Source organism: Cryptomeria japonica, chromosome 5, assembly GCF_030272615.1.
Source record: "Cryptomeria japonica chromosome 5, Sugi_1.0, whole genome shotgun sequence".
NCBI classification, from domain to species: Eukaryota; Viridiplantae; Streptophyta; class Pinopsida; order Cupressales; family Cupressaceae; genus Cryptomeria; species Cryptomeria japonica.
The window spans coordinates 799,885,997-799,958,085 of NC_081409.1; the positions used below are offsets into that span (position 1 = coordinate 799,885,997).

A 72,089-nucleotide genomic window follows, 5' to 3' on the forward strand; every position below is an offset into this window, starting at 1 on the left:
GAAATGCCACCAATGCCCAAAAGGGAAGAGATATAATTTGTTCCATTTGTGACACAAAGCTTTTATTGAAGTTAAAACATCTCATCAATTCCCACATTCACTTCATCATCAATCCGTTTCAACTCTCAAAACATTAAAGAGGTTCTTGTCCTAAGTTCTCTTTTGGATATTGCTTGAATCAAACAACAAAACATCACTTTTAGATTGTTTCTACATCTAGGAAAAGCTCATCCTAAGAGACATATCTACGCAGGTTAAAACTAGTTTATGAGTGAATCCTCTCATTACTAGGTAGTTAAGTCTATAACACATCTCAGATTTCTCTTAACCTTATCACATCAAACCTTATCAAACACAACAAGCAATTCAAAGAAGAAAACTTTGGTAATATCTACCTTTAAGTGCTAGAGATCCACATGCAAAACAACACACCAACCATCAATCTTTCATTTCATCAAAAACTCATCATCATTTTCACCCAACTTCAACAAAAACTCATAAACAAAATGGCTCAAACCTGATCACAGTCAAGGCAACAAGAAATAGAAATTGAAGAAGAAGAGGAGGAAAATATCAATGAATTTCAAGAAGCACTTGGAGGAAATGCTAATGACGAAAACCCAAGTACTCCTACTCCTGCAACAATAGAAAGGGCTCAGCACAACCCTCTCTTTAACAGACTTTTTAAGGAAATACTCAAGAGCAATGCGGATGCTCACTTTTTAAAGCTTGCTCAAGAAGGATCCAAACTCCCCTCTGACATTGATCTTGCACAACTAAGACAAGCATCAGAATGACAAGGTCGCCATGAAGAAGAAAGAGGTAGAGATCCCATCAGATATAACATTCCTCGAGGCAACCCACCTCCTCCTCCCCCGAATGACATAGAGATGTTGTGGCAACAAGTGGAAAATCTCGCCCAACAACTTCGTAGTGGCGTAAAGACTAATCAATTTTCACTCAATGGCATTTGTCCCTATCCCTTTGATAGGAATCTTTATATGCCACCTTTTCCACGAGGGTTCGAAACACCCAAATTCGAAAAGTATAGAGGAAAGGGAGATCCTCGCGATCATGTCAGGGAATTCCACTCAGCTTGCCTCGAAGTGGCATACGAAGATACGTACCTCATACACCTTTTTCCCCAAAGCTTGGGAGGAACAACCACATCATGGTTTTCCCGACTACCGGGTGGCATTAGGACCTTTGAAGAGCTAGTTCAGAAGTTCTTGGCACATTACTCTCATAACATTGAACGTGATATCACCATGGCTGATCTATGTAACACTAAACAAAAACCAGGTGAACTATTCTCAGTATTCCTGCAACGATGGCGTTGAATGTCTAGCAAATGTTCTCTTCAGTTGCCTGAACAAGAACTAGTAGAAATATTTATTTCCAATTTAAACGAAGAAATGGAATTTCACCTGGATGTCAAAGACACAGACTCTTTCAATGATATGATCACAAAAGGTTTAAAATGTGAGCGGGCTCTCATCAAGAAAGGACTTATCAAAATCTATAATGAACCAAAGGATGGTCCTCGCCCACGCTTCAATAGTTACAAACCAAGCTTCTGGAACAAAAAAAAAATGTTGTCAACGACGGGGTTGTGGATACAAGAACTATCAAAAGTGCGCAACCTGTAGTTCAATTTGCAAGACAGAATCCCCCACCTCAGACTAACGTAGTTGCTCCTCTAAATCAAGGCCGCATTACATCTCACGATGAACCCAGACCTCGTCAACAAAAACAAAAGCGAACATACACTCCCTTAGGGGAACCCATCAAAACAGTATTACGACAACTGGTTTCTCAAAATCTGGTAACTCTACCCAAAACATCAAACTATGAACCTCAAGTCAAACCTACATGGTGGAGGGATACTAAACATTGTGATTTCCATCAAGGGAGAGGACACAAGACAAGCAATTGTCACAGATTGAAAGATCTTATTCAGGATCTTATTGACTGAGGTGAAATTGAAATCGAAGGACATGACCCAAAGACAACAAACAATGATCATCTTATTGACCGAGGTAAAATCAAAATCGAAATCGAAGGACATGAATGTATAGATGGGTGGAATGCAATGGAATGCAGTATAAACAAATGAGATGAAAGGACGATCCATAGTACTTTTATTTTCATCACTAAGCTTTAAAACATTGTAATAAAATACAAGCAACTTGACATAATGATTCAAGACGACCTGAGTATTTCTTACATGGATTTTGATATAGCAAGTTAATACAAGCAACTTGATATAATAGATCAAGTGGTGCTAAGTATTGTTTGCAGAACTGACAAGGATTATCTCCTTTCATGCATGACTTGGAACGTCCTCCTTGATCTTTTGCCAATCATATCCTGAGACCAGTTCATACCGTAATAAGAGATAAATCATTATCGAGCATGGATGAGGTAGTAGGAACCAAACATGGAGCATTGTACCTGCAAGCAAACAACATATATAAAGAATAAAGAATAGGGACCCTCGATAATGGTTCATGCTCATATGGTCGAGGTATACATTGTAGTCAGCAAGCCAGAGTGATCTATGACTGTATGTTGCATACGATCACGTAACTTAGTGAACTTCCCACGTAGACACCATTAGTACATGCCCCAGAACTTCATCGAAATAATTCGCAGAAGACATACAAACAATGCTTAGGAACCATCGTGGCCACTCTAATCACTCGTGGATATCCCGGAGTAGTGTAGGAACTTGATATATATAAATGAATGAATAACCTACAAATCAACCAAGTATTTGATAGCTTAAACAGAATTTTCTTGTCAAAGAAAACGACATAATGTCTTTGTTTTGGTAAGGAAGGATGCATCCTTGTTAAGACAGTTTGTGTGTTGATGTTGATTTGTTTGGTCAATTTGATAAGTGATCATCATGTGAGTATTTTTTAATGTTTGTTTGGTATCTGCTTGAATTTGCCTATACAAAGCGTTGCCATGTTTTTTCTTGATTTGATGTTTTCTGATGTTTTTGGATTTTGTGAGAAATTTTTCCAATGTTTTTGGTATTTTGATGATTGTTTTGAATGTTTTTGGATTTTGTGAGATACTTTTGAATGAAGAACTCAATGAATCACAAAATAATGTAGAATCTCCTTCCATCAACTAGATTAAGGGCATTGCCCCTAGTTTAGACATGACTTATGAAAAAGTGGGATGCAAGACGCATGAAGTACTATCCTTGATTGCAGATCAATAACAAGCCATGGTTTTGGGGTGATGGATGAGTGAATGTAGTGATCGCAACAAGTCTGAAAGACAATGGAGCCATAGCCTTTATGACTAGCGCCTGTTTGCCAGGTTTTCACCATCGTACTTACCCAAGGTGCCACTGAAGTGTTTGTTCACCATTTGGATGCATGATTTTTCTTTACTATTTTGATGTTTTTGTATTTTCTTCAGTACATTTTTCTAAATGTTTTTTTGTGTTTTTCTGGTATGTAGGGGAGCCTGATGCCCTGTGCAGGTTAGGTATAAAACTGTTTGAGGTGCATGTTGTTGATCGGATCTGCTAGCAGTTCTCCTTCAGACGTAGCCAACTGATATGCCCCAGACCCAAATACAACAGTGATAACATATGGACCCATCCAGTTGATTCAAACTTTCCCTGATGTTCTCTGTTCAGTTGGTTACGAGGATTCTCTCAAAGAACAAGATCACCCACCTCAAATGTACGAGGTCTAACTCGATGATTATAGCTTCTGCTCATGCGCTGCTAATAAGCTTTGAGGTGATTGTATGCAGCTTGTCGTTTCTCATCAAGTAGCTCTAAGTCCTAAAGACGTGATACTATGTATGCTTCATCATCTTTGATATTATGTAAGGAAACCTGTAGAGATGGTATCTCAACCTCAATAGGAAGGATGGCTTCTGCGCCATAGACTAGTGAGTAGGGAGTTGCGCCTGTAGGGGTTTGAATGCTAGTTCGATACACCCATAGTGCTGGATTCAATTGAACATGCCAATCACGGTCGGCATCATTGACTGTCTTCTTGAGGATTCTTAATATGTTCTTGTTTGATGGTTCGGCCTGACCATTGCATTGTGGGTAATAGGGAGTGGAAAAGCGGTGTTGGATGTGAAACTTCTCACAAAGTTCACAGACATCCTGATTCTTGAAAGGAAGACTATTATCTGTGATGATGGACATGGGTACACCATACCAATAGATGATGTAATTAAGAATGAATGAGGTGATCTTCTTGTTGGTGACTTGGGTAAGTGGAACAGCTTCGATCCACTTTGTGAAGTATTCAGTAGCGATAATGATGAATTTGTGGTCATTGGATGAAGATGGATGGATTTTACTCACAAGGTCAAGTCCCCTTTGACAAAAAGGCCATGGTGTTGTGATTGGTTGCAATTCCTGTGCCAGTGCATGTATCGGGTCTCCATGAACTTGGCATTTCTTGCACTTTCTGACAAAGTAGTAGGATTCTTTTTCCATGGATGGCCAATAGTATCCAATGCGCATGAGTTTCTTGGCTAGTGACGGACCACTTGCATGAGTTCCACAAATTCCTTCATGTACCTCTTCCAAGGCCTTTGTTATCTCATCTTGTTATAGACATCGAATGAGAGTACCATCAAGACTGTGTCGGTATAGGGTTTCAGTAATAATGGTATATCGAGCGGTTTGGCGAATAAAGGTTTTACGTTGGTTATTCGATTGGTTAGGAGGAAGTGTGTGATTGCAGAGGTAGGTATAGAACTCACCGTACCATGGGGATTCAGAACTGACAAGGTGACATATCATCTCAGATTCGGGGATATCATAAGTGGGAATCCAAAGTTGTTCGACCAAGAACTCGTAGCATGTTGAATTCTATGGAAGATCTAAGAGAGATGCGATGGTAGCCATAGCATCAGCAACTCAATTTTGATCTCGGGGTATCTGCTCGAAGGTGATAGTAGTGAATGATGCCTTTAATTTGTCCACCATTTGTTTGTACGGCATGTGTTTGTCATCCTTGGTCTGATATTCATCTGTTGCTTGTCGAATGACCAGTTGGGAGTCACCATATACTTGCAGTTCTTGTAACTTCCATTGTATGGCTAGTCTGAGTCCTATGATTAGGGCATCATATTCAGCTATGTTGTTTGTGCATGGAAATGTGAGCCTATAAGACTTTGGGATGCTATCACCTTGAGGTGTGATAAACAGAATGCCTGCCCCCGAGCCATGCCTTGTATATGAACCATCAAAGTATAGTTTCCATGGTTGTGCTATTGTGATCATGAATATCTCTTCATATAGAAAATTGGAAATGAGAGGATGATCGCCTATGAGTGGTGCATCGGCCAACTGATCTGCAATGACATGTCCTTTGATAGCCTTACGATCCACATACTCAATATCAAATTCACTTAGAATCATCACCCATTTGGCCAAGCGGCCTGTCAATGTTGCTTTGCTGAGTAAGTATTTGAATGGATCAATCTTTGCAATTACTTGTACTTTATGTGTCAATAGATAGTGCCTTAGTTTGGTGGCTACCAAGATTACTTCTAGGCAAGCTTGCTCAATAGGTGTGTAATTGAGTTCACAGCCAACCAGTGTGCGAGAGATGTAGTTAACATCACACTCTTTGCCTTATGCATTGTGTTGTGCCAATAGTACACCTAATGCTATATTTGTTGTTGATATATAGAGTAGTAGAGGCTAACTTGGATCTGGTGGAATCAACAATGGTATATTCATGAGATAATATTTAAGCATTTGGAATGCTTGTTGGCATCTGGTATCCCATTGAAAGCAGATGTTCTTGTGTAGCAGGTGTGTAAAGGGGTGACACTTATCTACCAGTTGTGCAATGAATCTTCGGATGGATTGAAGTCATCCTTGTAATGTCCTTAGCTGACTGATGTTCTTCGGAGGTTGCATGTCCATGATTTCTTAGACCTTTGTTGGATCGACCTTAATGCCTTTGCTTGAGACAATGTATCCTAGAAGCTTCCCTGAGGTTACTCCAAAGACACACTTCTTTAGGTTGATTCAAACATGATATTGTTCCAGTCTGTCAAAGATTTTCTCTAAGATGTCCAGATGACCTTCTCTTGTGAGTGATTTTGCCAATAAGTCATCAACATAATCTTCCATTATTGTACGCATCATATCATGGAAGATGGTGGTCATTGCTCGTTGATAGGTGGCTCCTGCATTCTTTAGACCGAAAGGCATTACATTCTAGTAGTATGATCCCCATGGACATGTGAAGGCCATCTTATGTTGATCCTCTGGTGCGATCTTTATCTGGTTGTACCCTAAAAATCCATCCATGAGTGAAAGCATGGCATGTCCCGTTGTTAGGTCCACTATTATGTCGATGTTTGGTAGGGGGAAGTCATCTTTAGGACATGCTTTGTTCAGATCTCTAAAGTCGGTATAGATACAGATGCCCCCATTTGGTTTGCGAACAGGTACAATGTTGGATATCCAATCTGCATAATCAATTGGTCTAATAAAACCAACATCTAGGAGTTTTTAAGTTTTGAGCTTTGACTAGTACCGCGATCTGAGGATGCATCTTGTGAAGGTTCTGCTTGACAGGTTTGGCTCCTTCTGCTATGGTGAGGTGATGCATGACTAAACCAGGATCAAGCCCAAGCATGTCTGCATATGACCATACAAATTTAATCTAGTGCTTCTGGAAGAATTTAACAAACTTAGGTTGTTCCTCTAGAGTTAAAAGAGATGCCAGATGTATGTGGTGAGGTGTTTCAAGAGTCCCCACGTTGTATTTTTTTGTCTCTTTAATGAGAATTATTGATCATTCTTGTTGTGCACTAGAGGGGAGAATGTCAAACCTTTCATCCTGAGGCACCTCAAAGAGGTTTTCACCATTGGATACACTCTTTCTTTTTACTTTTGTGGGATCAAATAGTGTCGCAGTGTGGTTTTCACTAGAAGATCCATGTTTTATTGTTATATTTTTGCAACTGAAAGGTTTGGCATCCCCCCAAAGTATGTTGCACTATTAAGTTCAATGGCGAATCCAACTTTGTGATCCCCACTTGGTATGTTATCCTGTAGTTCCAAAAAGTCAATGATCGCCTCATCATTTTGGAAATGCTCAAGACATGGGGGATTAGGTTGGTTCCATTCGATGAGTTCAGGATGGATAATGGGCATTACCTCATCGATTAGGTTAAGTTCATTAGATGTTTCAGTGAGGGTTAAGATGTTGTGGTGAAGGTCGTTGATGGTACTCTCCCTGTCAGAATCAAGCGTAGGATGCGTCGTAGGGTCTGTGGAAGGTGTTTCCAATTTAGGAACCCAAGAAGTCTTTATCTCTGCTTCTCCGTAAACAGGGATGTCCTTGTGAGGGGGAGGGCGTGATGCATCTTGCTCATCCAAAGTATTAAGCTGTATGGAATCAAATTCCCACTCATGCGAATCGATCTCTGAGTCACTTTCCAGTATCCGATTACTATACCATACTGAGATGTCCTTTGAGTTAAACATTGCAGGTGTGATCGGTTGATGTGTCGTTGTAGGTGAAATGATTGGTGCTGCAGGAAGGATTATGGGGATCAATGAATCCGATACAGGGAGTATCGGTAGTGTTGACTCTGCTGCTTCTGCTGGAATTGCTGGTGTCGTAGATACTGCTGGGAATTCTGATATAGTTGTTGCTGCTGAGGGTGCTATTGATGTTATTATTGCTGCTGATGGGATCGTTGGTTTTATTGGTGGGATGATGGGTGTTGTAGATGGTTTTGCTAAGATTTTTAGCCTCAATGGGGCAGTTGTTATGGTGTTTGATGTGGCTTTTATAATCAAAGGTGACCTTTTTGTAATAGGACAATATAGTGGTTTGTTGGGTTTCCCTTTGAATCTGAGCTTAGGAAGGATCTCCTTTTGAAAGCCTAGGCCAGTGTTATCTTTGGGCTTTAATTTTGGCTATAGTGGTTCATGTCTTCCTTGCTTGCAAGGTCCCGAAGCACTTTGACCATCATAACCCGTTCTTTGCATAATGAGAAGGCCTTTCCCATATTGATCTGTGGGAAGCTTAGCTTGTGGGATTTCTGTGGTGATAGGATCTTTATAGATCCATTCTGCTAAGTCTTCATCTCTAGTCTCTTCCTCTTGACTCATTCCAAGGATGAACGGTGTCAAAGTACATGCTGGCTTGAGCAGTGGTTGTTGAAGTAACCGTTGAGGTTTACCATGAGCTCTAGGGGAAGTAGGCATTTGTCCTACACAAAAGAGTTGGCTCAAATTGTACTCCCTGGGACCTTCCTCTACTATTTTCATCTTGAGCTTCTCTTGCTTGAGTATAGTGGTGTTTGAACTAGAAAGGGAGGCTAGACTTACGTATGATGTGGATGAGATGGCTTCTCTATTGTTGGGAACGGTAAGCTCTGGTTGATGACTGATATTATGACAATATGCAAAGAGATTTGCATCTCCCAGGATTGCGATTTCTACACCATTATGCGGGAACTTGATACACTAATGGTAGGTGGATGGAATGACTTGCATGGCGTGTATCCAAGGTCTTCCTAATAATAAATTATATGGCAGAGGAAGGTCCAGAACTTGACAGATGATGTGTTTCACTACAGGACCCACTCGTATTGGTAGTACAACAACTCCTTTGGATGAATGCTCTGCATCATTATACGCTTTGATTGTTATCTTTTTGCGGGGATCCGCTGATTCAATTGCATATCCCAAAGCTGTGACTAATTGTAGTGTATAGACATTCAGGTCTGCTCCATTATGAATCAAGACTCTCTTGATCCTATGTTGGTTGATAAACCCTTCAATGTGGAGTGAGGCGTTGTGAGGTTGTTGGAAGGATGAGTTGTCACTTTCAGAGAAAGTGAAACAAGGTGATGATCTTAGGTTTCCAACCATAGCTTGGAAGTGATTTGTATTTAGGTTTGTAGGGATTGATGCCTCTTGGAGAGCTTGATCCAAGATTGTTTTATGAGATGGAGATAGGCGCAATAGCTCTAAGATAGATATCGGTGCGGGCGTTTTGTCTAATTGGTCCACAAGGTTATACTGCTTTGGGATAGATGTGGTGCCTTGTGGAGCTGCTTTTATGGTAATCTTGACATGACGTGTAACAACATTGCAAGTGGAGCTTGGATTTTTTATGGTAATAGTTGCAATTTTTTCACTGGCATAATACAAGTGATTCACAATGTAATTATACGTGGCTTGCGTATATTCAATGGTATCTGTGCTTCGCCCTGAAGTGGAAGGACCCCTTTGATCTTGTGATGGAAGTGGATTTTTAAACATGAGATGATCATTGTTTGTTGTCTTTGGGTCATGTCCTTCGACTTCGATTTCACCTCGGTCAATAAGATCTTGAATAAGATCCTTCAATCTATGCCAATTGCTTGTCTTATGTCCTTTTCCTTGATGGAAATCGCAATGTTCAGTATCCCTCCACCATGAAGGTTTGACTTGAGGTTCATAATTTGATGTTTTGGGTAAGGTCACCAGATTTTGAGAAACCAATTGGCGTAACACTGTTTCAATGGGTTCCCCTAAGGGAGTGTATGTTTGTTTTGGTTTAAAATTTTGTTGACATTGTGTGGGTTCCTCTTGAGATGTGTTGCGGCCTTGATTTGGAGGAGCAACTGTATTATTCTTGGGTGGGGGGTTCTGTCCTACAAATCGAACCACAGGTTGTGCACTTTTGATAGTTCTTGCATCCACAACCCCGTCATTGATGATGCTTTGTTTTTGTTCCAGAAGTTAGGCTTGTCACTATTGAAGCGCAGGCGAGGGCCATCCTTTGGCTCATTGTAGATTTTGATCAGCCCTTTTTTGATGAGAGCCCGCTCACATTTTAAACCCTTGTTGATCATGTCATTGAAAGAGTCTGTGTCTTTTACGTCTAGGTGAAATTCCATTTCTTCATTTAAGTTGGAAATAAATATTTCCACTAGTTTTTGTTCGGGTAACTGAAGAGAACGTCTGCTAGACATTTGACGTCATCGTTGCAAAAAGACTGAAAATATCTCACCTAGTTTTTGTTTAGTGTTACATAGATCAGCCACTGTGATATCGTGTTCAATGTTGTGTGAGTAATGTGCCAGGAACTTTTGGATAAGTTCTTCAAATGTCCTAATGCCACCTGGTAATCGGGAAAACCATGATGTGGTTTTTCCTCCCAAGCTTTGGGGAAAAAGTCGCATTAGGTATGTGTCCTCGTATGCCACTTTGAGGCAAGCGGAATGGAATTCTCTAACATGATCATGAGGATCTCCTTTTCCTTGGTATTTTTCAAACTTGGGTGTTTCAAACCCTCACGGAAAAGGTGGCATATGAAGATTCCTATCAAAGGGATAGGGGAAAATGCCATTGAGTGAAAATTGATTAGTTTTTACACCACTATGAAGTTGTTGGGCGAGATTTTTGACTTGTTGCCGCAACATGTCCATTTCATTTGGAGGAGGAGGTGGTGGGGGATTACCTTGTGGAAGGTTATATCTGATGTGATCTCGACCTCTTTCATCCTCATTACGACTTTGGCATTCTGATGCTTGTCTTATTTGTGCAACATCAAAGTCAGAGGGTAGTTTAGCCCCCTCTTGAGCAATTCTTAAAAAGTGAGCATCAGCATTGCTCCTGGGTATTTCATCAAAAAGTCTATTAAAGAGAGGGTTGTGTTGCACCATTTCTATCGCTGCAAGAGTAGGAGTACTTGGGTTGTCATCATTTATGTTTCCTCCAAGGGATTCTTGGAATTCATTGATATTTTCCTCCTCTTCCTCTTCAATTTCTTGTTGTCTAGACCTGGACCTGATATGAGCCATTTTATTTATAAGTTTTTATTGAAGCTTGATGAAAATGATGATGAGTTGGTGATGAAATGAAAGATTGATGTTTGGTGAAGTGTTTTGCATATGAATCTCTAGCACTTGAAGGTAGATGTTACCAAAGTTTGTTTCTTGAATTGCTTGTTGTGTTTGATTGAGAAAGTTTGATGTGATAAGGTTTAGAGAGATCTGAGATGTGTTACAGACTCAACTACCTAGTAATGAGAGGATTCACTCATAGACTAGTTTTAACTTGTGTAGAAATGCCTCTTAGGATGAGTTTATCCTAGATGTAGAGACACTCTAAAAGTGATGTGTTTGTGTTTGATTCAAGCAATATTGAAAATAGAACTTAGGACAAAAACCTTTTGATGTTTTGAGAGTTGGAATGAATTTCATGAGATATGAATATGATAATGGATGAGATGTTCAACTTCAATAGAAACTTTTGTGTTACAAAAGGAACAAATTCTTCCTCTTCTTATTCAGGGGTTGGCGATTCTACCCTAGCTGAGCTATATGTGATACAAATGTTTGAAAAGAAGTCAGGGTTGATCTTGCCTCCTTTGTTTTTGTGATAACTCAAAGCTCTATATTGCATAAAAGCTATGTGGTTCAATGACTCTTGATCAAATTCGTTTGATTTCCCTAGAAGATAAAGACGCCTGTGACGCAAGAAGGCTCTATGAGAGACAAAGATTTGTCTATTAAGATAGAAGAATTTCCTCCTTTTGATTAAAGCCTTTGAGCTAAATGGTCTTTTTTTCAAGTTTACATATTGATGAAGATTCTTCTTTCTCAAGATGTGAAGAATGGTCATATAGTTTGATACTCTTGCTCTTTGTTTTTTATTTTTGTTTTTCTGAAAATGTTTGTGTTGGATGAATACTTGTTTTGGAATTGGATTTATGATGTTTCTTTGACAAAAAAACAAAGCAAGCACACAAACACAAGAATGTTGCCTCAAAAAGCACAAATAAGTATGGGTCTAGATCAACCCAATCTTTTGAACTTTTTATGACCCTTTCCTTCAAATGTATTTTAGGTGTTTTCCAAAGCCCGAAGTTGGCTCAATTTGCACTGGTCTTGACTCAAAAAATGAAAACACTTCAAACACTCTTTATCCCTAAGGTCAAATGGCCAATTGCGATATTTTCAGCCCACATCTTGATATTTCTTTGACTTTGGTACTACATACCTTATGAATCCCACCGGGCAGGTAAGGATGTGATATACTAAGTCTTGCATGAGCATAACAAATAGATGATCCCTATGATGGGGGAGTCACCACTTTTATTGGGCTACAAGTAACCTTTCAAAAAGCTATGTTTCTACTCAAGGAAATATGTATGGTGAGTATCTTGGGAGCAAAACCTTCTATGCTCTTGCACTGAATTTATCACAAATATCCTCAATCAATAGAACGAGTGGGTTTCTATTTAAAGGTGTTTAGTAATTTTTGATGTTTTTGGACATAAGTTCATTTTGCAGTGACTCACTTAAGAGCCTTGTAACTTGTGGTGGGGCCCATTTGTCCTTTCAGCAAGTTACATTGTAGGAACAGCTATACCCAAGGCTACAGTTTTCGCTCTCACCTGATTTCTATAGCGGCTCAAAAGATTTACCGTGCAAGGTCGTTCCCAAAAGTGATGTGTCTCTTGGCAGGCCTCTCTTAAAAAGATAAAAAAAATTGAGTGCTACTAACACTTTTCTCTTGCACCTAGGACCACGAAAGCCAAGGAAGAGGATAGTGTATGTTAGAAGTAGGACCACTTGACAAGCTCTTTTTGCACAAGTGTGCCAAGCACAAAATACACTTGTTCTTTTTAACTTGTCATTGCAATGATGTTCTATCTAATTGGAGATGTTGCTCCAACAACCATGATGTTCTTTTTAACTTCAAAGGCAATATCTTTGAGTAAACTAGAATTTGAAATCCTGGTCAACTTAATAAAAAACATGTTTGCATGAAGTAAAATCGTTTTGCAACAAAAAAAAATAACACAAATTGATTGTTCTTTTTACTTGCACAAAATCGAAGTGCTGATTGTGAGTTTTCCTTAAGTTTGATGCAATAAAATGAGATTTGTCTTGTTTTAAGCACCAAATAAATGTGAATCCTAACTTGCAAGAAATAAAGGTTTGTTTTGTTGATTTTAAGCACCAAAACGAAATTTGAATCCTAACTTGCAAGAAATAAAGTTTGTGTTGTGATTTTTAAAGCACCAAAAGAAGTATTTTTGATTGTTAAGTACAAAAAGGGGGTTAGTTTAAAACCTGCACACGAAACGAACAGTTAGAAAAATCCGAAAATATGGTGAGCTTCCACAAGCCTAAAAAAAAATATTATTGGTTACAAGGCCTTTCTTTTACAACGTTCTATTACAATAGCGCTACTCTGTGTGACAACAAAAGCGCTACTTAACACAAACGCGCTAAAGTATAGACAAATGCGCTAAACTAAAAAAAATTAAATAGCAATACAAGTGCGCTACAACATGGACAAAAGCGCTAATATACTGACGATAGCGCTAAATTTGAGACAATAGCGCTAAAATATCAAATTGCAATAGCGCTGAAGCACGAACAAAAGCGCCAAAGCGCGACCTATGTGTCAAGCTAAACAGTTTAAAAGTTAGTTTTATAAAAAAAATATTGTTGGGTTCATGTCGGGTTCACCAAATGATGCTTTGCAAAATGGACAACGTTAGACTAAAGCCTGTGGTTGTATAACACACAAAAACACAGGAAACAAAGAGAGATGTTACTGTTAATCAACCAAAGACATATCTAAGCAGGCATATCAAAAGAGACACTAAAAACATGACAAAATATTTAACTATGGAAGTAAATACAACAAGGCATCTTCAAATGCCTTCTACCATGGTCTTAGCTCCTTTTCCCTTGTTCCTCTCCTCTCCAAGTAACAAATTAATGTATCTCTCAATAGCTTTTTGCACTATGGATGTCTTATGGAGATTCAAGATTGAAAATGCTTATAAACTTATGCTATGCAAGTGAAAAAAAGGCTAAATATGAGATGCTATGAAATGAACTAAGATTTATTTTAGTCCAAAATGACAATATATTAGATTTATGCTAAATGCTCTCTCTAAAATTCACTATAGATTAAATGCATACAAGTTTTTAGGATCTGGATTATGAAGAAATGGGCTCTATTTATAGAGAAAATGGAGCAATGGATGGTTGAGATTGAGTAATCTCAACAAGGGTCGGGATTGAATGATATTAAATCCATGTGAGGGTTTTCAACCCAATCCCATGTTGACAAGTGTCAACATGAGATGGGTTGAGAGGAGAGGGAATAAGCATTAAATGCTTGACATGACTTGAGAGTTAACTTGGGAGTTAAGGTCAAGGTTGGGTTGAGTGAATAAATTCATTATTCAAAGAATAATGCTTTTATCCAATGGATAAACTCTTGTGCAAAGGTTAAAGGGATAACCATGGTCAAAGCAATAAATTCTTGAGGAGACACATGAGTCACATGAGGGTTGAGTTAGGGGTTAACCATAAATGGTCATGTAAGAGCCATAAGTGGTTTGGAAGACTTTAGAGGTTAATTTGTTGAACACACAAAGCATTTAATGCTTTTCAAAGACTTTGAAGTCTTTGAGAAGTGACTCCAAGTTGCTTAGGAATGTGACAATAATTAGGGGATGGATTAAGCTAATTAGGAAGGGTTTAGAAGAATCTAGAAGGGGGTTAGGATTGCAAGTGGGTTTGGTGGGTGAGGGAAAATAGGATTTTAATTAAAATAAAATTAATTTATTTCAACTTGTGGTTGCAACTTGCATTTGTAGGAAAATGCAAGTGGGGGGAAATAAATGATTTAAATAAATATTTTATTTAATTTATTTAAAAGAAGAAAGGGGATTAAATTAAATAAATAAGATTAAGCTAATTAGGAAGGGTTTAGAAGAATCTAGAAGGGAGTTAGGATTGCAAGTGGGTTTGGTGGGTGAGGGAAAATAGGATTTTAATTAAAATAAAATTAATTTATTTCAACTTGTGGTTGCAACTTGCATTTGTAGGAAAATGCAAGTGGGGGGAAATAAATGATTTAAATAAATGTTTTATTTAATTTATTTAAAAGAAGAAAGGGGATTAAATTAAATAAATAAGATTTATTTATTTAATTGATTGTGAATTTGGTTTTAATGAATTAATTAAAATAAATTGAATAATTTATTTAATTAATAGAAGAATGTTTGAAGAGGAATTAATTAAATATTAATTTAATTAACTGATGGCTAATGGATTTTTAATCAAATAAATAACAAATATTCATTTAATTAAAATGGACAAATTTATGTGACTACAATTGGTATTAGAGCAGTGTATTTCAGTCTTTTGGTATGAGACCTCATATTCGAATGGGAGTAATGGCAGAAGAAGACAAGTTTAGGGTTGAAAATTTTAAGGGCCAAAACTATTAGCTATGCAAGATGCGAATGGAATATTATCTATATCAAAATGATCTTTTCTTACCTTTGAGTTGAAAAACAAAGAATCCATGAACATGACAAAGCCAAAATGGGAGAAACTTGATAGAAAGGTACTAGGAATGATATGGTTATGTCTAGTAGTGTCAGTGGATTTCAACATATCAAAAGAAACAAAAATAATGGATCTAATGTCGACATTGGATAAACTGTATAAAAAAACTCTCAACTTTTAACAAGGTATTCCTTGTGAAATGTTTATTTAATATAAAATATCAGAAGGTGGTTTTATTATTGATCATTTAAATGAGTTTAACATAATCACTAGTTAATTAAGTCTTGTAAATTTTCCTAGTTGATAGATTGTTGTAATGATATAACTCAAGTATGTTTTGCAAATTTCTCTTTCAATGGCTTAGGAGATTGTACCATATTTCTTTGCAGTTGAAGATATGATCCTGCAGTTTGGAACTAAGGAAAAGGAGGATGTTTAATTTCATGAATCTCATTCTAGGTTACAAAAGTAAATACAACCATTTCTAGGGTGTGTTGAGTTAAGACAGTTTTGGCGTTTATTGGGATGGGTCAAAGGAATGCTCATCACCTCTTTGCATTTCATTGTTTGCTCTTACAGTTTGGAGTATCTGATCATAATATATGTATCTTACCTCTCTTCAAGTTTTTGGTGTTCAAATGTACTGCAAGCTTGAATTCAATTGTTATATCTCTTAATTGTGCTACCTAGCATGCATGTGATGACTAATTTCAATATTTTTGGGTTTACTGGCTAGCTAAATTGAACATGACAATGTGAAAGAAGTGTATAAAAATAATATTGATAATCATATGGCTCTCTCTTGTGCTTTGCCTTGTGGTTCCTAATCTTTCTAGAACTATTAGTTGACTAGAATGGACATTTGGTAGGTTAAGTGATTGTTTGGCCAACCTAGTATATTTGCACCAATGCTCTATGTTTTGTGCCAATATGAAGAGGCGTGCTAAGATTAATTGGTTCCAATCTATCTCTTGACTTGGTTTGCATTTGCTTCACTTTCACTACGTAAATTCCTAGGGATGACCTCCTTGTGAGATGCACATTTCATCTCAACTGACTTAGAGAATGTGTGACACTATTTTGATGGTTTTCAAGAATGGAGATGTGTTCTAAGTTGAATTAGGTCCAATTTATCCTTTGAATAAAATTGTAGTTGTTCTCCTTTCTCCACTGATGTTGTTCGGAGCCAACCTCTTTTATTTTGCATGTTTCATCATACTTGCTTGACTTGGAGAACATTGTTGATGCTTGTGGGGGATCTATAATTGAAAGTTAAAATTATTTGCAAGGTTGTTGGTGTTCTATGGCAATTGTGAAGTGTGCATAGAAATTTTGTACATGCATACTAGAAGTAGTGAGTTGAAGGAATCTACATTTGGATTAGTCTATAAGTTTTCTAGAGGTAATGAGTCAAAGACAACTAATGGTGCAGAAATTTTGTGGTGGGAATTCATCAATCATTCATTATACTCTGAGGTTGAAGCCTCTTTTGTAAGTGTTGTATTTTTTAAGGACTAGTGAACTTCCTTTGGTTGCAACCATAAAATTAATATTCAGGAAGTTGTAGCTTCCTTGGGTTGTAGCCTTAAAACAAAGTTCTAAATCTATTTATATTTTTATGAGGTTGGATTTGGATAGTACCTCCAAGTAGCTTGCTCACCATGGGTTTTCCCTTATTGGGTTTTTCATGTAAATATAGTGTCTTCATGTGCAATGGTGTTGAATGATCCATTCTTTCTTTCATTCATTTTTGTTGATCTACTTTAAGAAGTATTATGTTTTAGTGGTGCTGAAGCGTTAAAGATTTGATTGAATACTGATTCACACCCCCCCCCCCCCCACCTCTTTCAATATTTTGATGTGTCTAACAAAAATAAAGGAGTTTGTATGCAGGGGATAGCAAGACCTTTATCAAAGTTTCAATGTGCCACCAAAAGTAAATAATTTCACCTCTAGATGACGGGTAAGTGCACCAAGATGTGGGACCAAAAAATTGATCATAGAGTGTGATCTGAAACGTTGATGCAAAAAATTCTTTACACAATCAAATTCCAGAAATAACTACATTAATTTTCTATGGATTGTGGAATCTTGGTATCAATAAAAAAAGTTTGCCCAAACAAATCCATTTGGCATGCAGCAAATAGGGCACTCACCATATTTGGCATGCACAAATAGGTTTGCCATGTCGAACCTAAAGTTTGGTCACACCAAATTTGGTGTTAGCCAAATGGAAGTGCATTCTAAAAAGTACATTTCTATGTCTAGCATTGGCAAATTGTCTTTCTCTTTCACTCTCTCTCTCCCAACATAAATATATACATGAAATATAAAATTTAAGTATAAGTCACATTTCAATATGTCTTTGTATTTCTTAAAGTTATATTTGATGTATATTGGCAGGATGTTTGAGAGTGGTTTTAGATCTCTAGGAGTTATAATGTATATTCTAGGTTTTAGACAATCATTTAAATTTTCAGGCTTAGTCAAATTTCAGTAATCAGCATGCTTCTATCAGTATTCTCTCACTCTCTATGCCATTGTCTATATCTCCCCCAAACACTAAACCTATATATCTCTCTCTATCACTCTTCCTTTGTCTCATTTCTACCTCTCTCTATCTCACTCTCTCCTCTCAACTCCAAGATCTAACACTACCTCTCTTTCCTACCCTTCTCTCTCTCTCTCTCTCTCTCTCTCTCTCTCTCTCTCTCTCTCTCTCTCTCTCTCTCTCTCTCTCTCTCTCTCTCTCTCTCTCTCTCTCTCTCTCTCTCTCTCTCTCTCTCTCTCTCTCTCTCTACACAACTACCCCTCACTACCTTTATTTTTGTAGGTATCCCCCACCTTCTCTCCCTTTATACCTCACCTTCATTCCTTACCTCCATCATTATCCCTTCTTCCCTCACTCTCTCTTCTTCTCTCTCCCTCTTTTATTGTTTCTCTCCCTCTCTCTCCATTCTCTTGATCACTACACCTCCCACCCACCCTCTATCTCTCCCCATCCATAGGTTTCTCCTTCCCTCTATCCTTACCTCTCTACCTCTCCATCCCTATCTCATTACCCACCTCTCTCCCCAAGTCTCTCACCCCTCTCTCCCTAGGCTCTAGGTTGCTTACCTCTAGACAAAGAGATCCCAAGTGAGAGAGAGAGAGAGAGAGGGAGGGAAAGAGAGGGAGAGACCTAGGAGATAGAGTGAGAGGGGTAGATGGAAAGAGAGGGAGAGACTAGAGAGAGAGGAAAGGATGGAAAGAGAGGGAGAGACCAAAGAGATAGGTTGATGGAAAGAGAGGGATATACTAGGGAGAGAGTTGAGAGAGCCTAAGTGAGAGAGAGAGAGAGAGGGGGGGGGATGGAAAGAGAGGGAGACACAAGAGAGAGAGTGAGGGGGATGGAAAGAGAGGGAGACACAAGAGAGAGGGAGAGAGAGAGAGAGAGAGAGAGAGAGAGAGAGAGAGAGAGAGAGAGAGAGAGGGATGAAAAGAGAGGAAGATACCAAAGAGAGAGAAAGTGAGAGAGATGGAGGGAGAAAGGGAGGGTTTGATGGAAAGAAAGGGATACCAGAGAGAGAGAGAGAGAAGCAGAGGAGCCCAAGAGAGAGAGGGGGGTTTGAGGGGTTGAGGGAGGGAGTGAGAGTGAGTGAGAAAGAGAGGTTGATGGAAAGAGAGGGAGAGATCGCAAGTGTGTGTGTGTGTGTGTGTGTGTGTGAGAGAGAGAGAGAGAGGGAGGAAGGTGGTGGTTGAGGGAGAGACTAGATAGAGAGATCCCAAGTGCAAGAGAGGGTGGGAGTAAGGAAAAGAGAGGAAGAGACTTGAGAGTGAGAGAGAGAGAGAGGGTGGGTTGAGGGAAAGAGAGGTAGAGATTAGAGAGAGAGTGGGGGGGAGGGGAGGAAGGTAGGGGTTGAGGGAGAGAGGGGATGGGGAACACAAGGAAAGAGAGGGAGAGGTCATAGAGAGAATTATTATATGAGCGTGTTGATTACTGACATTTAACTCTAAAATTTATATGATATTCTAAAAACTACAATGGGTGAACTCACAAAGCTGGTTCCCACTTTTTGGTACATCCTAATTTTTGCTGAAATCATACATTTTTTGGAAAATATAATTATTTAAGCTTTAAGAGGTCCCATTTGAAGTAATTAATTGAAGAGAGTTAGATCAAAGGCTCTTAGATCAAAATTTCTTGGATAGAATCTCTCTACTTCTAAATCATACTTGCAATGGAGTCTCCTTTGCATCTATCAAATGCTGATAAAAAACCAATTTTACATTAGCTTTTGAGGGGTCAAACGAATTCATTTAAAAGTTTTGTTTTCTTAAGGATTTAGTCCTTATTATAAGCTTTCCAAATCATATAATGTTTAATATATTTAAGTTTATTAATGTATTTTTATTTTATTTTTTATGAATGTAGGTTTTTCACCGAACATGAACTTCTTTGTTCAATGCATTGGGAAAAATAGCAAACTAATTCAAAAAAATTCTGAAAAATATCTATGCCCTAGGTATTGATGTCTTCTTTCTAACAAAAAAAATAAAACTTAATTTTCATAAATATAGAGCAAGTTATGTGTTCAAACGTACACCTATATCCAAATTATAATTAGTCGGACTTCAAAACTTAATAAAATAAAAAATATTCAACATATCACTATCAAACCAACTGCATGCCCTGGGTATTGATGTTACAAACCAAAATTTAAAAGAGATAAGTTTTTATCATTTATAGAAAAAAATTTATATGTTTCGGGATGCACATCACTCTTAAAAAATGTTGTTTCCTGTAAAAAACTACTTTTGAGGGAGATGGAAAAATCAATAAAATTTTATTCAAAAAAATTTGAAAAAAATATATTTAGAATCTACAAAAAGGATGTTACAAATCACTAGTTTACATCATCTTCAAATTCTTAACGATTTAAAAGTTATAGGTGTCGGAAAGTGAAGGTTTTTTGCAAAATGTTCATCTAAGTGTCAAAGTTGGTCAAAAAGTGGAAACCAGTATTGTGAGTTCACCCCAATCTACATTATAACTCCTAGAGATCTAAAACCACTCTCAAACATCCTGCCAATATATGCATAAAATATAACTTCAAGTATTTCCTTTCTTATACTTAAATGTTATATTTTATGTATATATTGCACTAACCAATAGATGTAGGAAAAGAGAGATTGAAAAATTGTTAATGCAATACATTTGGCATGTGCCAAACTTAAAAATTATATTTTTTGAATTTAGCATGTGCCAAAGTAACTACCTTGGGCTTGGATTTTCCCTAGGCATCCAACCCAAAGGCTTGGACATCCTTCTCAGGCTTGAGACATGTTTTTCTACAAAAGAAAAAATTTCTCAATTTTTTGTTTGCACTCTACGTTAGGTTTGCACGTGTTTCAATACAAATAAAAATAAACACCATGACAATATTAAGTTCTCTCTTAGCTATCCAACCATACAATTCTTTTCACATTTTGATTATGTTAAGGTCTTCATCTCTAATTTATTTTGTTGGTGTGTTTGTTTTGTCAAAAACCAACATGTCGTATTTTGGGCATAGATTTTTACTTGTTTATCGAATTTTTAAAGAAAATACATTTTTTTAAAATAGACTCCATTCTGCACAATTTTTTAAAACATATTGATTTTTTATTAGTTTTCACAAATTTTAGGGGGGAGCACGCTCAAATTTATGTTTTTCAGGATGTGTCCACTTCAAAAATTAGTTTACAATCATATATTCATTAAAAAATTAGCTGAAAAACTTGGCATAAACTACATGGTGTTAGCTAATTTCTCACTGGAGTGATTTTAAAATTCCAAAAAAAGTTGACTTTTTAGGGGGAGCACACCAGGTGCTATGTTTTGTTTTTCTAAAAAAAAATAGGACCACTTTGTGTGCTCCCCTTTTTTGAAACCCTTAATATCCACCATTTTTTAAATAAATTGGTGGTTTATAAAATATACTTGGATCACTACAACTCGTGTTCTTGTTGCATCTTCATTTTCTCATTGAACTTCAAACTTTGTTGATTTCAAAAAAGAAGTGGCATCTTAAGACCCCTTTTTGGTCCCTCATCTTTGCGTACTTACCCTGACTCAACATAAAAGGATGCTTACTAGGGGATGGCACAATTGATTGGAGTTCTAGTCCCCTCATGGTGGTTATTATGTAAGTATAATGACAAAATCATTGACCTCCATCTTTTAAATTGCTCTATCATCATCAGTTATTGGAGTTGGTAAACAAGGAAGCTAGGGTGCACTAGAAAACTTCAGAATGATATGATGCAACTCTTTAAAAATTGTTCATGACTACACAAAAATTATTTTAGGTATTTTTATGGATACAAATCCCCTTAACGATAATTTTCCATGTCTAGAAAGCATGAAATAGGTGAATTTTCAATTAGACTTTTGGAAGGTTTTAAGAGATAAGAAAAAAGATTAAGTTTGGTATATGTGAATTTATTAATGTTAAATAGATGCAAAAAAACCTCTCACTTTATGGGATGATGAAATAAAGAAATCTTGGAGTACACTAAAGATTCCCTTGACTTGTAGTAAAGATGCCTACCAAAAATCTTTCTAAGAAAATATGATTGGAAAAGTATATGGCCCTTCCAAGAGATAGATTAAAAATGAATTTTGATGGAGCCTCTAGAGGTAATCTCAAGAATTTATATTTTGTAAGTTCCATTTTCAAGGACGATATCATAATCCTCATTTGGGTGATTTCAAAAAAACTCTAGCAAAGATTGAATAATAAGGCAAAGCTTGAAGATCTGTATGGTCTTAAATTCGATGAGAAAAAGAGACTAAATAAAGTGAGAATTTAAGCATACTCGATGATTTGAACCGATATTAGAAAATCAAACAAAATCGACAATTTAAAATTGAAAAAATGGTTGCAAATAATTTGGTAAATTTTAGATAAATTGGAGGGGTGCACAATAACACATGTTTATCTTGAGCCAATTGACTAGTCAATCTCTTGTTAGTCAAGGAATTGAGAAAGAGGAGATAAAAATTACATCTAATCTAAGTGAGGATTGGGAGGGGGGGTAGGCGGGGGTGGTCTTCACAACATACTAGAGATTGACAACACATTTATATATGTTCGTTTGAAGACTTGGTCACCTATCATGATGATGGCTATCACATATAAATTCACAATGACAATGATGAAAAATAATATCCAATCTCATGGATGATCTTAAGATAAGGTTGAAAGAAGGAAATATGGAGCATAGATTTGTCATTGTAGGGAAACGATGTGAATGTGAGGAGGATATTTCTATGTAGATGTAGTGGAAATTTTGGGTTTCCGCCATTAGATGTATGAAAACAGCTAACTTTTACTTGGGTACCATTACATTAGGGAAAGATAGGAACTAGATAGATCTAAGCTTGATAGGTCTAAATACTAGTCAAATTCCAGGGGTGTTTAGTATGCCCTCTTCTTTCCCTTGATTTGAATTGAATTATTGAATTTGTTGAAATTAGGGTAAATGTGCTAGAATTGATATAAAAATTCGTAAACAGTAAGCTTCAATCATCAGATCGAGCCACAAAATTGGATATGAGGATTTTAAGAGGATTTGAATCTATCCCCAAAAGGAGCTCTTGATTTGTCATGACTAGTGTGGCGGTCACTCTAGTCCTCCAAACTATCTACACTCTAATGGAGGATCGATTCGTCTCTACAAATAAATCTTATCTTGAAGATCACAATTTAGTACATGTTCTTGCACACACTAGGGAAGGGAAATGGGTTGGGAATAGGGGTTTGCCTTAGGTAAAACCCTAGTTTTGGAATTAACCATGAAATAGAAATGAAATCTGATTGAATCACAATAATGGAAATGTTCTCTTTTTGAGGGAGATGTTGAATAATGATTGAAACACCAATGATATACCTCCTTGTGAAGTTTTGTTTCTCTCCACATGGTATTAGGGTTTCATGAAGTCTTCAATAACATAGAACATGAATGTCAACTCTAATGCTTGAATGAAGTTTGATTGCTTGCTTGCTTGAACTCGAATGCTTGATTGCTTGAATTGATTAATCAATATGATGGTTGGATTTAATGTGTTGTTAAAATGAGAGGGGTAGACCTCCTTTTATACTTGCCCGTTGAAAAACAAACTATTTTTCTAACATGAGCCGACACAAAGCTGGGATTCTCGCTCAAATTTAATAACTGTTAAGAGGCCCAAATTTGGTCCCTAATTGGGAGGACCAGGGTGTAGCGCCTTGGTCCTGAGGGGGGACCAAGGAATGGCACCCTTGTCCTACCTAATCAGGCACCAAAATAAAGGGGCGAGATGATTTGCAAAGTGAAATTGATGATAAATTTGCAAAGAAAGAGCATAATTAGGTCTTATTCAGGCCTCGAAGCACGAAGGCCAAGTTAAGGGCTCAAATATGGTCAAAATTGAAAGGGAGTACAATTTAGGACACTATAGTAGATTACTAGGTTATTCAAAATTTTGGCATCACTTATGAAGGTGTAATTTTATCCACAATTGATAGGATTTTATTTTACAATGACCATGTTCATGAAACTACAATCTTAGAAGATTTCATCATGACTTTCATTAACATTATAGGGAGGAAATTACATAAGAAGTTGGTGAATGTATATATATATACATATACATATATATACAACACATATATATATACATATATATATATATACACATATATATGTATATATATATTTACATATATATGTATACATATATGTATATGTATATATACACACACACACACACACACACACACACACACACACACACACACACACACACACACACACACACACACACACACACACACACACACACACACACACACACACACACACATATATATATACATATATATGTATATATGTATTTTTATATATATAGACATATATGTATATGTATATATATATATATATGTATATATATGTACATATGTACATATGTACATATGTACATATGTATGTATATATGTACATATGTACATATGTACATATGTATGTATATATGTATATATGTACATATGTATGTATATATGTATATATGTATGTATGTGTGTGTGCATATATGTATATATGTGTATATATATGTGCATATATGTATATGTATACATGTACATATATACATATACATGTACATGCTTCTGGTCCCGATGTGGGTTCACGCTCGGGCGAGTCGGCCTATATATATGTATATGTACATGTGTATATATATATATATATATATATAATATATACATGTACATGTATGTATATATACATACATACACATACATACATACATGTGTGTGTGTGTATGTATATGTATATGTGTATATGTATACATGTATATATATGTATATATGTATATGTATACATTTATATATATGTATATATGTATATATGTATACATGTACGTAGATGTATACATACATATATACATATTTGTGTATGTATATGTATATGTATATGTATATGTATATGTATATGTATAGATGTATATATATGTATATACGTATATATATGTATATACGTATATATATGTATATATGTATACGTATATGTATATGTATATATACATACACATGTATATCTATATACATATATATGTGTGTATATGTATATGTATATGTATATGTATATACATGTACATATACATACACATATATATGTATATAAATATGTGTATGTATATGTATATATACATATACATATATATATGTATGTATGTGTGTGTGCATATGTATGTATATATACGTATACACACACACACATCAAATCCTTTTGGAATAAGGAGGTATTCATGCCCATCTCCACTATGACCTATAGGCTACCACTATAAATATCAATGGAGTATTTAACATAAAAAAAAATTAAGTATAACAACCTACTTCACAAATGTCTCAAAGTCTTTTCAGCAAAGTTGTTAAAATGTGCTTTCCAAAAATTCATGGGTACGATTTTGAACCTCTTTTGCACACAAAAATATAAGAGATTGGATGAGTTGAAGGAAGGAATATTGTACTTACCAGGAAAATATAGCTAAATGAGAGAAATATAATATCTTTCCCTCACAAATGAAACTTGTAATCTCTAGAAATTAGTGGAAAGGGAGTTATCCCCATGACAGTTTTTGCATTAAAAAAAATATGGAACACAAACCCTTCAATTGTATTTTTTTGAATTATTTCTTGAATTTATATAAATTTATGCTTGAACAAATAAGTTAATATATAAAACACATTTAACATGTAAGTGATTAATAGTCGAATTATTATTACATTGATTAAGAAAGTGTGAATTTTTTATGTACATTTCTACTTTCTATATTCAAACTCAAAATATAAACATGTACCCTATGCCTTTCTTATTATTTTAAATCCTATTAGAAAGTGCACTTCCTTGTTTTAGAAGCTTCCCTCACTTTTAACCTTCATCCTTCTAAATTCAAAAATTCCTCGTCTCTAATTGAAAGTTGAGCATTGAAGTCTTCAATGGTCTCTTTTTCATTACTAAAAAGAATATTATGTAAAAGCACATGAAATGTTTTTTTTCAAGTTAGGGATACAAGATGTCAATTATTTAGCGATGAAACAAAAGATATACATTTAAAGATAGATGTAGTGAGATACACATGCATATTTAATAATTTTTTAACTTTGTGTGTGTTGGATTAATCATTTGACATGTGATACACTTAAATGAATCTTGAAAGAATGTGTCAAGATGATCATAATTATATTTCTTCTAAGAATGAGTCATACATCTATAATTACACACTTAGGAACTCATGATTATGTCACAAATGATCAACCACAAAGTTACCTTCGATGAGTCTCAACTAGAGAAATTAAAACAAAATGAAGTACAATGTGGCTTGGTCAATACTCGAATGGACATTGTACCACTTAATTTTGAGATAACATAAAACCAATCAATGTCAATTGTAGTTTTTTTCTTCATGTTGTAAGAGGAAGCTCCTTGATACCTAACTAAAACTAAAAGTAGCCTTAGATTAAAACTGTAGTTTTACAAGTATGCTCACTATAAAAGATTTTTTATGAGATTTTTGTTTAAATAAAAATTACTAATTGCTTGTATTTTGCCTTGAATGTGTATATTAGATTATTAATAGTTAATCCTATGTATTTTATATTGCTAATAGTCAATCCTTATAGACAATATCCAAATATATGAAGAAAGAAAATAATTCAAGCAGAAATAAACACAACTTTGCATTAGCTAAAAAAATTATCAATAGTTCATTGCAAACAAAGATATCAAGAGAAAACATGCAAATGCTTAGTAATTGGCTAATTAATATTAAGTAGATGAAACACTAATAGAAGATAATTAAATAGATGAAAATCACATGATTTCAAGAAGAAACGCTTTCAAACTTGTAGCTTTGATAGGCATGATTTGTCTTGATACAAAGTTTGACTAAATGTAATGTTCTTTCTATTACTTCATTAAAATTAAAAAACATATAACCACTATAACAAATATCCAATGTTACTAAAACAAATATCCTTAGCTTTAAAAAGGTGGAAAGAAAATATATTTAAAGAAAGACTAATCTTAACACAATTAATAAAATGCAATGGACCTAAAAGATCAACTTTTCCATTGCTTGGAATAGACCACTTAAAATAGTCATTGGTATATACAATTGTTACTAAAATAGCAATTGCGTACAAGTGTAATCTTGAAGTAATTTGAAGAAATCTTTTGCACTAAAACTAGTGTATCCTCTAAAATAAGGAAAACCTTATCAAGAGCATTAAAACCTAATGAATCCTTAACCAACATAGATTTGCATTTCTTGAACCAACAAGGGAAATTTTGTGAGGAGTGTGCCAATGGTTAAGCCAAAATAAATTTAGGATTAATTTGAGATTAGTTTTGGGTGGGGGCCTACGTTCTATCACAAATTATGACGCGCACTCTCCACTATGGGAGACGCTAAGTAGAGCCCCCTTCCAAGTGCAATAAAGGCTCTTTCTAGGCCATCAACCTTCTTGAACTCTGATTAACCTTGCCCAGGTAAGTATGATCAAAATATTTCCCTTTCTTCTTTATTATAGTCCCGCTTCTCCCTTATTTCCTTCTCCTCATGCATGTGGGATCAATATCATCGCCCATAAATCATGTAAACAAATTACGAGGACCATTTTCTTTATTGGACAACATAGTAGTACCAATGTAGTGTACTAATAGATCTAACTTCAAAAATTTAAATTTAAAAAAAAAAAATCATAATAATTAAAATCTTAAGAAGTCCAAAACTAAACTAATATCACAAAAACAAATGCAAAAGACTAACTTTTGGTTTAAGGGAACTTCTGGTCCCAACCACCTAAGCAGAAAATGCTTAAAGTGTGCCATTAAGCTTGACCAAAACATAGTATATCATTGAAAAAATAATTTTGAATATACTAGCAACCAAGAACAATCAAAGGAGAGAAGATGAACCAAAACATGTAGATGATAGGTAAAAAAGGTAAAAAATATGCTTTAGTAATTGCCTAGATGCTATGTAGTATCTACAAATGTATACTTTTAGGTGTATTTTATAGATCTAGATCATAACTAGCTTTATCCACCATATAGTGATTTCCAAAAACAATAAAAGAAGTCTTTGGATATGTAATTATTTCAAGTAACATGAAAAAAGGATGTCCAATGTTACTAAAACAAATATCCAGCTATTCTCAAAAGGAAAAGAGTGTTAGTAGCATTGTTTGTCATTAATGTCAATTAAAGTATGTTGTGTTTTGAGTGATGTGCTTGCAAAGAATCATTTTGATGGGTTTGCATTGTATAGAGTACATATGTGTAGATTGTTGTTGATTCAAGTTTATTTATGTTGCATCCAATTGTAGTTAATTCATGTATGCAGATCTGCATTCATTGGTTTTACTTATTGGATTTGCTAAGAGGACATAAATAGTGAAATAGTGTCAATATGTTGAACAAACTATCTGATAGTTCATACTATATATGTCACAGGGGCTAGAAAGATATCAAACCTCGTTTTGTTTTTATTGAAATAAGACAAAATTTGTATGTTGATCGTGTTTATAGGCCTTGTTTATAGACATAGACAAGTCTTTCAAGAACATAAAATTGAAAGTATTGATTACTCATAACGATAATTAATATTGATATTTGTCTCAGTGCAAAAAAAAATATAATATTTTGAAGATGCAGAACCTGAGAATGACTAATTGGGAAGCAGTTAGATATGGTTCTAATTGTGTTTAGCCAATATTTTGTTCCAAAATCATTTTTTAATAGACCTTTCTTCATGGTAAATAATATTAAATGGAAATAAAAGAAGGTTGTTGTAACCGAGGCAATAGTTATAACTAAACAGTTAAAACTATTATAATTGTTAACCAATTCAATTATGATTGTTAAACCCATGGCAAGACTGAGAGGGGGGGGAGGGGGGTAAATCAGTCTGGAATACTTCTAAACTAATCTAGTTGATATTAAACAATATTTAATAACAATACTTAAAACATCAACCATCAACACATGAACACCATATTTACATGGAAAACCCAATCAGGGAAAAACCACAATGAGAATCATACTCACAATATAAATAGAATTGATTACAAAGTTTAAGGTTTACTGCCAAGGACCAACATGAACCCGATGGACTTGCAAGACTAAGGCGCACTACCTTAGGGCAAGATACATGGACTTGCACGATTGAGGCACATTGCTTCAAGGCAAGATACAAAAGGAGTTGCCAAGAGACCCACTTTCTTTTGACAATAGAGAGAATAGCAAAACTAATATGAGAACAATCTCCTGATCATGAAATTGTCCTTGAACCTTTGTGTCAAGCAACCAACATCATGTCAAACACATTTGACATAAACCATTGTCTTACAACACTATCAATATTGAAAGATTATCATTAGAGCTCTTCACAAACTGACTTTTGCACATCTACAACACAAAATCCACCTCACATCAATTCACACACTATTCCACACTACAACTCATACATTTGCACTCCTTAAATACAAGTTAGATCATCAAAAAGCTAATTGAGGGTCGGCCACCAACAGAGTAAACATTATTACATGAAATAAGCCACCCGGACCAAAAATATTCAATGTGGTCCACTCCAGGAGAAAGAGGGGACCCAAATCCATCACAAAACATCCTTCTAAGATGAATCCATTGAGTCACACACACTAACACATCCTCCAAAGTCAACTCTAGATATAATGTGTAGATAAACGATAAAGTTCAGCAACCAGTCAACCAAAAACATCTTCCAATGCAAATTACTTAACGCAGATCTCCACACACCATGGTGAGACCCATAACTACCATCTAACATAGCTCCCAAAGCATATCCGGACCAAAAAGTATGACAAGATAAATTAATCAAATACGTTGAAAACTGAACATACAAAGCATAATCCAACACAAATCACTTCTAGAACAAAAACACCACCATAGAACTGAACTGAAATACTGCACTAACCAACTAAACATATCCACCAAATCACAACATGAGATTAAGCATATCTGGAGGCCACCAAAGACTTTTTGGACCAGTATGACAGATGCTCTCATTGTCTGAACACAACGACAAACTTTTACAATTTGCTCGAACCAGACAACATGATGATAGAGCGTATTCAGAAACTCAAAACATAACCTTCACCATCTGAAGGTAAGCAAAGCATTCAACCATCAGAGCATTAAGTACACTTTCATGCATATCAAAACTTGTCATATACTTCACAAACTCAACAACAGCACCAGTTAAAGAAACTTGCAACAATACACATAAATATTTAGACAAAACTCTATCTGGAACACCAAGTTTGACATCAATAACAACACAACTCAGATATCAATAAACAACTCGGATTTCTAACAATGATTTGGTACAAGTTTATTTCTATATATTTTGATGTTTCTTTTGAAGAAATGACTTTTTTGGGGGTGATGACTTGATTCATGAGAAAGAAAGAGATATTATTTTATATCTTTCATTTGAGAGTGGAAAGAAGAACACTTGACATATCAATCATGGTGAATGTAGTTCTTGAAGAAAATCTATAAGATCCTTCAAATGGGTGGTTTCTAAGAAACATTGATTGCGATTCCAATTCACTAGAGATCAATTCCAGATCAAATATAACTTTATTCATAGTATAACACGTCATTATTTATGAGAGCACATTCTTTTAAGGCCTATATATATATATATATATATATATATATATATATATATATATATATATATATATATATATATATATATATATATATATATATATATATATATATATATATATATATATATATATATATATATATATAGGCCTTATATATATAGGCCTTATATATATATATAAGGCCTATATATATATATATATATATATATTACTTCCAACATTATAATAGTTTCATATTAATTTCAGATCAGGTTCATATTAGTTCAAATTTGCAAGTTTATGTTGACAGTTTTCTGGAGAAGTTTTGCATGTCACACTGTTTAAGAAGTACAACATTGCACAATAGATCGAAAATTTGTAAACAATCATATTGAAAAAAAACTATTCTTATGTTTCTACTGCTGAAAATGTGGTAATAGCTAAAGTTGAAATTAGTAACATTTTTAAAATTATTTTTCCATAGTGTTGATGCTCTAGGAGAACTAAGTTGGTGCTTAGAAAGGTGAATTGTGGTTTGTTAAGGGGTTTGGTGATTCCTTGGGTTGGTGCCCTAAATGTTTGTAAATTCTCTTAACTATGAGGATGGATTAGGACAATAGATCCTAGCATCATTTCTCATCGTGGTTTTCCCATCCTAGGTTTCCATGTAGATTTTATGCATTGTCTTCATTGTGTGATTGTATTTCATTCTTGTTTCAATTTCAAGTACTTGAAGTTTTTAGATTGAAGTTTGACAAATTTCGTTAAAAGTTAAAATCATTTAGAGATCAAAAGTTTATATCTACTACTGATTCACACCCCCCCCCCTCCCCCTCCCTGCCTCTTAGTAGTGTAGAATTGTGTTCTACAAAGAGATCATGTTAGTTCGAGTCCCAAAGAGAGGGAGGGCATAAATCTATTCATTTTGAGGTAAATGAGCCAGATCTAGTAATTGAAAGATTAGGCTGCAAATCATTAGAATTACAATTCTATGGAAAGTTGAATATCAGTAGAGAATAAATTATAACAACCAAACAAAAATTGTCCTTTTTGTGAGCGTTATGAAAATGTGGAACATATCTTTGGAGATTTTTGTTGAGCTAAAAAGAAATGTGTTGCATTTTTTTACCATTCCCCTATTATATTTGACCATGTGCTAAGTTTTGAAATGGGTTGCAATTTTGGGTATTGGGTGTTCTAAGAATGTTGTTGTTGACTCAATAAGACAAACTATCTTGCTTCATATTTGGAAAAGTAGATGTTTATCTGTTTTTTCTAATCATATTACTCATCAAGAAGTAGAAATGTTACAATTTTACTATGGTGTTATGTTACATCTTCTTTCTTTGTGCTCATAGCTGAAGAAGGACACCTACAACAAATTTTTGAAAGAGATCAAATTTTAGTTCGTAGAAATGTATGCAGAAGATGTGCAATGTTCTAGACAACTCCAAAAACTCTTCAAGTTTCAAATGTAATTTAGGAATAGTTTATGCATATTCCCTTACTTTTGTACATGTTGGTTTCAGACGCTTGATTTATAGTGTATGTAATTTAGTAGCAGTTAATATATATTCCCTTGCTTATTGTACATGCTTCTTTGTACAAGATTTTGGAAACACGGACAGAGACAATAGGTGTGCAACTACAAAATATATTACTCACTTAAGACATATCCATAGCCCAAGACATTGCTATGCACAAACCCCACTATGTTCAACTAACAACTTAAAGCTCTATTATGGATTCTTCAGTTTTTAATAGCATTTTGCTATGTATTTTTAGGTTATAAAACAGGGGCCTATGAATAAGGTGTGACATGGATTTAAGCTATTGGTAGAGGTGAATTAGTTTGTTAAGAAGCATATGACAAAATTAGTAGACATGACAACGCGAATGTTAAATTGAATGACAAAATTAGTATGAAAGGATTCATTTGTAGCATGGGAACAAAAGCATGAAATGTATTTAGAGAGTATAAAATTTCATGGTGTAGGTGACAGTTCAAATGTATATCCTACACTCTAGATTCTTTGAGCCATCACACTAATTGATGTATTATATGTATGTAGCTCCCTCATAGTTGAGTGTTGAAGATATCTAGCTTTCCAAAATGAATGGGGAGTTAATTGTCATATTATGATACCTACACTTTGGGTTGGAAAGTTAAAATTTCGACATGTACAAACAACTGAGAGGGAAATATGTATTTCACTAAAATTTGAGTTCACTCATTCAATGATCTAATGATCTAGATCATGGTTAATGGCTACCACATTGTAGACTACATTCTACAATGGAATCATGTACATGGCATATCTACTTGCAACAAGCAACATTGAATCTTAGGAGAGCTTCTTAATTTTCTCCTTTTCTACTCTTTCATTGGATGACATTTTTTAGAGATTTTTCAAAAATGAAATTTAGTATATTCAACTAATAAAAATAGCCAATGTTCAACAAGAAGCCAAAAAATTGTTATTTTTCATATATGAAAAAAGAAGATAAAGATAACCTTAGAAAAAACTGTAATTTTTTCTTCCTACATGCCAACTGAGAGAAAAATGGAAGTTTAAACTAACAATGTAAGTATTTGAGGTTGTTGTTGGCAAGGATAATAATCAAGGATAAATGTTGAGTGTGTATGTCTAAGTATACTCAACTTGCCAACTTTTTTTATTTAACTTCTTCCATACAACACATTAACTCAATTCTATATTTTGCGTGCAAAATTAATAAGGTAGCAATTTGTCAATTTTCTTGATTTTATATGAAACACTTTTATCATGTGATTTAATATGAAATGTCCCTCATAGCCATAACAAAAATTGTGCTAAGAATGAGATTCTTGGCTCAAGAGTTGAGGACTTCTAAAGGAGAAAACAAGTTGCTTAGCCACAATAAACATTGTGCTAAGAAGGAGATGTTTCGCTCAAGAGTTTGCCAAAGGTTAAGCCATATAAAGAGAGTGTTTGAGATTTTTAGAAGGACGGCTAAAGAAGAAAACAAGTTGTTTAGCCACAACAAAAATTGTGCAAAGATGAGATTTTTGGCTCAAGAGTTTGAGGACTAGTAAAGGAAAAAACAAGTTGCTTACGCACAACAAACATTGTGTTAAGAAGGAGATTTTTGGCTCAAGAGTGTGCCATATAAAGAATGCGTTTGAGATTTGGGGAGAATAGTTTTTTCACTTGAACCCTCCTTTTAACATTTTGGAAGAAAGATAAGATGGTTGAAGGAGATTTTTGGCTCAAGAGTGTGCCATATAAAGAGTGTTTGAGATTTTGGGAGGATAGTTTTTTCACTTGAATCCTCTTTTAACATTTTGGAAGAAAGATAAGATGGTTGAACCGTCATTGGTATAATATATCCATTTAGACCACATTTACAATCTTGAAAGAGAAATCAGTTGGCAAAGCCAATGAAAAAAGGCACAAAAACTTTTCCATTTCCTTCAAGCCTTCAATCCTTAGACATTTCATACTTGTTCCATCGCCAGACTCGTTCTTCGTCCTTTTCAAGCCTTCAATCCTTAGACATTTCATACTTCTTCCATCGCCAGACTCGATCACCTTATCAGAGTAGTCAATCGTCAATCAAAATACAAGGCCATCGTTGGCAACATGATAGAAGAGGAATATAAAGGATATGACTTTATATGCAGAACCCCATAGAATTTAACTGAAACAAACATGAGATTTTGCACGCTATAGATTGTAACTAATAGCTACCATTAAAATGTTTAGCTTTTACTCTCATTCTAACAATTTACACTCGGAACCATAAACTTGGAATTAGTCTTATACGGCGGCCGCGCGAACGTGAGCCCCATCTGTCACAAATCATGACTTGTACTCTCCACAATGGGAGATGCTAGGCAGAGCCCCCTTCCATGTGCAATGAAGGTGCTCTCCCTAGCCCATCGGCCTCATTGATCACCGATTGACCCCACCCAGGTAAGTATGCCTTCTTAATACCCCTCTCCCCTTTCTTATACTCTTCTCCCTTCTTTCCTTCTCCTCCCGATGTGGGATTAATGATACCGCCCCTAAATCATGTACACAAAATAGCAGCACTTTTCACCAAACCATTTACTCCGGCACTTCTATGTCATGGGACAATTTTTAGGCTGAATTAAAGTAGGTTTACAGTATCTGGTCTTCATAGCATGAAAACAAAACAGTTGTCGGAACTCGAATTTTTTTTTTTTTTTCCGAATCAAAGCAAGTTTACAGTTTCTGGTTCTAAGATCAGGAAAACGAAAACGGCCAAATTAAAACTTCCGTTTTATGAAGCCGCAGGTTTTATAAGGCCCAATCAGAAGCAAATTTACAGTTTCTGGTCCGAAAACAGAAATTAAAACTTCCATTACCCAAACTTCAAGCCTATCTTGGCCGAATCAAAGCAAGTTTACAGTTTCTGATCCTAATAGGAGGAAGACAAAAAAATAAAATAAAATGTAAAATTCCGTTGCCGGGACTTGAACCCGGGTCTCTCGGGTGAGAGCCGAGTATCCTAACCAACTAGACTACAACGGATTGTGATACAAGTCATTGAAGTAAAATTCCGTTACCGGGACTTGAACCCGGGTCTCTCGGGTGAGAGCCGAGTATCCTAACCAACTAGACTACAACGGATTGTGATACAAGTCATTGAAAAACCCATTAATTTCTAAAAACAGGCTTTAAATAATTGCCACACTTATCCGTTCGACCAGAAATAGAGATCCGGACATTTAAAGATTGTAATCTGTTGGTTCTATCAATTCCACATTTGGATTGTGAATTCATGGAGCCCTAACATTTCTAATGGATTTTGTGATGTAAAGGAATGTGATAAGAGTCATCCAAAGCATTTTGGATGAAATGTCTTTAGGAGGTGTCAAGACAAAAGTATAGACCTTAAATCCACCTAGAACACTTGTTTTTCGAAGTTCACTAGTTTTATAAGTAGTGAACATGTGTTCACTATAATGAATATGTCAAAATGATGAACTCTTTAAAAGTAGCAACGAACAATCATTTGTCTTGGTGAACTTGTTATAAGTGAGAAATAAAATACTATTAAAGTCACAATTTGTCAGTGGAATTTACAAAAGTTATAAATCGTTGAATATATGTTTTTTTTTTAACCCTCCTTTAACATTTTGGCAGAGTATGGTTTAACCGTCATTGGCATACTATCTCCACTAAAACCACACTTACAATCTTGGAGGAGAAATCAATTGGCAAAGCCAATGGAAAAAGCACAAAGACTCTTCCATTTCTTTCAATCCTTGGACATTTCATACTTCTTCCATTGCCAGACTCGTTAGCAATCAAGAAACCTCACCCTTCTCAAATAATTTTTTGCAATCTTGATCATCTTATCAGAGTAGTCAATCAATGATCACCTTGCTACAGTCGTCAATCAAAATACAAGGCCACTCCGGCAACGTGGCATAGGAAGATTATAACACTCACAATTTAATATGCAGAACACCAGAGAATTTAACAAAAATGAGATATTGCACGCTATAGATTGTGAGTGTTATAATCTTCCTATGACACGTTATAATCTAAACAGGTTACAATCTGAGTCTGATACCATTAACTTAAATTATGCAATTATGCCCAATTTCTTATTCTTTAACTTAAGGTCTGTTTTGGGTGGGGGCCGCGCGAACGCGAGCCCCCTCTGTCACAAATTATGACGTGCACTCTCCACAATGGGAGATGCTAGGCAGAGCCCCCTTCCAAGTGCAATGAAGGTGCTCTCCCTAGGCCATCGGCCTTATTGATCACTGATTGACCCCGCCCAGGTAAGTATGATTTCTCAATTCCCCTCTACCCTTTCTTATACTCCCTCTTCTCCCTACTTTTCTTCTCCTACCGCATGTGGGATTATTGACACCGCCCCTAAATCATGTAAACAAAATACCAGCACTTTTCACCAAACAATTTACTCCGGCACTTCTATGTCATGGGACTGCAATTTTTAGGCTGAATTAAAGTAGGTTTACAAAAACAAAGCAGTTGTCGGCACTCGATTTTTATTTTTTTTCCGAATCAAAGCAAGTTTAAAGTTTCTGGTTCTAAGATCAGGAAAACGAAAACGACCAAATTTAAACTTCCGTTTTATGAAGCCGCAGGTTTTGTAAGGCCGACCAAAAGCAAATTTACAGTTTCTGGTCCGAAAACAGAAATTAAAACTTCCATTGCCCAAACTTGAACCCTATCTTTTGGCCGCATCAAAGCAAGTTCACAGTTTCTGATCTTAATAGGAGGAAAAGTGAGAAAAGGTAAAATTAAAAAGTACGTTGGCGGGACTCGAACCGCGACCTCTCGAGTGAGAGCCGAGAATTCTAAACAAGTAGATTGCAACACATGATAATGATTTCAACTCTGCAAATTTATCCATTACAAGTAAATTCTATTGGCTCAACCAAAAAATAGAAACCCAAAGACGTTTAAAGCTTGTAATCTGTTGGCTCAACCAATTCCATGCTGTCTTTTCCCTAATAATTTAACCAGCAATTGTACCTTGGTGCCCAATAGGTACGTTGAAGAGATACGAAAGTGTCAAGTAGGAAAAATCTTTGTCTGTTCCAAGCAGTACAGGATGTAAAGACAATCATAATACTGATTTAATATAATTCATAAAATACATATAATCAATAATCAAGCAAATCATTGTCATATGTAGGGACGCGGCTAATTTGACTCCAAAACGGCTGACTAATATTCGTGTTATACAAACAATCAAAAAATAAACGACTCAACTAGTTCTACCGAGTACAGTTGAGATTTGTAATTTTTTACTTACCCTCATGTTATGCGGAAATCGTGGTGTTTTTGGAGCCAGATTAGCTACAGCCATGTTCAAGATTAAAGACATGAAATTACATTTTGACATAAAGTTAGAGTACGTGAGACAACGACAAGACTAGAAGACATAAGGAAACATATTCTTGTCAATATGCCACAAGGTTGAGTATAATAAATATATAATCTACACGATTGATGACAATCTTGATAGGATCTCTCAACATCTATCTCCCTCAAGCACACGACGAGTGAGGACATTATCGGAGCGCTTATCCACCGAGCCACAAAGTATTTACACTTTTTCAAAATTCTTCCGCACATGAGTAATGGAATTTGTCTAGTATAATACATCTACATCTAATGTGAATGTAACTATATCATGATTTTAAAATACTAACAAGGAAAACACCAGAATTTTTGCCATGCACCTATCCTTGAAGGTAATGAATATTTGAGACACACAAAGAAATCATGAACAGAACATATCCATCAATATATGATAAGAATGAGAATAAATCAAACATTTCCTTATCGATCACATTCATCAGATATCTATCTATTGAAAAGCATATTTCAATCACACCAAGATTTAAGAATCCTTTATGTAACCATTTATACATGAGTCAACAACTAAAACTACTCATGTGATAGGTCATATGTACATTCAAGATTATAAACTATGATAATGACCAATGATCAAAAAAATAAGGTAAGTTGGTTTTCCCTTGTTACAATTGATAATATATGATTATTGAAATGAAGAATAAATAACAACAATGATCACGACATAATACTAGTAATATAGACTAGGAAACACAATTTCCATTGTCAATAGCTATTTGTAAATCAAGAATATCAATATAACTAGTATGCAATACTATCAATTTTTTAATCATTAAAATAACAACATCACTCGTATTCATTTACCTATATCTCATTCTTTCATCATAATGAAATAAGATGTGAATTTTGACATTTTCACTTATCCTTCTATTCTCCTTTTAACATGAACCTTTTCTAAATATAATTTCAATTTGTCAACCTATTCATAGAGGTTCAAAATGGTATTTCTTGCTCAATTCTATATTTTGCCTAACTCAAATAAACCATTCTAATATGAAATTATTCTTCTAAATATCATTATAAACTTTGTTCTCAATAAAACAATGAGTTCTTATTTTTCCTCATATCCTCTTTATAATAGTATATCACTATATTCTCTTAAAAGGGGGATCTACCTATGACTAGGTCACAATACTTAAATCCTTTTGATGGCTATCATATGCATCTTTCTTTGCTTGTCGATATAAGTGCATGAAATACTTATCACAAATGAAGAAATCATTAATAATACATAGAAATAATTCAAAATAAACATGTAGTAATACTTGAAACACACTTAAGCATAGTCTATATTACCTTAAGCTTAGATTGGGATTTTCCTTTCATATTATCAATAATAAGTATTGCAAGCTATTATGTTATTTATTTCAGTTATCGTTGGATGAATTTGTTAATGAACTCGGTGCCAATACTCTAAGGCCTCTTATCACCTTAATCCTATGTTGTCTCGAATGTTATTTACTCTTTCTTGGCAAATTAAGTTTTCTAACTTCCTTAAAACATATAATAGGCATCTGAGTACAAGTTGCATTATTTTTAGAGTCAATATATCTCTTTTGTGAAATACCCTCGATGGATAAATAGATCATGTATTAAAAATTAGAAGGAAATAACTAGACATGTATATGCTTGATAAAAATAATAGGTAAAATAATAAATATTTTATCATGGATATATGTAAATCTTGATCATCATATAATATTAACCCAGTGCCTAATCCTTGATTGCCTAAATACATACTCATTCACTTTGTAGACCCAAATGCCTATTAGACCATTTCTTCTGTATAAATTAGGTGAAATCATTCTAATCTAATAATATTAATAAAGAAATATTTTAATAAAAAATGATTATTCTAGTCAAAGAAAGATTGTTATGGTTGGAATCATTTTTCTAAAGTCACACTTGGTCATGTTAATCTTAAGATTATTGGAAAAAAAGGTAGAGGTCTAGTTGCATGTTTCTTGTGGATCATGTAATTGCATGTTTCAATACAAGTGAGAATGATATCTAAAGGAAAGCTAAATGGAAACAATCTAAAAGCACAAACAATAACTTATCTCCCAAACCTAATCTTGTGTGCATCTAATATAACTCTTCCACATTAATACCCATATTGTAAAATAGGGACAAGATGTTAAATGGTTAATAGATTGATTATACAAATTACCCACAAGGTACACTACCTTAGCTATATGAAGTTTTAATTATTTATAGGATTGTTTGCATGCTTTGTGTGTTTGTGGATAGTTGATAGGATTGGGTATTCTTAATAAAATAATTGAAGGTATGGATATTATTCCAATGCACAGAGGAAGGGGAAATGGCTATACAGCCTTAGGATGCACCAAATATCTATTGTAATGTATTAATAATGTATAAATGGCATTAATATCTTGGTGCATCTAAAGAGTTGAATAGCCATTAGAGGAAGGCAATTTAATGACAAATACATTAATTAACTAACCGATAGATATGATAAACTTGCACTACTTTAGGATAGGTTTTCTCAAAGGCTACATCCCAATTATACACTAGGTGTAGGAGTATATTGAAATAATGGTCTCTAAAACTCAAATATTTGAAAGTCCTCACTAAACCAAAAGACTACACAAGAGGAAAGGCACTATAAAAGAATTCTTATATGATCTGGTATGCATTGACTATGATAATTTCTTTTTTATTAGATATTAATCTAATCATTCATGGACTTGGTGTATCGAGGCTTGCATTTCTTTGTGATCATAGGTATTTATGGTTTAATTTCAAGTAATGTTGAATTCTAATAAGGGATTATGAACAATGATCATTTGTACCTGCAAGGTATAGGAGATGGAAATTCAAGCTCTAAAAGGGCTAAGCAATTTTCAAGTTGTTTCCCACCAACATATGAGTGAATCATAGAATTTGAGGTTTTTAAGCATGGTATAAATGTAAAATTTTAACTAAACTTGCACAAGAGGATCTAGCTAGAAAAGAAGAACACAACTTACAGATTAATAAAAGAGAAAATTGAGAACAAGTAGAATGAAGACTTGTAACATTAACTGATTGATAATTACAATATAAAGAGCCTCTATGAAAGCATAAAACAGAGGAAAAAATAAAAAGCCTCTCTAAAAGCATAAAAACAAAGGAAAAAATATTAATAAAACTATCCACCTTTGTTAGCTTACAATAAAACAAGTAACAACTGCAATACTGATAAAACATATTATGGTGTTTGTTTATCCAAGAAAAACACGGAAAAATGAAAAAAACTGATCAAGCAGATTGTGTTGTAATTGGTGATACAATGCACGTTGCTTCAATCACTAAGATACTTATTCGAGAAATGAGGATTTGTGTGAGTTGTGTAGGTACTTATTGCAAACATGATACAGAGTGGTTCAAAGAGCAAATTCAAGGTTTATGTGATGAAATACTGATCACAGATGATCATGTTGAGGTAGGAGATATGATAGCTCACATGGAACCATCTGCAATATTTGGTACTCAAATGGAATGTCATATTGGTAAACATCTTGATATTCCTTATGGAGTTATTTTTGCACCAGTTCATATACAAAACTTTCCCTTGGGATATCGACCCTTTCTAGGTTACAAAGGTACTAATAAAGTAGTTGATCTAGTTTATAACCTAGTAACTACAGACATACAGTCTGACTATACCATGCCAGACTGCAATGAACAACATTCATGTTTCACCAAAAGCATTAGCTACTGTAGTTGGAATTTGACAGCTCTTGATTGTACCCAATTCAACCAAGTGTGACTAATTGTCTAAATTCATAACTAAGGACTACCAAGACGTTGCTACCTAACTCAGATCGATTCCATCCCCTTTCTCTATTTCCCAACCCTCTCCATCATCCCCATTGAACATAGTGCCAAATCCAGAATTCTTTAGGTCAATCCCAATTAAAAATTATAATTAAATAACATTAAAAAGTATAGTCTGCATACCAACCCTTAAGGAACATTATCCCCCTTGTAGATTGTGTTAATACCCCTCCTTAAGTCTAACTAAGGAGACTAAAGCGTAAGGAAATGAAAGGGGAAAGAGGAAAAACCTAACGAGAACAAAACCCCTCCTCAAAAATTACACAAACTTTGCACACAGCTTTTATGTTGCAATGTCTTTCACCCCAAGAAGGTCTCGCAGAAAGTGAAAATGAAAAGATATGGCCCATTTATGCCTCCACAAATAAGAGAAAGAATGCCAATATAGAATGTAGCATGGTGAATGCTATAGTAAGTTCCTCTACAACAAATGATGGCTCTTTCTTTTGGATGATAAAAACCTTGAGTTGTCAAACTCTTGAATTCCCACTCAAGTGAAATGTATGAAGGTATCAAGATGAATAGTTCTATAAAATAATCATATTTCTCCAATTTGATGCTAAACTGCGACTCTACCATACAAGAGTCAAGAACAGTGACCACTAAAGTGTGAGATTTGTTTGGATGTGAATCAGGATGTGTTAAGATAGTAGCATGGAGTGGTTGAGAGAGAACACGAGAACCTAAACCAAAAGAATATGCATCTTGATGTGAGTTGACATCAAAGAGATGACATTTGTCTTCAATGTTGTCATTATGATCAAGGAGAGATTCAACAAACAAATGATAAATGTCTGATAGAATTATATATCGCTCATCAAGTGGACAAGATTGAACTTGTTGAATAGAATATAAGGTAGCATTCAAAGAAGCCAAGATCTATGTCAAACTTGCAGGTGGAGGTGACCGAATAGCGAGACACAATATTGGAGGTGTACAAAGAGGATAAGTGGGAGGAAATATCTTTGTGTAATCAAGACAATCAAGACTCTTTCCAATAAGCAATTTCCTCTCCAATGTCATCATCATTCATAGGATCATCATCATTATCAAGGGAGAGAAGTATGTCTAAATTTGGATCATCTGGGAATGGAGGTTTAGTGGGATCTCCATACATTTCCCAAAAGTGGCTAAAACAGTGCGAAAGCACTCAATGTGTTACAGAGCCCGTGATGTGTGGTCCCCAACACTTAAACCAATTAATCCTAAAACATGATCATTTCTACTTTCCCACGTAGATTTATGCCAACATGCACTTGGCTCGAGAATAAGCCCGCATGCAAATGTGGCAATAGATGAATCCATCACCAGTGCTTTAAGATTCCATCACACCGAGACTTGTAGTTTCCTTCTTCCAAAGTGATGACAAATGGATGATAATTTATTCCCATTTTAGCCTTAGATTACCCCCTTCTGAAACTTTATTTCAGTTCATTGATACATAAAATAAATTAAGACACAACCCCCAAGACAATGAAAAATTCCATTCTAAAATAGCTATAATCTTCAATTCTTGAAAAATATTGCTAATGCTTCTTCTTTCTAGCATGTGTGTGCTCTAATACCATGTAAAATTTTAACTAAACTTGCATAAGAGGATCTAGCTAGAAAAATAGGACACAACTTGTAGATTAACAAGAGAGAAAATTGAGAACAAATCTTCATTCTACTCGCTCTCAATTTTCCCTTCTGTTAATCTACAAGTTGTGTTCTTTTTTTTCTAGCTAGATCCTCTTGTGCAAGTTTAGTTAAAATTTTACAATAAGATCCGTCTATGTGCATTGTAAATGCAAAATAATGAGGAAGGAAGAAAGATATGGTTCTAAAGGTCCCCCTATAAGACAATGAGAACAACTTAAAGATTCAACTTTTGATATGCAAAAATAAATATTAGTTATTTGTAATAGGATTTATTTCAAACAATGTTTAAATGATTACATAGTGGTATTGTCTTCGCATATTTTTGGATGTCTGCCTTTGGATGTCAAGCTTCTATCCTCCTCCTCCTTTGTTACTTCCTTTGTAATAACATATCTATGCATCTAATACTATGGTTGTGCTCATACCTGAAAAATATGGAGGAAGGCAAAAGTCTAATGTTGATCTCCCAAGTGTCCATATCTCCTACCTCCATTGAAATACTATCAGATCCACTCCAAATCTCCAACTTCTTTTCTTTTGAGTTTTTTTCCCATTTTCAATAATTTTCTCCTTTCCTTCATGCTTGTGATGTCATTTTATGGATGAAGAGCCCTACAAAATCTTTGTATGCCCATTTTTCATTCCACCATCCACATTCTTGACCAAAAGTTTCATATCCCCCCAAAAAATAATCTCCATGCAAAACTATATTTGGCATGAACTAAATGGAGAGCTCCTCTAATTTTTTGTGTGCTTTCTAGGACATTCAAGAAGCCACGTTTCCTTGTTAATGTGTTCTACACTTGACTTATTAGTGAGTGGAATGTATTTTAATTACCCATTAATTAAATCATTTAAAAAGATACTTTTGCTACTCCGTGTTGTCATATAACTTGTAGACACAAAAAAAGGGTCAATGCCTATGTCTCCTATTTTTAACGTATTTCAATGTTCATCGATCCCATCTCATTCTTCTCTCCCATTTCTTATCTCATTGATATCATTTTGTCCCTATTTTGATTCTATGATATTTTAATTTGTTCCAAAACCTATCATTTTGTCCCCATTTTGATTCGGTGATATCAATTTGTCCCAAAACATGTCCCATTGATATCATTTTGTCCCCATTTGAACCCCATGATATCAATTTATCCCAAAACCTATCTCATCAATATCATTTTGTCCCCATTTCGACCCTATGATATCAATTTGTCCCAAAACCTATCCCGTTGATATCATTTTGTCCCCATTTTGATCCTATATATCAATTTGTCCTAAAACCTATCTCGTTGATGTCATTTTGTCCCTATATTGATATCATGACATTATTTCATCCCAATTTCATGTACTGTGGCATCATTTTGATCCCATTTCATGTCCTAAGGCTTCATTCCATCCCCTATTTGTGTCCTTTGACTCGTTTTGACCCAATTTACCAATTTTGACCTAATTTTGATAAATTCTTCCCATTTCTTCTCAATTTTGCTCAATTTAATTCAATTTGACCAAATCTTGGTCTCTAGACATCAATTTGACTTATTTCTCTCCTAGGTTTAATTAATTGTTTATTTAATCAATCCTTTTTCATGTTAACGCTTCTTCTTAGATAAATAAATAATATTTATTTATTTATCCCTTTTATATGTCAATTAAATAAATTTATTTGATTTAATTGAGGAAAAAATTAATAAATAATATTTATTAATTTATTATAAATAATCTTCTTCTAAGATAAATAAATAATATTTATTTTATTTATTTATCCCTATATTTATCACTTCCACAATTAAATAAATCTATTTTATCTAATTGTTTAATCGATAAATATGATGAGCAAAATAATAAATTATATTTATTAATTTGTCACAAATATCTTCTTCTACCTGCTAATTTTATCCTCACGTGGAGATAATAAATTTATTTATTAATTCTCCATATTATCCTCGTTTCTTGATACACTTGATCTCCTCGACTTTTTCCATTTTATCCCATCTCCTAAATGACAACTTTGAGTTGCACTCAATTGTGTCCATTCAACTTCTCAAAAAACAATTCGATCTCAATCGTTCATCAAAATTTGGATTCCTATAAAGGAAGCCTCATTCTTCATTCAAGAGGGAGGAATTTTTTAACATTGGCGTCGTTACTCTATCAAATTAGTTTTCGAATATTAGCATCATTATTCTGTCAAATTAATTTCTAGTATTCTCGCTATCATTGTCCTTGCTTTCATATTTGTGCATTTTGTAAATTGAGAGCAACATACCCATATTAAAGAAGAAAGAAAAAGTAACGCAACATCATCAAAGGAATGAAAGGATGGTTTGATTCATGTTTTATTTTGTGCTTCATTCTGATAGCTTTGTTAGTTAGATTAGGTGATTTAAAATGTAGTTTAGTTTTTGTGATTTGCTTAGTTAACTTCATGCCCATTCATTCTCAATTTCCTAGTCGACATTCTAGTGAACCCAACATGAAATGCATCCAATGATGATCATCTTGTGAGTGTTTGCTTGCATGTAGGTGTCAAAGAGTTGATTTTAATCTTTCATGCCTCTAGAAACTAGACTTGCACACTTAAAACCTAGACCTACACAATTCGGCCTACTTTATGTGGAGTTGGAGCTAAGTTTTGCATACTTAAGCATGATTTTTGTGTACTTGAGCCTTTTTTCTACAGACTTGGGCCTTCTTTATGCGCACTTGGACCTTATTTCAACTTGCTTGGGCATTCTTTTTGTGCAGTTGATCTTACTTGAGCTTTACATCTATGGTTGCATGTAGGGGTTTTTGATGACCTATTATCTAACGTGCAGGGTTTATATGATGAATGTTTATGTTAATTTATCAGATATGATAATTTGAGGCTAAAATGAACTCAACAACTTGCATGTAACTTAATTAGGGGTTGAATGGACAACAACTTTTCACATTTTAACTTGCAAGGGTCTAAAACAAATCTGACATACTCTAAATAGGAGGTTGAATGAACAACGTATTTTACACTTCAATTTGGAAGGTTGTTAAAAAGAACTCACGTCTAACTTAATTAAGGTTTCAATTCACTTTCAAAATTCCCACTTCATCTTGTTGGTTGGTTAAAAGGAATCTTACAATTGACATCTAACTTAAATAGGGGTGAAAATTAGTTAATTTCCACTTAGATCTTTTCAATTTTGAACAATTGAAATATTTGCATGACAAAACAAGGGTTTTATGCAATCATCTCCATGTTTTGAGCAAGTTTATCTTTCTATTGCACAATTGAGGCTTTTTTTTGCCCAGTTGAGGCTTGTTTATGCAAAGTTGAGGCCTATTTTTGCACAATTGAGCTTTGTTTTTGCACAATTGTCTAATGAAAAGTGATTTCCATTTTGATCATTTATTTCAATTTCCAAGTTCCTAATTTTGATGTCATAGAATTTTTTTGTTATTACTGATGATTTGTCACTTTGGCAATCGTGGGATGAAGATTGAATGAAACAAACAAACTATAATGAGTTTGGTGCAGGACGTTTGACAAATATTTATAACTCCAAACAAATTGCATTTTTATTTTCCATGGATTAGAAAACACTTTATCTCTATAATGGAATCTGTGTGAGCTTGAATTTCATCCTCATAATGTTACCTGTAATAAGTTAGTTTCACAAAATACAATGGAAATGCATACAAGAAATCCAAAATCCACCAATGAAACTACATGAAATACATACTAAAATAAAACATTATTTTACTTTCATGGCTTATGTCTCATTGTGTCCTAACTCCACTGTTCCTGGTTGCAGATGGTGTGCTCTCAAACAATGCATTGTTGGTGTAGACACCCAAAATTGTCATGTCTAATTAAATAAATATTTTATTTATTTAATTATCTAAGCCTAATTCTTCTATTAATTAAATAAATCTTTATTTATTTAATTAATTCATTTATCCTCTTCTAGCCTTATTTCTCATTTAAATAAATACATTTATTTATTTAAATTATCCCTTTCCTATATTAAATAAATATTTTATTTATTTAATTGCCCTACTTCTTCTATTAATTAAATAAATCTTTATTTATTTAATTAATTCATTATCTTTTTCTACACATGACACATGTCATTCATCTCTTATTTCCTACACTACCTACCCCTTTCATTATTTTGGTATTTCTTATACCTACCCTCTAATCCTAGTCGACCTCCTTTTTACACCTCTCAATCTTAACCCTCCATTTTCTATTGTGTCTTCTATTTAAGGAGATGCTTTCTTCATTACCAAACCCTAACTACTGGATCAATTGACTACACTACAATTCTACTTGCAACCACATTCCGTTCTTTGTTGAGCTCTTGTGCATACAAAAATCTGAGAGCAAGCATATCAAACAAGATCAATGGAGATAGGAAGAATGGAGATCAAAACCCTAGTGGACATGTGATGGTATAATCTTTGTGATTTTTGAGTTATTTTGCATTGTCTTAGGTTATCTTCATATGTTATGGTGGATCTTTGTTCATTGTTAGGCTAGGGTTTAGTGGTTGAATCCATTTTAGTCTTTCAATATTGTTGTTTATTGCTATCCATTTTCACCATATACATTTTGGCACGCCCGGTGGGACTCTTGTCCCTTTGCATTTAACATTTTTGTTGCAGATTTTGCATTTTTGAAGTTGCAGATCGGACGATTTCGACGACATTTTAGGTTTTTTCCGCGTCTGCGAGTGTTCGGATCGCGTTTTTGTATTTCAGAGGCGTCTGTGATATCTTTTATCGCGTCTGTGTTTCTGTCATTTTTATTTTTTGCAGGTTTCCGAAAGTCGCGTCTGTGATCCCTAATCGCGTCTGTGAACCATCTGATCGCGTCTGCAGAATAAAGAGGCGTCTGTGTTCTGAAATCACGTCTGCGAATCACAGAACCGCGTCTGTGTCGGACAGACGCGTCTGTGTCTGGTATAACAGCGTCTGTGCATTCTGTTTTGCAAATTTTTCAAGTTTTTCGATTCGGCTTTTCGGATTTTTGTACTTAGGGTTTCAGATCTGGTTTATTTTTGGCTAACCTTTGCAGATCTAGCTAACCTGGTTTGTGCAGCTTGCTTTGGAGGCAAATACGTTTTTGTTGAAGGCCCCTTTTCACAAAGTCTTTTTGGGTTTTCTTAAAATTTACCTAACTTGTGTGCTTGCAGGAAGGGGTTATCACTTGAAACAACCCAAACTACTAACAATTTTGTTGCAGGGCCTTAGCTAGGGTTTTGTAATTTTATTTGTGTGCCTTGTCTTCATAGCTTAGCAAACACTTCAATTGGAGCACTAAAATTGAACCATTGTCTTTTGTGTCTTGAGCAATAGGCTCTTTTTGTTTATTCTTTAGAGGGCCTGTCTTCCCGTGTGGTCATTAGGACTACTAGTGAGAAGAGAACGACCCAAGTGGTAGCAAAAGAAAAGCCATCTTCTTCCAAGCCACTATAATCAAATGTATTCATGGTGAAAACTATGAATAACGTGTGCTGATTAGTTCATACCGACACTATGTCTCCCCATAAACCCGTTTGATCAAATTTATTTGATCATTTGTAGGGCGTAACCCCTACCGGCTGGGAGCCTTCTGTATTTACAGAGCTGAAAGTGCCGCATGTATGGCCACACGAGCGGATGCCCTTACTAGCACCTCATTGTTTTAGATGCCCAAATCCTTCTAGTTGTTGAGGCAGGAGGTCGGACCTCTGGTAGCGGCCCACACACATACGGTTCTTAGTAGAGATACAAAGTTCGCCATGGGGAGTTTTCATGGGGACTGATGCTTGGATGACCCGAGAAGTGAGTGCCGAGGGTGGAGCCAGTGAGGTCAAGCATCTAAGTATCCGCTCTGAATAGCATAGCCTCGGGGGTAAAACCCCATGTGGGATCAACAATTATTGTCCTGGCCAGCCATAAGAATTGTGCTTGACTTATGATAAACATTCAAACAATCAAGACAAAACAACAAAACATTGTGTCTTTTGTGTCTTCAAGTGTATGCAAAAACTTTTTACATCAAACAACACACTTTTTGGAGTCTAAACAGTCTGCAAACATTGGGTCATCAACACTGTGTCCTCTTGTCACGAAAAACAGTCGAAAAATCAGATTTGGTCACAGCAAAACAAATTCACAGATAGGAAAGATTGCACTAAGGTTACAGAAACGCGTCTGTGTCTGTTAAAACCGCGTCTGTGTCTGATAAACGCGTCTGTGAAGTACAGAATAGCGTCTGTGTTCTTATCAGCGTCTGTGTCGAACAGAGACACGTCTGTGTCTGGAAATCGCGTCTGTGAAGTATACAGCAGCGTCTGTGTCCAAAATTGCAAAAAACTGTTACAGTCCCAGCAAACATCAACAGGAAATCTCATAATCACGTTTGTGTCAAACAGAATAGCGTCTGTGTCTTCAAACCGCGTCTGTGAAGTATACAGAGGCGTCTGTGTCAGGATTTGAAAAAAGTTTAACAGTCAAGCAAACAAAGAAATCAGTTTCGGCATACTTGAGCTTCCTAGGTTGTCTCTTCAGGTTTCATCTAGCATTCAGCCTGTTCTAAGGTCTTACACAGTCCATCATTGCTTCATACCTCATTTTACATTCATACTTGTCTAAACTTGAGTCAAAAGGTCACTTGCTTGTCCTCACTATACTTTGTCAACACACTACATACTACAACACTTTGTTAAGTGGTCCCTCATCAAGGTTTCTTACCTTTGGGTCTCATTTGGTCTTACTTAGAGTCAAGGTCAGCTTACCTCATCAAGAGAAACTATCCTCTCTTTGGAAGTCACACCTACTCTACTACGTACATACTTGGTCTTACACTTTGGACATTGCAAGTAAACTTCAGATTCATTTACACTCCATACAACTCTTGGTCTTACATACTCTTGTCATTTTCGTCTAAGACTCTCACATATTGCTAAACACCTAGTTCATGGTTGAAACCCGTCTTCAAAAATCTAGGAGAAAAGCTAAAGAAGCTCAAGGGTCCGTAAACATGAGTTCTTATGAGTATGACAATGATGTCTTCTACAATCCTGAGCACACTACATTACCAGACATGAATGTTTATAGACACAATCCAAATATGGAAAGCGCAAACGCTATACACAACGCTACACACAATGACAATGTTGACAATTCTTCAATACTATCAGCAGACATACAAGAATCTATAATGGATCCTCAATTCAATAGATTGGTTGAAGAGATAATGAGGAGAGATCGTCAATACTTTCTAAACATGATGGCACAAAGTGGAGCTAAAATACCACATGATTTTGACTTATCTCAACTTATGGAAAGTAGACCTTCACAACAAACTCAACCAAATAGTGGAGGACCCAATAATATGATGCCGGAGTCACCATCAGTTTTGCTTCAGAAACCAGCAATCCCACATACACAAGCTCAAATGCATGATACTTACACTCAAAGACCATCATGGAGGCCTTATGTTCAAACACATGCTCAAGATATGGGTCAACCAAGACAAATGGATACTCAAGGACTTCCTCAAAATTTTGACACAAGAAGACCTCATGCCAAAATTGGGGGCAACATAATGGAAAATGAAAGGCCCATTGAATATGGTTTATATACACAAAACAGATATGGGGTCCCTCAACAAGAAATTATGCCAAGTGCTCCATACATGTCACAACAATATAGACCTCCATATGGACATGTCTACGATCAGTATCATCCATATATGCAACAAGCTCCTCCTCAAATGGGTGTTTCAAACATGGGATATGCTACAAGAAATCCATCTCCTCCCAAAAATAATTTGGAGCAACAAATTAGAGATCTACAAAAGAAAGTGGAAGACATGGGCACATCAAAACCCACATATACTATGAGAGATATATGCCCTTATCCCTTTGATAAGAGCATTCCAATGCCTCCGTTTCCTCCGCACTTTGCAACGCCGAAATTCGACAAATATAGAGGGAGAGGAGATCCCAAGGCACACATAAGACAATTCTTCACAGCTTGCATTGAGGTAGCGGCAGAAGAAACATACTTAATGAGGTTGTTCCCACAGAGCTTAGGAGATCAAGCGATGGAATGGTTTTCTCAATTACCTCCTGGTATTAAGTCATGGGGCGACTTGGCAGAGGCATTCATTCAACATTTCTCTTACAACATTGAAACAGATGTCTCAGTTACTACCTTGTGCAATACGAAACAAAAAGAAGGAGAATCTTTTGCGTCATTTTTACAAAGATGGAGAAACTTAGCTAGCAGATGCTCTTGTGAAATCCTGCAAAAACAAATGGTGGAAATGTTCACACAAAATGTTAACAAGGCTATTGGTTATGATCTCAGAAAAGCTTGTTTGTCTACATTTAAGGATGTCATTGAAAAGGGCCTAGCAACAGAAAAGGTCTTGATTGAACAAGGAGTTATCAAACTATTTAAAGAAAACAAAGAGGACTTTAAGGGAAAGGACAAACCAAAGTTTTGGAACAAGAACAAGAACACAGTTAATGATGGTGTTGTTGATGCCAACACAGTGAGACCAAAGTTCATCTTTTCTGGATCAAATTCTACCAACAATCAAGTGAACAATCAAACGGCTGCTAAACCACGAAGGAAGTACACTCCATTGGGAGAACCACTTGAATCAGTATTCAAAAAGCTTGTAGCAAACAAAGTGATCACGGTCCCAGATTTTCCTCCATATGAACCAAAGGTAAAACCGAATTGGTGGAATGATGATGAATATTGTGAATTTCATAAGAGCAAGGGTCACAAGACAAGTAATTGCCATCGATTGAAAAACATTGTACAAGATCTCATTGACAGAGGAGATATTGAGATTGAGGGACATTCATCTAACCAAGAGCATGAGGTGTTTAAGGAACCATTCCCGAAACATGACAAGGGAAAAGGCAAAGTCACAGATGATCAAGCCAATTACACCAGAACATCTTACAATTATGATTCCACTATTAATCACATCTCAATGGACAATCATATTTCTACCATTACTATCAAAAATAAAAATCCTGAGAATCCTCCTCAGCGACCTAAAATTGTCCTAAAAGGTGTGGGATCTTCGTCCGCATCTACCTCTGAATGTCATGTTACAACCCGTCGAGGTAAGATCACATTGCCAGGTACCTCTACTAAGAATACCAATCTTTCGTCAACTAAGCCTGAGTACGATCTTGTAGAGCAATTAGGGAAAACACCCGCACTCATCTCTATTCTTGAGCTCTTACGTATATCTCCTGCACATAAAGCTGTCCTTGACAAAACCTTGAGAGATACTGATGTCCCTACTGATCTGAACGTGGATCAGTTTCAAGCCATGGTGGGATACCTATCCGTTCCACACTCCCTCACATTCACAGAAGCCGATGACGCCTCCATAAGTCAGCCTCATAATGCACCTCTACATATTGAAGCCTTCATACATAAACACCGAATAAAACAAGTCCTGATAGATGGAGGAGCAGGTCTTAATATTTGTACATTGAGCACCATCAGACAATTGGGATATTCTGACAAAGCTGTGAATGCTACAAACCAAATCACTATTAAGGCTTATGATGATGAAGAGCGTTCGTCCAAGGGCACAGTCATCTTACCACTAAGAATAGGGCCAGTCACAAAGGACGTGATTTGTCAAGTCCTGGATCTAGACCTCACATATAACATATTGCTAGGACGTCCGTGGATTCATGAAATGAGAGCAGTCCCATCAACGTACCATCAGTGCATAAAATTTCCTCATAATGGAGTCGAGGTAACGGTCAATGGTGATCCAAATCCATTCATATATTGCAATAACTTGAGATCACATACTGAGATTATCATTCCCAGCAATCGTGAGGCTACTCCTTCTTCAGCATATATTGATCCTGAGTCATTAAAGCCCTCGACATCCAAACAAGGTGAACTTAGAGCCAAGTTTCAAGACAAAGGCATGGGAGAATACACTCTGAATCAAACAATGTTCTTACGACAAGTCACGAACTCCCCCAAGGAATATGGGAGACCACATCCTAATAAGCAAATCTCCATCATGCTCCTCAAATGGGATCCTACCGTCTTTCAAAAATGGGGCGAACTAGAGGAAGAAAGTTTATATAAAATGCTATATAAGGACGTTGAAGATGATACACATGATCAAATTATAATACCCTGTGAAAACTATGGTAAAGGTTTCAAAATTCTGCAGAGATTCGGGTATGATGGAAAAAGTCCTCTCGGACTACGCAAAGAAGGTGTCATGGAGCCTCTACAACTTGAGCTAACTACAAGAAGGGAACGCTCTAAGGGGCTTGGTTTTCTAAATCCCAAGATTCAAAACAAGAGAACAAAACAAATATGGCGAGTCAAAGTGGCTGAAGTTCAACAAGAGGATAATTATTCCACAGACTCCAATGAGTGGGAATGGGGTTCAGACAAATCCTCCAGCGACTATGAACTTAATGAGACATTTAGAGAGCCAGATGAACCTACAGAGGAGGAGGAGTTTTACAAGAAATTCAGAGTTGGTCAAGAACCGACCCATAAGGATCCCGCACAAGCTTCGTTTCAGGGCCCTAGGTCAGGATCACATAGGATGAGGACACCTGTCCCTGAGGGTGCTACTAGTGATGATAATTTGGACTCACTCACGATCGACACTGATGAGGAGAGTGCCATTGACGACCTCGATGACTACCTTGACATACCTGAATATAACCACATCTTCACTATTAGCCTTGCGGACTCTAAAAACACTAAAGACCTTCCCCTCGTTCACCCCCAACTCATTGACTGGGATCAGGATGGACCACCACAGTTTGATACATTTCAAAATGACGAAGCTATTGTTGATTATCTTGGCATTCGCGATGATCTTCCTCTTGGAGACCATAAAGCAGGATACGCCATAGAGCTAAATAACATGGCATACTTTGGTGAGGGTGTCGGGCCTTCTAGTCGCAAAAATGTGAAAATAAAGACAAAACAAGGGTCTTATGGCGAAAACCACACTGTGGCGCTCTCTGACTCTAAAAAAGTAAAAAGAAAGGACGTATCTAAGGGTGAAAACCTCTCTGAGGCGCCCGAAGATGGAAGGCTTGACATTCTCCCAGCATCATACGAGGAAAAATCATCCATGTTGGTAGAGGAGACTATAAAGACAAACATTGGTACAGCAGAGGTTCCACACAACATATTTTTGGCTCAATCATTGACAGAGGCCGAGAAAGCAAGGTTCATAAGCTTCTTTAAGGAACGACAAGTCAACTTCGCATGGTCTTATGCTGATATGCCTGGACTAGACCCCGACTTAGTAATGCATCATTTAACAGTCAAACCGGGGGCAAAACCAGTAAAACAGAAATTGAGGAAAATGCATCCACAGGTGGCATTGCTAGTCAAGGCAGAGCTGGAGAAATTACTAGATGTCGGATTCATACGCCCAATTGATTATCCCGAATGGATTTCCAACTTAGTACCTGTTAGCAAACCAGATCGCAGCATCCGAATATGTACAGACTTCAGGGATATCAACAAGGCTTGTCCGAAGGACGATTTCCCATTACCAAACATTGATTTAATTGTTGATCTCACAGCAGGCCATGAGATGTTATCTTTAATGGACGGATTCTCTGGATATAATCAGATCAGGATTGCACCTGAAGATCAACATAAAACATCATTCACTTGTCCATGGGGAACCTTCTGCTAGAATGTCATGCCCTTTGGGCTGAAAAATGCAGGTGCCACGTATCAACGAGCCATGACTACTATCTTCCATGATCTCATGCATGTAAAGGTGGAAGATTATGTCGACGACCTTTTGGTTAAATCAATAGACAGAAATACACACTTGGACATACTTTCAGTTGCTTTTGATAGGCTGGAAAAATACAAGGTAAGATTAAATCCAAAGAAATGTGTCTTTGGAGTAACCTCCGGGAAGCTCCTAGGATTCATTGTGTCTAAAAGAGGAATAGAAGCGGATCCAGCAAAAGTCAAGGCTATCTTGGACATGCCGCCACCCAAGAATATCAGTCAACTTCGGTCTTTACAAGGGAGACTCCAGTCCATACGAAGATTCATAGCACAACTTGCAGATAAGTGTAATCCTTTCCAGCACCTGCTACACAAAAACATTAAGTTCAAATGGGATGAGAACTGTCAATAGGCTTTTCAGGCACTTAAAGACTATCTTTTGAACCCGCCAGTTTTGATGCCACCAATTCCGGATCAACCATTGCTACTTTACATATCAGCTACTCCAACAGCACTGGGGGCACTACTAGCACAGCAAATATCTGACGGCAAGGAAAAAGCAGTCTACTATATCAGTCGCACATTGGTGGGATATGAGCTAAACTACACACCAATTGAGCGTGCATGTCTCGCTGTGGTCTTCGCTTCACAAAAATTATGACATTATATGCTCACTCACAAGACCAAGTTGATTGCCAGAATTGATCCACTAAAATATCTGCTCAACAAAGCTACACTTACTGGGCGACTGGCCAAGTGGGTAATGATTTTGAGTGAATTCGACATTGAATACGTGGACAGAAAAGCAATCAAAGGACAAGCCATCGCAGATCAACTGGCAGATGCTCCCATGATAGATGATGTTCCTCTACAGTCAGAATTTCCAGATGAGTCCATTCTAACAATATCACCTGCAAAGCCATGGCAACTATACTTTGATGGCTCATACACACAGCATGGGGCAGGAGCGGGTATACTCTTTATAACTCCCCAAGGTGATTCTATACCAAAGTCATACCGCTTATCATTTCCTTGCACCAACAATATAGTGGAATACGAGGCATTAACAACTGGGTTAAGAATTGCAGTTCAGTGGAAGATCCAGGAACTTCGTGTTTTTGGCGATTCTCAACTTGTCATCCGTCAAGCAACTGATGATTATCAAACAAAAGATGAAAAGCTAATGCCTTACAAACAACTGGTAGATGATCTGAAACAACACTTTGCAAAGATAGAGTTTAAGCAGATACCAAGAGAACAGAATCACGCTGCTGATGCCATGGCTACAATTGCTTCACTCATTGACCTACCGCAAAATGAGACCTGTTATGAGTTCCTGGTTGACAACCTGCTGATTCCGTCATATGAGATCACTCCTACGGAAATGATATGTGTTGTTGGTCCTGAATCCCAGTTATATGGTTCCATATTCACATACCTTCGCGACAACATCTTACCTCCCGATTTATCGAACAACCAACGCCGCACTTTCATCCGCCAATCCTCCCGATACGTTATCCTAGCTGATATCCTATACCGACGAGGTCTAGATGGCACCCTCCTTAGATGTTTAGAGAGTGACGAAGCTCAGATTGCGTTACGAGAAGTGCACGAAGGGATATGTGGTCCGCATACTAGTGGTCCTACCTTGGCCAAGAAACTCATCAGGACTGGATACTACTGGCCTACTATGGAAAAAGATGCATATCAGTTTGTCAAGAGGTGTAAGCAGTGTCAAATTCATGGAGACCTCATACATGCACCAGCACAGGAACTACAGCCACTTGCATCTCCTTGGCCCTTTTGTCAGTGGGGACTCGATCTCATAGGCAAGATTCACCCTCCTTCTTCCAATGGACATAAATTCATTATCACAGCCACAGAGTATTTCACAAAGTGGATTGAAGCCGTGCCTCTCACACAAGTTACTGGGAAACAAATCGCTACTTTCATCCTGAACTACATCATTTGCCGATACGGGATTCCTACTTCCATTATCACCGATAACGGGCGTCCTTTCAAGAACCAGGATGTTCGTGAACTCTATGAGCGCTTCCATATCTCTCATCGTTTCTCCACACCATATTACCCCCAAGGTAATGGCCAAGCTGAGGCGTCTAACAAAACAATTCTCAAAATACTTAAAAAGACAGTCGACGACGCTGGCCGTAACTGGCATGTCCAACTCAATCCCGCACTTTGGGCCTATCGTACCAGTGTCCGCACACCTACAGGGGCTACACCTTACTCACTTGTCTACGGTGCTGAAGCCATCTTGCCTATTGAGGTCGAGTTACCTTCTTTACGGGTCTCCTTGAGAAACATAATCAACGATGAAGACTACAGGGTCTCTCGCTTACAAGAACTAGAACTGCTGGAGGAACGACGACACACTGCTTTTAATCATCTCAAGGCTTACCAACAACGAATGAGTCGCAGTTACAATCACAAGGTCAAGCCTCGCACATTTGAGGTAGGTGACTTAGTCCTCAGAGAGAACCCCAAGAATCAGCAAGATAGAGAAAAGAAGGGCAAATTTGAACCCAACTGGCTTGGTCCTTACATCATCACAGCAGCATATGGATCTGGGGCATATCAACTCTCAACTACAGAAGGGGAATCTTTGGAGGATCCTATCAACAGCATGCACCTTCGCAGGTTCTACACATAAGCTCTTTTTGAGTATCTTAATGCAAAAACACAAAAAAAAAATTAAAAAAATCGTTACTTGGTGAAAACCTGGCAAACAGGCGCCTTGTGACAACAAAAAAAATTGAAAAATCGAGAAAAGTAAAGAAAAATAATTTCGTCCAACGGTGAAAACCACTTCGGTGGCGCCCTGGGCAAGTACCATGGTGAAAACTGGGTCACCAGCACCATGCGTAGAGACTTTGCTCCTCCCTCTTTCAGGATTCTCTTTCATCTTTTCACTTCGCACACACTCACGACCAATTCACTCACAATAAACTTACCCATTCCCATCATGGCTTGTTATTGATCTACCCAAGATTGGTTAGCCATTCATAATAAACCCTCCCTTTTCACTCCCTTTCCATCCATAATAAATCAGATCCTATCTGTGACTACGGCCAATTCCTACGTCTAGTAATGGGTGTGGAACTGAGAACATCACATGTTTCGAGGAGTACAGTTTCTTCTAGTTTCCTTCAGGTCTATCCGCGCGCAATCCGCAATAAAGCAACATTTGCATCGCAAATCCGCAATAAAGTTTCATCTTCTCCACAATAAAGTATCAGTTTCATGGATTCAGTCAGTTTCAAATGAGACACAGCAGCAACAATGAGCTTCAACAAAATCAAATCTTTCAACAGACTCAGACAACATATGGTTCAGTGCTATCTATCCTTTTTGTGAAAGTGAACATTGTGACCACAATCAAAATTTGACTTATACAAGTGACAAGAGACACTAAACTTGAGGACTACAGTGGATGTTGGTGTCGAGTCTTGGTTTTCTTTTGGTTTTATCTTTTTGGTGACATGTCTTTTAGCTTTTCCAGGATGTCTTTGACTAGAGATTCTATCTCCAGGATGTCTTTGACTAGAAAGGCGAGGATGGGGTATCGTCACTTATTTGCATTTGCTGTCTGTGGATTGTCTTTTAGTAATGCTATGACTTGTCCAAGGATATGAGGACACTGTGAGTCTAGTATGAACTGGGGCATTCCTTGTTTGTGACTGTCTTATCTCCATGCAAACAGGTACAATGACTTTCTGGGCCGAACAAATGCCTCGATTGTCATAACCTATTCTGCCATAATAAAGCTCAATGATGATAACGCACAAGAAGCTCTTTCACGTTCATATCTTCTGTCTTTCATCCCCCTTTCTTGATTGACTTCTATCGTCCTTCTCGAGTCCGTGTAGCCCGCTATCACATGACTGAGTATAATGACACACCAAAAAACATTTGCATTTCATATAGTTGCACCTACATCACCACATATAAGCATTTCATACATACATATAGATATCACAATTGCATCACATCCTACATACACATGTTAGCACATCTCACATTCTCATTAAGTAAATAATCATTTGCATTATCATATTCATTTGCATCACATATACAACATAAAAGAACAAAAAAAAATATATTGCATTGCATCATATACATATTTGCATCCATATCATAAACATCACATAAGAACATTTCATCACATAAGGTACACATGCATATAGCTGCCACAAAAAATGAATCATCTCATATATAATCAAATGTGTCATAATACAATGATGTCAAAAGAATCATATGGCTACAAAAGAATCACCCGCAGGTGTCTACAATACAATAATGGTACATATACTGATACAATGGGAGCCCACTATAGCTATGAGGAACTCCCTCCCTCGGAGCCGCCTCGCCTCGACGGAGTCTGAGCTATAGATGGACCCGCCCCTGGATCCCCCTGTCTCTCTGGTGGTGGTGGAGGCCCCATAACCCCACCGCTGGATGCCTGTCTCCTGCGGCTCCCTCCTGTAGCCGTCGCTGTGCGTGACAATCTATGGAAGCTCCTAGCCCGCTGATCTGCTGGCACGGCTGCATAATATAGATCCCTCCAGTAGGCGATCTCCTCTCCGGCTCGCAAAACATATGCGTAGCCTGCCCCTGCATCCTCTACTGCCCGCCTCCCTGCCCTCAGAGCTGTCTCGGCCTCGGTGTATCTCTGGATGGCCTGATCCCTCTCCCGCTCTGTGTCTCGGACCCTGATCCTGAGGTGGTTCCTCTCTCGAACCAAATCCTCAATCTCATCTGCCTGGCCCTGGCAGATCTCCCGCAGCCTAAGCACCTCATCCTCCTCAGAGTCTCCGCTCTCCGTCCCTGCCTGTGGCTCCTCCTCTACAGGTGCCTGTCCCTGTGCCTCTGCCTGCACCTGTCCCTGTGCCTGTATAGGTACCTGTGGCTGTACATGTCTCTGTCCCTCTGGCTGCACCTGTCTCTGTCCCTCTCTGGGACCCTGTGCTGCTGGCACCTGTAGGGGCAGTCCACCCCGTCCTCTCACCACTGGAGCTGCTCTCTCCTGACCTCCCTCCCTCCGAGGTGCTACCCGTCTCTCTCCCACCACTCCCCTCTGCCTCCGCCGGCCCCTACCTCCATCCCCTCCTCCCTCATCATCCTCTCCTCCACCCTCTCCATCCATTGGCTCTGCTGGATCTGTCAACCTAGGAAATGGATGCTCTGCCCAGTACGCAGAGTACTCTGCGTCCATCCCTGCATCATCTACCTCTGGCCACATGTCCCATGGCATCGGCATCATCTCCGCTAGCTGCATAACTGCCTGGTCATATGATAGCAGTGGGCCAAACTGCACCTGATCTCTGACCGTACGGGCATACATGCCCGAGCCTCGGGGCATCCTCTGAATCCTGCCATACTGCCTGCATACCCTGTCCACCAGCTGTCTCTCTAATATATAGGGCGTCCGCCCAATCAGGTACCTTCTCCGGAAGGTGTAGGGCAGCTCCAGTGCATCGTCCTCCCACTCCTCGCACCCCAGGTACGGCCTCCAGATCACCATGTCAATGTCATCAATGACTCTCCTCCAGTGCTCCAATCTCCCAATCCGAGGCTGGGATGTAATCATCGCATATAGGTGCACAAAACTCTGTCCCTGTCCTCTGCCTCTGAAATGAATAGGCCATGTGATGGGAAGGTGCTCATAGGCCCACACCTGCAAGAGAGTCACACCGCAGCCCAACCCCACTGATCCATGGTATACAAACTGATGCAGCTCATAATACAAATGTGCTAGGACACATGGCCCCCATGCATACCTAGTGTGCTCTGCCATCAGCGTCTCCAAGGCCCCTCCCCAGCCCACTGCCAATCCTCGTGTGGCCCTGTCTAGACACAAGTATCCACTGATAACTCCCCCAACAACTGCCGGTAATGCTAATCCTGTGGCAGCCATGGTGTCCCAGGCTACATGGCCTGCTCGCATCTCCAACTCAGGATCCTGAAAGACCCGTCTCAAGGCCTCCCTGTCACCATCACGGTCGTAGGGGATCAACTCTCCATCAATGGGAACATGTAATATCCTGTATACATCCTCTAAGGTCACTGTCATCTCACCCATCGGCAGGTGAAACGTGCATGTCTCCGAGTGCCATCTCTCGGCCAACGCAGTCAGCAACCCCATGTTTGCCCAAAACTCGGGCACATAGAGCATATGTGTGAGACCCATCTCCTCAACGGAAATCATGTCCTGGATAGACAACTCTGGTCGCAGTCTCTGTGTCGACGGGAATCTCTCCCGTGACTCCAACATCGGCAAATACTCCTGCAGTCAAGCAAATCAATCTTGTTAGTTATCGTGGCATTCACTGTTTATCACAAAATGCTACTTGCTACCTAAATGCATATGGCTATCTACCCTAGTGACACTCACTGTTCATCACAAAGTGTTGCTATTTATCCTAGTAGTGCTCCCTGTTCATCACAAAGTACTACGTGTGTGACATTCCCTGTTCATCACAAAGTGTCACTCACATTCGCACTCCCTGTTCATCACAAAGTGCTGCATATCCTGGTGCTCCCTGTTCATCACAAAGTGCCTTGATCTATCCTAATCTTCCCAGAGGACCTGCTTGAGTGTATCCTCTCAGCAGCTTATCCAATCGACAGCGTATGTTCATCACAGAACTGCCGATTTGACCTAAAGGACTAAAACCATGCATTTAAACACACAAACGCACTATTTCAACACACACGCGCTTTTAACTCATAAACGCGCTTATAGACTGCATAAACGCGCCTCTGCAACACAGACGCGCTTTCTGAACACAAACGTGCCTATGCCAGACACAAACGCGACCAGGGAACACAGACGTCCCTGCATGACATAAACGCTACTAAAAATCACAGACGCTGCTGAATTTCACAAACGCGTCCGCAATCAACACAAACGCGGTTCCAGGCACAGACGCGCCTGGACCCGACACAGACGCGCCTGTTGGACACAAACGCGCCTGGCGCTGACACAGACGCGGTTGCGCGTTTTTGCACTTCTACACTATCCTATTCCTAGCGCATTTATTGCTCCTAAACATGCATTAATGACAAAACTCGAAATGCATGAAAGTACGAGGAGGTTTTCGGGTACTTACCGGCTCTCCTGCATCGGCTGGTCGCTGGAATCGGCGGACACGGTCGAATCTATGAACAAATGCCATCGCTGCTGACTGCTGCTGCTCTTTTCTCGCTCTGCACTGTGATCTTCTATGGGTGTGGATGACAATGAGGATGTCTTTTGCCCGTGGTCTATCTTATAGCCTACCCTAGCCCTCGCCCTCATTTCCCGAGTCAGTCTTCCTCATCCCGTGACTTTGTCACTTTATCCAATCAGTCCATTCTATCCCATCTTTCTTATCGAGAGATTGTCTGCAATCTTTCCAGACTTTTTCATCCAATCTCTCGAGGGGGCATATCATTCCCATCCTGGGGCAACTCTGTATCAGTTCATCTTGTCTTCTTTGAAACAACGCGACAAGCCGCATTGTCTCAAAGAGGGGCAAAATGTAGACACCCAAAATTGTCATGTCTAATTAAATAAATATTTTATTTATTTAATTATCTAAGCCTAATTCTTCTATTAATTAAATAAATCTTTATTTATTTAATTAATTCATTTATCCTCTTCTAGCCTTATTTCTCATTTAAATAAATACATTTATTTATTTAAATTATCCCTTTCCTATATTAAATAAATATTTTATTTATTTAATTGCCCTACTTCTTCTATTAATTAAATAAATCTTTATTTATTTAATTAATTCATTATCTTTTTCTACACATGACACATGTCATTCATCTCTTATTTCCTACACTACCTACCCCTTTCATTATTTTGGTATTTCTTATACCTACCCTCTAATCCTAGCCGACCTCCTTTTTACACCTCTCAATCTTAACCCTCCATTTTCTATTGTGTCTTCTATTTAAGAAGATGCTTTCTTCATTACCAAACCCTAACTACTGGATCAATTGACTACACTACAATTCTACTTGCAACCACATTCCGTTCTTTGTTGAGCTCTTGTGCATACAAAAATCTGAGAGCAAGCATATCAAACAAGATCAATGGAGATAGGAAGAATGGAGATCAAAACCCTAGTGGACATGTGATGGTATAATCTTTGTGATTTTTGAGTTATTTTGCATTGTCTTAGGTTATCTTCATATGTTATGGTGGATCTTTGTTCATTGTTAGGCTAGGGTTTAGTGGTTGAATCCATTTTAGTCTTTCAATATTGTTGTTTATTGCTATCCATTTTCACCATATACAGTTGGCTTCCAAGATGGCATATAAAGAATGGACTGATAACTTGTAGTTAACTGATAGTATGATATGCAAAGCTACATGATTATGCTAAAATGATAATGCTATATGATTATATTGCTAAAATGATATTTGCTATTTGCTAATTGCTTCAAAAACTCACAAATGCATATGATTGATTGAAAACTATCTTTTGAAGACTAACTCTCTCAACTGAAGCTCTTGATTTTATAGACTTTGAGAGGATAAGATGATGTGGCTCAAATCAATGGTCATGATCAGATCTACAGATTTGAATGGCTATGAGCAAAGGTGAAGGTTGAGAGAAAGGGGGAAGGAGGAGACAAGTGTCACTCATCTTACCTTGACTGGGTTGTTGACTGAGAGAATCTAGGGATGGTTGGAGGAAATTTAGGCATGATAGGACAAGTGGACTCAAGTCCTTCCTAAGATGCAGGGGGTTTTGGAGAGAATATAGGAAATGGTTATGAAATATGTGTACGTACATAATTTTCATTAAGTTTGGAAGTTGGAGATAAATGATAAATTAATATTTAAGAAATATTAATTTCCTTAGCCACATGTTTGATGAGTTGGCAAAGGGAAGATGAAGTGGAGATGGAAGGGTGGGTTGGATAAGGAATTAAATAATTTAGGAATTATTTAATATTTGAGACTATAGGATAGGAGAATAACTATTAAATATTGGATATTTAATTGTTTGGAGAAGATAATTAAATATTAGATATTTAATTAATTAGAAGAATAGGATAATTAAATATTAGATATTTAATTAATTAGAGGAATAGGATAATTAAATATTATATATTTAATTAATTAGAGGAATAAAATAGATGAATTAATTAATAAAATATTATTGAATAGAAAGACATGAAAATGAATTAAATAAATTAATCTTTTCAAATTAACTATTTAATAGAAGAATAATTATTAAATAAATATAAAATATTTATTTAATTGCTCATAGCCAATTTTTATGTGTATACATTTTGCCCCTCTTTGAAATGATGTGAAAACAACATTGTTTCAAAGATTAAATCAAGTCTCGAAAATGCCTGATAGAGATTGAAAATCCTGATTGTGTGCCCCCTCAGGAGATTGATCATGAAATTGTCGAAAATTCTGGTTTGAACGATTGATCTCATGATAATAAAAATTTAGTCAATTAAATTCATTTGGAAAAAACAAATTAAATTGCCCCATTGAAATTAATTACTCTTCAAAATAGTGAATATAAAATTAACCAAGGCAAATTTTAACTTCATTGTTATCCTTGTCAGCTCTTTGTTTGAAAATATTCTTGCTGAGGTGGCGAAATGGTGATTCTGGTGGAGTGTCATCGATTTGAGCGAGTTCGGCGTTACCAGCGACCTGTCGAGTATGGGTATCCGATATGTATCTTATCCTGAGCCTTGTTTTCAAGTTTTAATTCAAAGTTTCATGTTTTTAAGCGCTTTTTGGATTTTTTTTTCGATTTTTTCGGCATTATTTTAGCGCTTTTGCAGTTTGTTTTAGCGCATATGCAACTAGGTTTAGCGTAAATGCTTAGATTAGCACATATGCTTGGTATGTTAGCGCTTATATTCAAGATGTTAGCGCATATGCATAGGGTAGCACAAATGCGTTGTTTGTTAGCGCATATGCCCAAAAAAGTAGCACTTTTGCATGGATTAGTGTTTATGCCTATAGTTTTAGCACTTTTGTTAAAAAATATAGCACATATGCACTAAGTTAGCGCATTTGCATTTAGTTTTAGCGCATTTGTTGTAGTTTGGTGCAAGTGCTCAGTAAGATAGCGCTTTTGCTTAAATTGATATTTTTGATAAGTGCAAAAGCTAAAAATCACTTTGATAAGTAGATTTAACATGTTTAATACTCATTGATGGTGAAATAGGGTCTTGATTTAGCGATTTCATGATTGTGTGATTGATAGATAGCTTTGATTGTTAGATTGATTGATTTGATTGCTTTGATAGAGTAGCTCTAATTAGCTTGATTGATAGATAGCTTTGATTAGATTGATTGATTGATTGAGTAGCTCTAAGAAACCGATTTAGTTTCTAATGTAAGAGCTTAGCAGAGTTTTTGAGTAAACTCAGTGTTTGATAAAAAACCATGATTGATAGGTTTTAAAATGTTTTGACAGCGTAAGTTGCTTCAATTTGATTTCATGATTCAGTTTGATTTGATAGATAGATTTGATGATTCAGTTTGATTTGATTGATTTCTCTTGACAAAATAGGAGAAACTTGATGTTCTCCAGTGTCGGGAGAAATTACCCGCAGTGCGTCATTTAGTTCCGGAGTTGACCCAGGCTGAGATTAGACACATAGATGCCTATGGTTTACGCCATTTGTTATATATGCCTGAGATTATGCATAATAGAGGTTTGTTGATAGCATTGGCCGAGAGATGGCACAGCGAGAATAACACTTTCCACTTGCCGACTGGTGAGATTAGTGTGACTCTGGAGGATGTCTACAGGATTCTGCATATCCCAGTGACTGGCAAGCTTGTGCAGTATGATTATCAGGATCGGGTTGGGATAGAGGCTTGCAGAGTTGTGTTTGCTGATGAGAGCATTGGTAGAGGAGAGATCCGATGGGTTGATATGGTGATGTATTATGAGGCTCTTCCTGTTATTCTTGTTGGTTTGATTGGAGGATTTATATGTCCTGATAGGAGATCGCGAGGTTTTTCGGTTGGACGGGGTGAGATTCTCCTGAGTATGGTTCAGCATCGTACTCGATATGCATGGGGTGTTTGCATGCTGACACATTTATATCATGATCTTCATTAGGTAGCGTATGACGAGAGTGCGGGTTTATCTACTGGAAGCACTTTATTGCAGATCTGGTGCTGGAAGCACATTGTTGTTACTCGACCTATCCATCACAGAGTTTGTGGAGAGAGGCAGCCATATGTATATTTCTATGCAGGTATCCTTACTCAGCATAAGCTGGGTAAGATGGAGTATTGGCATTGGGTGCTTGATTCATTAAACAACATCACTTGGAGACCATATCTTGATTGTGAGCCATGGATGGATGATGCACAAACATTACCATGTGTTATGCAGAGTAGATATCTAATTGGTCAGACACCATTTATTGTTGAGCGACAGTTGATTGGTCAGATTTTGAGACAGTTTGGTATCATCCAGCCTATGCCTACTGGTGTGACAATATATGCTCGACGTTATAGAGATAGATGAGATTGGGGACCTTCGTTGTCATTTGAGATTGCTCGTGCAGAGTTTTTTGCTACTCCGAGAGTGGCTTGTGATATGAGATTACACATTCTTGATCTTGGGGTTACTGCAGAGTATGCTCAGTATATACTAGCTCATCCATTTCCTCGCATTACTGATCCAACAAATCCTCCTCCCAGTTCAGGAGATGATGATGATGATTCAGATGATCCAGCTTCTAGGAGATGCAAACGGAGATGAGAGCTTAGAGCTGCTCACCAGGCTGGGGGAGGTGGAGATGATGGTGGGGATGGAGGTGGTGGTAGGAGACCTGGATGGAGGGGAGGTTGATTGAGAGTCCGTGCAGGACCATTTGGACTGGCTGGCAGGATTGAGAGACCACGTCCTATGGGTGGGAGGGATGTTGGACAGATTGGGAGAGAGCATGTCAGGACTGGTATGAGATCACTGAGAGGATTGCCATTAACAGGAGGCAGGGTGACTGGACTGGATGGGGGTTGCAAGAGAGGAATTGATTTCAGACAGATTTAGCTAGATCCTTGAGTTATTGCAGCACATGGTGGAGATGATGAGGATCCTGAGGATCATGTTCCCCTGATTAGACGATGGGTGCAGAGAGTTACTCGGACCGAGATTCCAGCAGTTGGACAAGTTGGTGGTGAGGGGATTGGGATTCATGCACCACAGCAGGATGTACCAGAGCAGGTTGCACCAAAACATGATGTGCCAGGGCAGGATACTATTGACAGTCTGAGAGCATAGATTGATCAGTTTCGAGCACAGGTACAGACTCTTATTATTGAGCGGGATAGAGCTGTTAGGAGACAACATGATACTCAGGGTCTTCTTGATCATATTCAACAGGTTGGATCAGGTACTCTCTCGGCGAATACTGTTAGAGCACTAGTTCGGGCTGGGAAGGAAACTTCCCACTGGCGACGATGATATGAGGAGGTAGTTGTAGAGAGCCAGAGAGCAGGTAGTTATCATACCACCGTGCTGATGGATACTAGCAGTGGTGGGGTCATGGGACCTCCTCAAAGGAGTGGTGATCATGGGAGACAGGCATCTGGAGGATCTTCTCATCCACAGCCATAGAGACGGACAAAGTCAGGTGGTAGTGGTATAGGACAGCCTTGACTTGATTTGCATTGGATGAGGCATTTGTATTGTTTATCTGATATCATTGTATACTTGGACTTTTATTGTTTTATGATGATCTATATGCATACATGGACTCTATATGATGATGATCTTTATTATGCATGTTACTCCATTTGATGATGATGCTTTATGCTTTGATGATCTATATGCTTTGATTATATGGATGTAGTGATTATATGTTTTTGTTTTGATTTTCGATGATCTTGGATGCAAATGAAAATGATTTCTATCTTAAATGATGCAAATGTATTGATCTATATGGAACACAAATGAATGATTGATTTGCTTTTGATTTATGATTATGTAAATGCAAATGATCTATATGAAATATTTTTGTATTTTTATGATCTAAGTGCAAAGATGCAACTAAATGATTGTTAATGGAATGATAATGCAAATAATAATGATGATACACTATATGATGAAATGCACTCAATTAAATGCAAACTAATGCAATGATAAAATGCAACTAAATGAAATGAATGATGATTAAAATGCACCTATAATGATTAAATGCAAATTGTTTTTGTTTGTCCAAGTATACTCAATCTTTATTTATGACCGTTGATTTGTTTAATGAAATGATATGCTTATAATGCAACTTGAAAAATGAATGCTTATAATGCAGACGAATAATGAGCTAATGAAATGATCTAGCTAAAAATTGTACTGCCATTCTTCATATGCGATCTTGTAACAGTGCTTGATTTCATCATTGAGCTTTAAAATGTTGTAAAAAAATACAAGCAACTTGACATAATGATTCAAGATGACCTGAGTATTTCTTACATGGATTTTGACATAGCAAGTTAATACAAGCAACTTGATATAATGGATCAAGCTGACCTGAGTAATGCTTGCAGAACAGACAAGGATTATCTCCTTTCATGCATGACTTGGAACGTCCTCCTTGATCTTTTGCCGATCATATCCTGAGACAAGTTCATACCGTAGTAAGAGATAAACCACAGACAACAATCAAAGAAAATAATCATGCCCCATCATAGCTTCTCTAGCCATGGACATCCTTGAGTTGCATAGAGTACATGGATTCACAAGATGCAAGTAGTTCCTTCTACCTATCATCAATGTGTGAAATTTCCTCATGAAGGACAAGAGATCACTATAATTGCAGATTCTATTCAATATTGCAATAATTTAAAGCCAACACAAGATACAAGAGTTCCACATAACAGAGAATTAGTATATCCTACCAAAGAAATTCAAGAAAAGTAATGGGAAACTTTTGAGGAAAAGCTCAAATTAAATGATGAAGGAATGGGAAAATATTCTTTGCATAATTTTCCACTTTCCCCTAAGTCATATGAAAAGCCTATAGATATTCAATCAAAGACATCAGAAATATCAAAACATATGTTTAAAGGGACATTTGTTAGTGCTAGAACTCTTTAAGAAGAAAATGAAGACAAAGACATTCTTGGTTGGTTGTACAAGGATGAAGATAAAACTATAGCAATAGTAGCAGAAGTCAATATTCCCATAAAGCAATACGGCAAAGGTTATGAAATCATGCAAAAAATGGGATATGAAGGAAAAAGACCAATTGGTAAGCAACATCAAGGTATTTCAAAACCTATTTGTCCACACTCGCAATCCAAAGAAGATAAATCTGGGCTTGGATATCTAAAATCCAATCAAAGGCAACATAATCATCAACAACAAAAGTGGAGAAAGAAATTAGTTTCTAAAGAAGAAAACTGGCAAGAAAATCTACATCAAGCGGTCGAAATAATAACCAATAAACAAAAGAAGCAAGAAGAACATAAATAGAAGGAAGAGGAGATTACCATCAAAGGTAAAGAAAAATCTTGCCAACAAGTTCTGAAAATACAAACAAATGCAAAATCTGAACAAGATATTCCAGAAGTAGTAAAAATAGAGATGGCAGAAATCAGAGAACTTTTTGCACCATGCAACATTCCAGTATGGTATAGTGGAGTAATCCTAGATCAGGATTCAGAGACAGATTCAAATGAGTATGAATGGGGTCCAGATATCTTATCTACTACATCAAGTAAAGAACACAATGAAGACCAAGAAGCTATCATGAAAGAAGACTTGTCTATTACAAAACAAAAGATGGAGTTAGAAAGAAGGCAAGAAAAACTCAGAATTTAGAGAAAAGAGGCGTATGCAAAAAGGAAAGGGAATGACAAAGACAAAGAAGTAATGCCACAAGAAGTGCAAACAAGGATAGATCAAGCAAATGGAAATACAATATTTTCATTGAAAGAGGAACAAGATGTATCCAGATGTGGTAGAACCATAAAAGAATTAAGAGATAGTCAAGTTGGGTTGACTATTAGTCCAGAAGAAGTTGAGTTTGAAAGGAGACAAAATCTAGCAAAATAATCCTCTTTATCATGTACACAAGTATGTCAACTCCAAAATGCAAATGAAGTCAATCAAGAAGGAATTTGCAATATTAAAGATATGTGTGTTGATATAATCCATTCATTTAAGGGACAAATGTTAGTTGAAGAACCACTTGAGTGTGAACTACAAAATTCTAATATTGATTTTGTTAGAACTAATTCGGAGACGCTTGAGAAAGACAATTCTCAAAAACATTTAATCTATGACAATACCTATTCTATGCCAAGTTATGATCATTATGTCATGAACGTTGAAAAACCTAATAATGACAGTGATTATGATTTACCCCTTCTTCATTCTGAACTAATTGATTGGGATAATTTAGACAACCCCGAACTGAATGTCTTTTCCAATAATCATGACTTAGCCGTGTACCTTAACGTTGTTGAACCCATCCCACCTAAGATATCTTCCATTGCAGAATCAAGTAATGTTTCTCGTAGTCAAGAGAATGCCAAAATTTCCAGTCACAAAAGCGAAATAAAACAAGGAAAGAGACCTATTGTTGAAAATTATTTCATGGCAACACTAGATCAATCAAACAGGAAAATAAAGGACGCATCTGATGGTGAAAACCTCTTTGAGGCGCCAGAAGATGGAAAGTTTGACATTCTTCCTAGATATTTTCAATAGAGATCTACTATCCTGATAGAACCAACAGAAGCAGTAAACATTGGTACATCAAAGGATCCTAAAATACTTGATTATGTTGCCTTATTATCAGAAAAAGAGAGGAAAGAATACATGGAATTCTTTAAGCAAAGACAAATAAATTTTGCTTGGTCCTATGTAGATATGCTAGGACTTAATCCAAATCTTATCATGCATCATCTTGATGTGGATTTAAAAGCAAAACCAGTTAAGCAGAAGCTAAGAAAGATGCATCCGCACATTGCTCTTCTTGTAAAAACCGAGTTGAAGAAACTATTAGAAGTGGGTTTTATAAGACATGTTGCTTATCCAGAATGGGTTTCAAGTATTGTACCAATATCAAAACCATGTCCAAAAGATGATTTCCCGATACCAAACATTGATATCATAGTGGACTTGTTAGTAGGGCATGAGATGTTTTCATTAATGGATGGCTTCTCGGGATATAATCAAATAAGAATCGCACCTGAAGATCAAGAAGAGACAACTTTCACCTGTGTGTGGGGAACATATTGTTGGAATGTTATGCCATTTGGGCTTAAGAATGCATGAGTGACTTATCAAAGGGCTATGACGATAATTTTCCATGATATGATGCATACATTTATGGAAGATTATGTCGATGACATACTTGCAAAATCTCATACAAGACAAGAACATTTGAACATTTTAAGCAAGATTTTTGACAGATTGGAAAGATATCAATTGAGATTAAATCCAAAGAAATGTGCATTTGGGGTAACCTCTGGAAATCTCCTTGGGTACATTATATCATCTCGTGGGATTGAAGTAGATCCTGAAAAAGTCAAAGCTATCATGGAGATGGAGTCACCTAGGAACATAAGTCAATTGCAGTCTTTACAAGGAAGATTGTAATCATTCAGGAGATTTGTTTCTCAGTTAGCAGATAGATGTCTTCCATTCACCCATCTTCTACATAAAGATATTCCATTCAAATGGGATCTAAAATGTGAAGAAGCTTTTTTGCAAATAAAAGAATATCTTATGAGTCCTCCAATACTGGTATCACCAACCAAAGGGAAACCATTGTTGCTCTATATCTCAGCAACAAATGTATCATTAGGAGCTCTCTTAGCTCAACATGATGATGAAGGAAAAGAAAGAGAAGTTTATTATATCAATAGAACGCTTGTTGGCTATGAATTAAATTATTCCTCAATAGAAAAGACATGTCTAGCAGTTGTATTTGCAACTCAGAAGCTGCGACATTATATGTTGATTCATTATGTGAAACTAATAGCAAAGATAGATCGTCTCAAATATTTGTTGAGCAAGTCAACATTGACAGGGAGACTAGCCAAATGGGTTATGATACTGAGTGAATTTGATATAGAGTATGCTGACTAGAAAGCTATCAAGGGACAAGTTATCACTAATCAATTGGTTGATGCACCTTTACAAAATGACATGCCTTTGCACATCGAATTTCCTGATGCGAATATCTTGGCAGTAAGCACAAACTTTTGGGAATTGTACTTTGATGGTTCTTATACATAATATGGATCAGGCACAAGAATCTTTTTCATCACACCTCAAGGACGCACAATTCCCAAATCATATAGACTGCGGTTTCCATGCACTAATAATATTGCAGAGTATGAAGCATTGGCTATTGGGCT

General features: G+C 36.7%; 4 non-coding genes and 1 pseudogene across 4 annotated transcripts; all 5 read right to left on the reverse strand.

Annotated features, from left to right (window-relative positions):
- Positions 1-27,265: 27,265 nt before the first annotated feature.
- On the reverse strand, positions 27,266-27,401 carry LOC131075605 (U1 spliceosomal RNA; annotated as a pseudogene).
- A 6,945-nt stretch (positions 27,402-34,346) lies between these two features.
- LOC131075604 (U1 spliceosomal RNA) lies at positions 34,347-34,506 on the reverse strand. Its single transcript, XR_009113231.1, has one exon. It is a non-coding gene; the product is annotated as a U1 spliceosomal RNA (small nuclear RNA).
- Positions 34,507-35,007: 501 nt separating this feature from the next.
- On the reverse strand, positions 35,008-35,080 carry TRNAE-CUC (transfer RNA glutamic acid (anticodon CUC)). Its single transcript has one exon. It is a non-coding gene; the product is annotated as a tRNA-Glu (tRNA).
- A 26-nt stretch (positions 35,081-35,106) lies between these two features.
- On the reverse strand, positions 35,107-35,179 carry TRNAE-CUC (transfer RNA glutamic acid (anticodon CUC)). Its single transcript has one exon. It is a non-coding gene; the product is annotated as a tRNA-Glu (tRNA).
- A 1,011-nt stretch (positions 35,180-36,190) lies between these two features.
- On the reverse strand, positions 36,191-36,350 carry LOC131075601 (U1 spliceosomal RNA). Its single transcript, XR_009113228.2, has one exon. It is a non-coding gene; the product is annotated as a U1 spliceosomal RNA (small nuclear RNA).
- Positions 36,351-72,089: the final 35,739 nt, after the last annotated feature.